Here is a 60,948-nt window from a genome sequence, read left to right on the forward strand (position 1 = left end):
CTGCTAAAGGATAATGAACATTTGAACTTATTTTCTTCCTTTTTGGTACGCTACCATTCAACTTCTCATTTTCTTGGTAAGATCATTCTAATTCATTTCTGTCCCATAAAGCAAAAATAGCGATAATCCTAGTAAAACAGCAACTCCAGTTCATATTCCATAGATATTCCGGTAGCTTTTAACTTACAAACAGACACCATTTCTCTGATGCCAACTTTGCCACCCCCTTCCCCTCATTGGGGATCTATCAAATCTGCAGAGCACAACCTCTCACGTATTAACACGAACCGTGTAGCATTTCTTTTTCCAAGTGCTTACTCATTGACTGGAAAATTTAATGAAACACTCACCCTGGCATTGCTACCTGCCTTTTGTCACTTTGAACTGATAATGCAACATACACCTTTTTTTTTTTACCACCTCTGGATTCGTGGGCTTTAGCAGCTGCTGCTGGGAGCTTGCTGTGAGTGTTAAGTAGCTTTAAAAGCCTTGCTGCCTTGGTGTTAACTTTCAATAACTAGAACCGAGACAAGAGCCTGGCGTATTCCTCTAATGCAAATGCTGAGAAATTTCCTTTATATTCACACACTCAGAGTCCTGTTGATAAATAACACTAGAGCTCAAGCAAACCGTCGCCAAAATAATCTACCCTATGACAAAATGAAGGCTGCAGAGTCATTGAGATATTAAATATGAAAGACCTCTAGGATTTTTTTACAGCATTCTCTAGAAGAGATTTCTTAGTAAGTCCTGTCTTTATGGTAAATGATGCATAAATAATGGTAAAGGTGAATAAGGAGAATACAAGAAAACTCACATAGAGAGCCTAAATTGGAAGAGAGCCAGCTCTTCTAAGGGTGAATGATTCTGCTCACTTGTTTAGTGTATGTCCGCCAGTGATGGATGCCAAATTGCAACATTTTAGAATGCTGTTTCTTTCAAGGAAAAGAAAGAAGCTTGTTCTCTACCAAACAGAGCTTCTGGCTTTTGTATGCCAAAGGATATTCCTTTTCTATTTCAGGGAAAGGAGCCCTAAGTTAAAGCCCCCTCAAGTTCATGCTTTTGCCTATGCACTCATTGAAATCCAAGAGAATGCTCTGCTCCCCAGGTCCCATGGCCTTTGTATCACTTTTACATAGCAGAGTGACAATTCCAGATAATTATAGAAATAGTCATACAAATAATAATCTTGGTATCAATCAAGCATCGACAGCCCTCTTAGTTCTTTCTGGACTATTTTTATGCTGTTTCTAATGGGGCTTGAATAGAATATTCAGGAAAAAATGTCGCTTCTTCAGAGACAGCAAGGCCCTTTCTGATGAAGCCCTCTGCAGATCGTCTGTTCACTGGAGGGGATCTCGTCTGCAGCTTGACAAGGACCTGTGACATTACAAAGGAGGGCAAGGAGTGGCTTGCAACCAGCTTTACCGTTTGCAGAGCTGGCACAGGTTGAAAAGTCATTGCCTGTGTCTTATTTTTTCTCCCTGCAGTGTCTTTTTCCTTTGGCTTGTCATTACTTCCATAATATACAATTTTGTTCTCTGTTTGTAATTTTCTGCTGCAGCGATTTCAAAGTTACAGAATAGTCAATTATTGCAAGAAAAGAAGATGTATATATTTGAGCTGGCTTATTTGAAAGTTACATTAAGTTTCACTTCGCTTAATTCAGTCTCACAAAAATCTCTCCACTGACTGGTGAAGCAAGATGCTCTGGCCTGGCCTGGACAGACTCCACCTTCCTCCTTCTGGGCCACCTCGCTGGCTTGATCCAGGCCTAAGGCAATTTGCATGAAAAAAAATTCAGTGATTATTCTAAATTGCTTTCGATATGGTGTGGTGCCAAAGAAAAATCAACAAGTTTTTGCCTTCGCGACTTGAGAGAGAAAACTGTTTTATTTTATTAAATGTAAGACAAAATTGAATAAAGTTTTCCATGATAACTCTCAAAGCTGATATTAAGTACCTGAACAGATAAGACCATGATAAGGTCAAGAAAGAGGATATTTAAGCATCTGTAGGCTTTTTTTCTTGCTTCTTTTCTCTCTTTAAACTTAAGCTTTTAAATCTTGAGAGTTCGTGTCCAATGCCTTGATCTGAGATGATAAATGAACTACCGAATTGGAAGAAGATGCTGCTATTATTTGAACCAGTAAACTAGCTCAGGGTTAATCTGGGTGTTATTTAACCTATTGAAAGTGTTTTGAGTGAACATATGGTTTCTATTGTGAAATCAAGGCACAGTTTTAACTATGAATATAGATAATTACCCTTTGGACTTTAAACATTTATATATGTCACGTTGTGTCAGAGCATTTTTCATGGTCAATAGGTTGAAAGGTTATAAAGTTGAAAATGAAAATCAGTACTTTTGAGTAAAACTACATAGCCAGCTCAAATAATGCAATCCACTACTGCTCTCTCTTGGAAAGAGCCAGTAATAACACTCACAAAACAGTCATTACACCCACGATAGCATCGATGGTAACTGCAAAACCTGACTTCAGTTAAAAACCTAATCTTTACATTTAGAAATTCAGTCTATACATATATATTTATGAATGTCTCAATGATCATTTCATTAACTGAATTAGAGATGACGGATTATTTTTTCTTAGCATAATGGAAAGAAAAGAGGGACATATAAAAGTTATTTTAAAACTTCATATAAAATATTTCCACTGAAATTCTGATTTGAACACTTAATAGAAATGTAATCTTTGAAGAGGTATTGAACTTTCACAGCAGAGTGCAAATTTTGTAAATCACTCAGCATGATCTCAATACTTTATGCCTGAAAAACAGCTCCTTGAAACAGAATCCGACAATATTGCGAATACGCACAGGCCTTCTCAGTGGATGGAAACTGTAGAGTCCCATGAGCGTGACCCTCTTTGCAACATAGTAACAGCAAATTGTCAAACTCTCAGGAGAGAGAGAAAGGCAGAGTTTGACATGCTTTTTGGCAAATGTGTATTTTTTAACTAATGCCACTGAAGTGACTAAATATTAAAGAATTCTTCTAGCGCAGTACCGAATTGGCAGAATGTAGCTATAAACATAAAACTTATTCTCACAGTAGTAGTATTTCCAAAGTGGTATTACACTTCAGACTCCCTGCACCCATTTTGCCCTGGCTGGTGATGATAGCCCCGTCGTACAGCAGATGACTTCTTACAAACAAGAAAAGTTTAAGGCAATTGCTCCTTCTATTCTCTTACCTTTCGAATAACACATTTCTTGAGACAAAGACAGTGTCTTGAGTGCCTTCAATTTTATTAGAACGAGCAGGCACATGCACTGTTTGTGACATGAGCTTTGTTTCTCAAATTGTTTGGAACCGTTGATATCAAATGCCTTTGTCTTTTTTTTCTGCTTGAGGCCCTGAGCTAACATTTGCCAGTCTTTCTTCTGTTTCGTATGTGGGTCGCCACCACAGCAGAGTGTGATGAGTGGTGTAGGTCCACGCTTGGGATCCAAACCCACAAACCTGGGCCACCGAAGTGGAGAGTGCTGAACTTAACCACTATGCCTCCTGGCCAGCCCCTGCTGAGATCTTCTTAAAGCTCTCATAGCCAGTGTTTTATAGAATGTTGTCCTGCAAGATGCCAAAGAAAAATCTGACTAATGATGAAGGCCTTTGAAAAATAAGAGCTTGTGACAACAATATATGCAAGGTTTTCATTATGCTAGACTGTCACCCAATTCAAGAACAAGTGCACAGCCTCTTTTGATAAACATGTTGGCCTTCATTTTCTAACAATAACACCATATAAGCCCCTAAGTGTTGACCAGTTGTATGTGTATGTTATTTCCATCTTTAAAATTAAATTTTAAGATTCTTACATTTGTTACCATTGTAATCAGAGTTCTTTCCAGAGCTAAGAATGTGCTTCCTCTAAGAAAACCATGACTCTAGTCAAACAAATTCCACACAAAAAGATAAATGTAACAACTGAAGAGACTGTGATAGTCTCTGAAAAATTATCAAAATCATTCTTTAAACCCATCCACAGTGACAAGAACCATGTGAGAAGTATATCTCTGCTTATAATTCAGGTCCCCCTTAAATAGAGGATAGAAAGGACAGAGAGATTGGAGTGGGGTCAGGGGAGAATCAGGTTCTCACACAATGTTGTCAATAGGGGGTGAGTGAACAAAACAGTCGTTTATAAAGAAATCAAAAGACACTATTCTCCCAGTGCAAAATTATTTTCTCCCCCTACCAATACACATACACTTTTTAAATTGCCTACTTATTCCACCCCTCAAGGGCAAATACACACTGAGGGGATAACATGTTTTGAGGCACTGACGTTTAAAAAAAGAACTCCATAATTAACAATTTGCAAGCCTCTGAATGCACTGTATATTAAGGAGAAAAATACATATGTCATACCAATAACATGAGGCTGAACTATTTTATGCCACATTTTTGGGGGAATTTTAAAAATAATATATTTAAATAGAAAAAGGAAAGATTTTAGATGCTGTATAAAGCATAGAATATCAGAATATTTATAGCTATTTTACTCAATTGTTTATATGGTAGGTCCTTTCATATAATTTTAGAATTTTCATTTTTATTATGCATATAAATCTTATTTTTCCAATAATCTTATGATATGCCCACCTGTCCTAAAACTGTCAATTTTTGACAAATGGAACTATTTAAAAAGGATATATCTAAAACTTACATTGTTGTCTGTGATGATAATATGTATAAGATATTTTTAAGTAAAATAACAGATTAATACTATTTCATCTTTAAATATTCTTTATGTTTTTATAGGAATAATGTTTATATTAAGTTCCCAGAGTTCCAATCTTCCTTTTTTCTTATATTCATAAAATATTTAAAGTATTTTTAATCTATCTCAATTTCCACTCTTGAAAGAGCAAGAAGATGAAAAGAACATAAAAATTTTAGCTCAGGCAGAAGGAAATGTTTCCTAACGAAAGTGTAAGCTACCTGAATTATTGTAAGAAAATCGACTTATGTATTCTTCCCTTAACTTATTAATATTAATTATTTATTAGACCCTGCTAATTAAATGAATGTGTGTACACAATATTCGTAGAATAGTGACCTAAACACAGCACATGGTCAGTATGTCTCAACTGATATTATTTATTCGTTAATTCATGTATTCAACAAGCATTAATAGAGCTCCTACTATGATATTCAGTGGTAACCTAGACCAACGCTGTATCCCCTCCTAGATTTCGCAATCTAGAATGTATTGTATACTTTCCCTTAACAGATGTCTTTTTTTAAGATAGATTGTCATATTTCTAGCATAGCTCAGGAGTACTGTTGCAGAGTGATGAAGGAATATATTTAATGGCCTCATCAAGACGCTTCCATTCACAAGAGTCTTCACAAGTTCTAATGAACCACTTTCAAAAGTAAAGTTATTCACTTCACATTCCACCCAAGGTCTGGCAGCTACGCATCATAATCTGGAACTCAACATTGTGCTGTTGAAGTAAGCCAGGGCTCAAATCAAAGTTCACAAGGAAAACATACCAGAAGTTGGTCTCAAGCAGTAGTTGAAAGACCTGTACCTACTTATGAGAGATGGTAAATTGGTCAATGAGATCATTTCCATAAAGTTTATAAGCTTCTTGGAAACGCAATGATGGACACATACCAGATATTTTAAGAAATATTCTTGTGCTTTCAGATTTGTTTATAAGGTTGACCCCATTATCTAGGCTGAAAGACCCAATTATCTGATATTCCCAGTGCTTGCTTTCCTTGGGGAGGGAAGTGACAAACTGACTTCTAAAATAGTCCTTATTACTATTTTATTGAATATTGGAATATTTATTAAGAATTCATAAAAAAATATTAACTAAACTGAAGGAAATTCCTGAAAAAGACTTACACCTGTGAAAACACATAAAGCACCCATGACTATGGTTCACACTCAGCATTTTATTTTACCACTTTCAATAATATTTGCGACACTGTATTACGTCATAATCTGCCTGTGGCTTATCCCATGAGGCCAAGAATAAGAATAAAGAAATGAGACTATGTTAAGGGCGCTAAAACAAAATTGTGGTTAGTACCAGTAAACGTCTAAAACAAAAAGACATTTTATGAATTTCTTCAAAGTTCTAGATATCATGACAGTAATGCTGAAATCATTTCTGGGGAAAAAGAAATGAGTGGTATTGATGTTATGTAAACACTCAACTATTATTGTTCTTTCTTTCTTTTGAAACAAAATTGAGCTGGATATAATTAGAGTAGTTATTCCGAAGGCGTGGTTAATTTCAAAATTGGACCACTGCAGGCATCTCTCCTATGGCAGTTATTATGCCTATGAGAAAGCTTTCATTTCTTCTAATTCCTTTCTTTTTCTTCTAATCTTTTAGATATTGATAGGAAGTAACACACATTCATAACTAAGACATGATTTCAACCTCTCACCCCTACAAAACCAATGTTCAATTCCTCTCCTACACATCTCTCCATCATCTTTAACAGCAGATGGGTCTGCTACTCAACTGGGGTAGCAGCTACTCAACTGGAGGAAACCTTGATACTTATCTGTACAGCCCCCCACCCACTCCATGTACTAAGCATAGAAAGAAAGATCTAGAAATTATATGAGGTCATCTTGTTTATCCAATGCCTGATATGACTCATAAAGGGAAATGTCCGAAAATTGGGTTTAAAAAATGCTGAAACAATTTTAAAACAATATGTAGTTTACAAAACACTTGGAAGTCCACTAACATTCTGGTGGATGGAAAAGTCATGACATCAACCACTTGCCCAGGTTTGAATACCAACGCTTAAGTTTATCAGCTGCATAGCCTTAGGTGACGGATCTTCAATTTTCTTGTTTGTAAAATGAGGATAACAATCTTTTTCACAGGCATCTGTTATGGTTACTGCTTGTAACCATCCCATCACGGGTGCTCAGATTATTGCATTATCCCCATTTTATAGGCAGTGTAGTATCACTATCAAGCAGAGTAGCTGGAAGATGATATCGCATGCTCGACCAAATTTAGAAAGTACATGCACATATTATTTGCTTAAACTAAATAAAACATTCTAGTCAAGATGGCCTGAAATTAGTTTACAGCATCAAATTCAAGCTCTAAGGTGTATTTTAAATATGTCAAAATATAAATATGCCACCCTCTGCATCAATCACTACTTTTACTCATTTGGATTTCTTGCCCGATTACCTTAGTCAAAATTGAAAAAGTAAGTGTTCAGGACACTGTTAAATTAAAATCAGGAACACCACCAGAAAATGGTCTGCAAATTGTGTGAAAACATTGTTGTTTCCGATCTCAAAAAAGTGTTCACTCTATAAAGGATAGTGGCCCTTCAAGCTAACCATTTCCAAAGTGAGTGGAAGAACAGGGTTTAGTCTACATACAGATGATAAATTATGCATGCAAATGTTTTTTTCTTTTTTTTTTTTTTGCTATTATAAAAGAAGAGAGTCTCTACAAAAAAATGCATAGCTAGTGCCTAAATACCCAATTTGCTTTTATTATTACCAGAACTGTGCATATAAATGAATTTAGCAGGTGGGCTCATTGCACCTGTTTTTCAAATGACAGTTCTTAGTGAACTGTCTTCTTCGGAAACTCGTGCAGTCATAAATATGTAGGGTTTGTGTCAATTTCAAGACAACTGGCCATGTCCTGCTGAAATGTTAAAGTACGAGATTCAGGTCTCCTTCGTGTTCTTTAGTATATGAAGGGGTCTATCAGGGTTTACTACAGCAAGGAAATATAGACTGTTTAAAAAAAAATCTGTACAAATGAATCTTTTTCCCCCCTTGCTCTCACTAAGAATTCTACACAAAAAAGTGAATGGGATAAATTAATATCCATCTCAATTTCTACCCTTTAGATACCTAAAATCCATGAGCCATAGAATTTAACTCTCTTAAATTCTGCTTTACTTATTATCCCACTGCTTTATTTTTTCCTCTTGAGACAGACCTAGAGAAATTGAGTGATTTTTTTTTTCCTACATCACACAAATAACTAGTGACTTGGGTACACTCAGCTCTCTAGACATCCAGCTCAGTTTTTTTTTGTTTTTTGGGTTGTTTTTAAATTATATTTACACCAGTAGATTCATCTGGCAAAAAGTTGGCTTGAATTTGTTTTTATTTAATAAGATTTCCTAATTGATAATAAATTTTTATACTCTTCCTCAACAGTTTACTTTTTAAGACGTTTCTGAATGCTGTGAAGAAATATAGTTTTAAAAATGTGTGCCACTTAATTCCTGTTAATTTTCCATACCAGATGGTTTAAGAATTTGATTTATGTGCTCACCTTCATGTGGCCTGCTGACTATTAGCTTTTATTTTTAATCTGAGGACACGTTCTTGTTCATCTCAGAAACCTTCCCTACCTTTTCCACTACATGAAATATTATTTCTAGGGAGAAAAAAATGTCAGAGAAATTTTCATGTTATTGAAATTGAGCACGATTTGGTGATTAATTGCATTGTTCTCATTACATTCTCCGCCTGATGTTCGGGGCTCATTACTGCCGTGTGAATTCAATGGAACAGGAATCTCAACCAGGTGTGGGTTATTAAAGTGGCAGTGCCCAATTTGAAATTTTTAAAGATGTATCAAAGTTGATGTGCTTAACTATGTTCTTCTTCTAGAAAGAAAAGTAGTGCTTGCTCAGGAAAATCACTCACATCCATCATGTGACAAACGGATTCAAAACTCTTCTTCCCTTGGGTAGAGCAGGAGGGAATCATATCTATAGTATATTCCAGAAGCTTTAAAACTGACACGGGATCATAGTTTATTAAAAAGCATACATTTTGGTATCTATAAAATTATTTCTCGCCTCTTACAAACGAGATGTTTTCCTTCACTTAGAAGAAAATAAAAAGTATACACTGAAAGAGTGCTTGAGGTGAGTAATAGTCTCCAATTACAATAAATTTAATCCCAGTCCTAAAAAACAATTCCTTAAGTTTTATTTAAGCTAACTAGCTTAAAGATGGGCTAACTTCTTCAGAAAGATGAAAGCATGCTCAAAAATCAATTGAAAGTGAAGTTTCATTAAATTCTTCATATTTAGGTAGTTCCACTATTACAACATCAAGGGTGGACTCAAGTGATAGACTTGGGCATTACAGTAATGCAAATACATGTCTGCTCCAGTTTAGAGAGATCCTCACAACCAGCTGGTCGTAATTTCTGGCTCTTAATCTTAGAGCAACCTCAAGTTTGGCAGAAGTCAGCTAATTAAAGTAGATGGACATAAATTGAGAGTTTGGGGGGAAAAGATTATGTTGCATAGAGTTTGACAGTTTTTAAAGCAATTCCTAGTCCAATCCTACACAATCTCTCTTTGAGCCAGGTACAACGGTTCTCATTTTACACAAAAATAAACTCAAGTTCAAAGAGAATAAATTTCTTGCCCCAGTCTTATATTTCAATGGTAAATGGTAAAATGTGAATTGGAACCCTTCTCTTCTGACTTTCTCATTGCTTCTACATAGACTGTTCATAAGTGGCTAATGCAATTTTTTGCAGAGATATATTATTGTTTGAGTTTGTAATTGGCACATTTGCCATCATACTGCCTCTCACATGTGTACTGAAAGACGGTGAAGAGTCAATTATATTTTGCTGTGATTTCTCAGCAAATGGGGACTGGCAAAGAAAACCAGTGAATGGCTCTGTGTTACCAGGAAAGACTCAGAGAGAAAAGAAATAAAGCTTAATCAGAATAAATCTTGGAAAAGCATTAGTTTTTATTAATTTTTGTACAAATTAACTTCTTCCTACTATTGATTATACAAATTTATGTAAATTGACAATGAGGAATTTCTATTAGTTAAAAAGAGAATACTGGTTGGTAGAAACGACCCGAGATTTCAGTTGGTCTTGATTATATTTCATTAGATGAGCTGATATCACAGTAGATTGCCTCAACAGTCATGACAGAGAAGGAATAAGATAGGGAGAATACCAAGTAATGGTGGAGAGGGGAATCTATTTAGAGGAAATTGAAGTTTGGAGTAGATGACATTAAAAGTATACCAGGCTTTCGTTAAACAACTACTTGGTGCATAGTAGAATACTGCTAGTTGTTATACATGAAATTTGTAGCTTTTTCAGTTCCAAAATGGTTGAATATTATCCATTTTGCATGGCTCAAATTACCTGTGGAAGCAGAGGCCACATAGCTCAGGCTCTGTATATTTGAGCCTGAGAGAAAATGCGAATGCATATCACAGCTCTATTCCTTATACACTATGGGAGTCAAGTAATTTACTTAATTTTTGAACCGTAATTTCTTGGTCTATAATATGAAAATAGTGATAGTAACTATATCAATGGTTCTTGGGGTTGGAGATAAATAAGATTATATATGTCAAACATTTAGCACCATGTCTGGCAGATATCAAAGACTCAATAAATGCTAACTATTACTATCATAAGTCCATGTATACTAAAGCTCTATAAAGCAATTGGGAGAGAAAAAAATGATGCAGAATCAAGTGCCAAATTGGGTAATTGTTATTACAAATACAGAGCAAGGAACTAGATAAAATACACTGGGTGGAGGAGGATTTGGAAGAAATCCAGAGAGTCCTTCATTAAAGAGATGGCCCTAAGCCAAACTTGGGTCTTCAAAGGCATAGGATCTGACAGAGAGCAGATAGGTGGTTGCCAGAAACAAGGGTTGGGGAGGGGGTTGAAATGGGTGAAGTCGAAAGGTACAAACTTCCAGTTATAAAATAAATAAGTCATGGGTATGTAAAGTACAGCATGGTGACTATAGTTAATAATACTGTATTGCATGTTTGAAAGTTGTTAAGAGGATAAATCTTAAATTATCATCACAAGAAAAAATATTCTGTAACTATATATGGTGATACATGTTAACTAGACTTGCTATGGGGATCATTTCACAATATATGCAAATATCAAATCATTATGTTGTACATTTGAAACTAGCATAATGTTGTATGCCAATTATACCTCAATAAGAAAAATAAATAAGACCTATAGGATCTGGAAGGCCTGGGGTAGATGACTCCAGTTAACGCAGCAGCAGAGATATCCTAGATATTGCATTTGACAGCTGGGAAATCAGCTGTCTGAAGAGCTGTGCACATAAGTGTAGCCAAAAGGAAGTATATATTGAGCACAAACTTTGTGTCAAGCCCTGTTCTAAGTGCTTATAATTATCACATGGAGCGATTGTAACAATCTCATGAAGTAGGTACTTTTACTATCTCCATTTTACACTGAGAATAATGAAGTGCAGAAGGGTTAAGCTAATTGCCTAAGACTGTACACTCAGCTAGTAAGTGACATGGCTGGGAAAGACCCCCAGTCCACGTTCTTTATCAATAATCGATATGGTGTTTTGTGTTTCTGTGATCCAAAGCTACAGCATGTAGCTAAAAATGGCCCCGTGTCTGAGTGGTTATGTTTGCGCGCTCCGCTTTGGTGGCCCAGGGTTTCGCCAGTTTGGGTCCTGGGCACGGACATTGCACCACTCATCAGGCCATGCTGAGGTGATGACGCACATGCCACAACTAGAAGGACCCACAGCTTAAAATACACAACTATGTACCGGGGGGCTTTGGGGAGAAAAAGAAAAAATAAAATCTTAAAAAAAAAAAATGTTCTGATGTCTGAGAGGATAGTAGCCTTTAGCAATAGTAAGAAGGCTATCAGCTACCTAAAATTCAAATTTTATCACATCAGTCTTGTTCTGTAGAATAAAAAATATAGCATTCGCTCAGTTATAATTTGACAAACCCAGCAAAAAAGAAAAATTTGAAAGAATCTATAAAAGTCCCACCTACACTATCTTGGCTTTATAAAAGTCTGTGGATGAGAAATCATGTTTATATTTTCTTCCTATGAAATAATAACTATGTGGAAACTTGGGTGTTGGAACTCAGCTACATCTGAAAATGGATTTCATATTGCGGCTAAATCTCTCTGCTTCATCATTTGTATTTCATCCAAACTTGGAATAATTTCTAGTTCATTTATTTTGTATAGAAAACTTACACTAAAATGATACTTTAAATATAATGGATGGTTCAAATATAGAAAACCTGCAAAGTTCTATTGAGTTCTCAAATAACTCCTGATTTTCCAGATGCAATTTGTTCAATTTACCCTTATTATCCTCACTTTCTCTCTCCAACAAGAGGTCTTTAGGCCATTTTATGGTCCTATGAATATTAGCACTTCTAATAAAGGTTGGATATCAAGTGAGAGAAGGGGAAATTTAAATCAGCCCATTTTGCTGCTGCTTTATTAGTTTCAAACTGAATCTTTTGACTGGGGCAGAAAATTAGCAGCTCTAATAGAAGTATGATTTATTTTTGATATAACATATCCAATTTTTGCCCTTTCTTTATTCAGCTCTGTTAGAGTTTATTTGGTCCCATGGTACCTTAAACCAGCCTATGCGAGGGCATTCTCTAAGAAGCATTACGTGAGTTTATTAAAGGGGTCTGTGCTTTTGAGTGTTACAGTGAGTTATACACAAGGCTGCCGCTTGCAAACGGCTTACCTAGCTTCAAGTCAGCAGCAATTTCTACCCAGATTGCATATGATGATTTTTTTGTCTTGTGACTTCTTAGAATTGTTTCCATTTTTTCTTCCTCTCCATTTCTCAACCTTTTTCAGTGTCCCAGCTCTTCTTACCTCGCCTTGTTTTTGCACATTCTCTCTCTGTTTGCACTGCCCTGTGCTCTAATTCTCAGCCTGGCATACACTCATGAATCTGTCAAATGTCTGCTCAATTAGTGCCTTTCCCATTTAGCCAGGATATTGACTGTTCTCCCTCTGTGCTCCCACAGGATTCCATTCATACTATTTGTTATTTATCATGTTTATCTCCCGCATTACATCAGAGTTCCTTGAAAGCTTAAAAAGCACCATATGATAGCTCAGTGTCTGGCACGTAGTAAAAACCTACAACAGGTTTTCTGAATAATAGTTAATATAGCTAACATGTTTGAGAGTTTCCTTTGACAGCGTCAATCAGGCAACCTATATGCATTATTCATTCACTCCTCAATATGACTCTATGAATTAGGTACAATTATTATCCCCATTTCAAATGAGGAAACTGAGACACTGGGAGGTTAAATAAATTGCCCAAGGTCACTCAGTGAACAGGTTGCAAAGCCAGGGATTTCAGCCCAGTAGTGACTTCAGAGCCTGTGCTCACCATGTATGGCCCTTCTGAATGGACGAAGAAATGAATGAGTCACTGCATTATTGAATTGTATGTTTAGACCCTGCTAATGCACAGATGAACATTCAGTAGCCCCATTTATTTTCCGAGCATATATTACATTCTAGAAACAGAAGACGCAACTGTTGCCTTCAAAAATTTTTTAAAAATAGACATTATATTAATAATGGATAAAAGCCTGGTATTCTTATACTAGAAGCAATAGGGACACAACAGTGAGCGGTAGGTTCCACGCAATTTGAAATAGTAACTTCAGGGATGACACTTAGGTCTTAAAAGGTGAGAAGGTTTTTACCAGGTGAGAAATAGAGGAAGGGAAGATCAGATGCAGGTGACTACAAGAGCAAAAACATCAACGTTCACATCAAGTTAAAAATATAAATAAAAATAAATAACATTGACCACCAAAAAACATTCGTTGTAGTTCTGTTACATGGCAAGATCCACCCACCATTCATGCTCACCCTATTTCATCAGATATATATTGTTTTTCCAAGTTCTTGATATCACTGGATCATCTTATTAACTTTGAAGGATGCTCAAGTCTTTCTCATCACAAAAATAATGAGTAAAAAAGTATTTATTGAATTATTTCATTTATATGAAATTTCAGAGCAGATCAAATTATTCTATGGTGGAAAAATATCAGAACGTGGTTGCCTCTGTTCTCTGGGGAGTGGGGGAGTATTTTCTGGTTAAGAAGCATGATTTAGTAAATAGCTATCAATGTATGTCACATCTTCAATATGCATTAAGTAGTAGTAGTGACAGTGACATTCTTGTTTTCTTCCTGACATTAGTGAAAATGTCTTCCGTGTTTCCTACCTAGATAGACTAATACATCACTGGAGAAGAAAAAAGGAGTCCAAAAATTGAACAACATTTATATGGCCAATTGATTTTTTGACAAAAGGTGTAAGGTAACTCAATAGGAAACAGAAAGTCTTCCCTAAATGGTGTGGATACAGGTGGATAAACGTACGGAAAAATGAAGTACAATCCTTCTTTCAAAACATATTAATTTGAGAGTGATGTCAAAATATAAAGGAGGAAATTATATAGTTTATAGGAGAAAACATAGAAGATGATCTTCTGGTTTTAGGAAAATATTTCTTAGACAACACACAGAAACGAAAAACATAAGACAACAAGATAATTTATAAATTGGACTCCATAAATGGACTTCTCCCCAGAAGCTATTGCTAAGAAAATTAAAGGGCAAGTCACAGATAGGGAGAAAACATTCACAGTGCATATATACCTGGCAAAGAACTTATATCGAGAATATATTAAAAACTTCTACATGTCAATACTAAAATGACAAATAGAACCAATAAAAGTAAAAGCAAAGACTTGAACAGATACAGTACAAAAAAGCCTAATAAGCAAAAGGCTAATAAGAATATGAAAAATTGGCCAACATCATCTGCTATCCCAGCAAGGCAAAGCAAATCGATAGTGACAGACCACTTTAAATGCACTTTAAATTTTAGAATCACTAAAATTTAGACTATCAACAGCAAATACTGTCAAGCATGAGGAAGGACTGGAACTCTCACGTGTTGTGGTGCAGTGTAAAGTGTTACAACCACCTTGGAAAACTGACAATGTCCTGTTATCAATCATACACCTATCCGATGGTCCATCAATTCTACTCTTTGCTAGTTACCCCCCAAAAATGAAAACACCTACATAAAGAAAAGCTTGTTTATTTTGGCTTTATTCATAATCCTAATCTAAAAAACCCAAATTGCCATCAACTGGAAAATGCGTAAGCAAATTGTACACTCATACAAATAACTATCTAGCACCAATAAAAATGAAAGAACTTGGACTATAGAAATGAGAAGAAAGTTGATGCAGAAAGGAATATGAGAGAATTCTCTCGGGTGATGGACATGTTCTCTATATTGATTGGGATATTGGTACTTGTAAATATTCTCTTAATATCTTTGCATTTCAACGCATGTAAATTTTACCTAAATGTAATTTTGCCTCAATATGAAGCACACAAAATATCAAAAATTAATATGCATTAGAATCCTCAAACATTGGTGGTAGGAATGTAAAATGGTTCAGTTGCTGTGGAAAAGAGTTCAGAGTTTCCTCAAAAAGTTGAACATAGAATTACCATATGACACAGCATTTCACGTAGTACGTATATACAAACAAATACATGTACAGGCATGTTCATAGCAGCACTATTCACAATAGCCAGAAAACAGCCCAGATGTCTACCAACAGATAAATGGATAAACAAATTATGATATATACATACAACAGAGTATTATTCAGCCATAAAAAAGAGTGAAGTACTACATGTTACACATGGATAAATATTATGCTGAGTGAAAGAAGTCAGACACAAAAGGTCACATATTCTATGATTCCATCTATATGAAATATCCAGAATATGTAAATCCATAGAGACAGATACAGTTTGGTGGTTGCCAGAGCTGGGGGTAGGTGGGAATGGGGAGAACCTGCTTAATGGCTGTGGTGTTATATGTTGGAGTGATGGAAAAGTTTCGGAACTAGACAGAGGTGGTGATTGCCCAACATTGTGAATGTACTAAATGCCATGGAACTGTTCACTTTAAAATGGCTAATTTTATGTTAGGTGAATTTCATCTCAATAATTTTTTTAAGGGAATGTACATCAACTTTATCTTGCACTGTGTAATTAAAATTTCTGAATATACGCAAACCTTATTGTATTGCTCTTTGCTTTGTTGTGATTTGCAGATATTGCGGTTTTACAAGACCCTCCACTAGCAGAAAGATTATACTCACTGAAAGCTCAGACTTTGGTTAGCATGTTTTAGCAATAAAGTATTTTTTAATTAAAGTATGTACATTGTTTTTTAGACATACTGCTATTGCACACTTAAGAGACTACAGTGTAGCGTAAATATAACTTTTATGTGCACTGGGAAACCAAAAACTTTGCGTGACTCACTTTTTTTAAATATTCACTTTACTGCAGTGGTGTGGAACTGAACCTGCATTATCTCGGAGGTACGCCTGTAGTAGTAATGAATGTCTAAAAATGCGATGTACACAGACCTTCCCAAATCTGAGAATCTAGAATTCTCTGATGATTATATTATGGAGAGAGAAAATATGCTCTTAAATGTTTTAACTTTTTATTGAAATAAAACATTTATGCACAAAAGTACGTAAAAGTACAGCATCACGAATTTTCTCGAACTGATCATGCCTTTAAACAGCCCCAATATCAACAAACAAATTATGATCCTATAGAGCCCGTCAGATCCTGGGTGTGGACCTACCCACCACTTGTCAAGCCATGCTGTGGCTGGTGTCCCACATATAAAGTAGAGGAAGATGGGCATGTATGTTAGCTCAGGGCCAGTCTTCCTCAGCAAAAAGAGGAGGATTGGTGGCAGATGTTAGCTCAGGGCTAATCTTCCTCAAAAAAAAAAACAAAAAAAGCAATGCTAGGTTGAGTTGCTGGCCCCATAGCTGAGTGGTTAAGTTCATATACTCTGCTTCAGCTACCTGGGCGTCACTGGTTCAGATCCTGGGCACGGACATATACTGATCATCAAGGCATGCTGTGGCAGCATCCCACATAGAAGAACTAGAATGACCCACAACCAGGATATACAACTATGTACTGAGGCTTTGGAGAGAAAAAAAAAGGAGGAAGATTGGCAACAGATGTTGGCTCAGGGCCAATCTTCATTACCAAAGAAGCATAAAAAAAAAGAATGCTAGGTTGATAATTTCCCCCCTGCCCAGTACTTTAAAAGAAGTGTTCCATTGTTTTCTTGCTTGCATTGTTTTCAGCAAGAAATTGGTTTTAATCCTTATGAAACATATTTCTCTATAGGATGTCTTTTTCTCTTTCCCCTTTTGTAGTTTTCTCTTCATCCCTAGGTATAAGAAATTTTATTTTTGATGTTCCTTGCTATAGTTCTATTTATATTTTTTGTCTTAGGGTCCACTGAGTTTATTAGATCCCTGGGTTTATAGTTGTTATCCAATTTGGAAATTTTTGGACATGAGTTCTTCACATTTCTCCCCCACCTCCTCCATTTCAGAGACTCTATTTACACAAACACTAGGTCCCTTGAAGCTGTTCCACAGTTCACTGATGCTCAGTGCATTTTTCAAGTCATTTGAATTTCTGTGTATCATTTGGATAGTTTCTACTCCTTTGCCTTCAAGTACATTAATCTTTTCTTCTGCAGTGTCTAATCTGCTGCTAATCCCATCCAGTATTATTTTATTTTAGCCATTCTATTTTTCATTTTTACAAGTTAGATTTGGGTCTCTTTTATATCTTTGATTCTCTACCTGCTTTTTGAATATATGAAAGACAGTTGTCAAAGGTGTTTAATATCCCTGGGTTTTAATTGTAATATCTGAATGTATCCTCAGTTGGTTTCAGTTGCCTGATTATTCTTCTCATGGGTTGTTTTTTCCATTTCTTTGCATGGCTACTAGTTTCTGATTAGTTTTTGGGATGTTCGAAGACCCAATTTCCAACATGGGGAGGGGTCCACACCAACTAATAATTCTCAGACACCAGCAGGATGTCCAAGAATACAACTCAATTCTGACACTATCTACCTAGAGATAGCATCAGATTCCACAAATTAAGGATTCAGTCCTACTCCCCCAATTCAGATGCCAGTCACAAACCCAGGCTGTTATCTGTGCTTCTGACTAACTGGCTACAGACTGAAGGTCCCAACAACCCACTCCTTGGACTTCAGACTCCTGTTGCAAGTCTAGGTTGTTTTCTGTACTTCTGAGTGACTGGCTAAAAGCCAGAAGTTCCCACGACCCCCTCCCTGGCTTCAATTAATTTTTTAGAAATGCTCACAGAACTTAGAAAAATGCTTTACTTGCTAGGTTATCTGCTTATTATAAAAAGATAGAACTCAGGAACAGCCAGATGGAAGAGATGCATGGGGCGAGGTATAGGGAAAGGGTGCAGAGCTTCCATACTCTCCCTGGGTGCGCCACTCTCCCAGCACCTCCGTGTGTTAACCAACCTGGAAGCTCTCTTAACCCAGTCCTTTTGGGTTTTTATGGAGGCTGCATTACACAGGCATACCTGATTAACTCATTGGTCATTGATGATTGATTTAACCTCCAGCCTGTCACCCTTCCTCAGAGGTTGGGAATGGGATTGAAAATTCCAACCCTCTAATCTCAGGGTTGCATTCGCTGGCAACCACCCTCCTTCCTTAGGTGCTTTCCAAAAGTCACCTCATTAACATAACAAAAAACACCTTTATCATGCTCATCACTTAGAAAATTCCAAGGCTTTTTGGAGCTGTGAGCCAAGAAATGTGGACAAATACCAAATATATATGAGAAACATATGTCGGTCATCTAAATGACCAAATATATATTTTTCTTATAGATCACAATATTGTGATGTCAGACACTATTAATTTTATCTTGTAGTACATTGGATATCTTTGTATATTTATAAATATTCTTGAACTTTGTTCTGGGATACAGTTGAGTTACTTGGAAAGAGTTGGATCTCTTTAGGTCTTGTTTTTTAAAATTTGTTAGGTGGTATCACTGACATATTAAATTTAGGCATAATTATTCCCTAAAACTGAAGCAGTACTCTATGGGTACCTACCCAACATCTGGTAAAGCATGAGTTTTTCCAGTGTGGCTGGTGAAAAAAGACATTATTTCCAGACTTATGTGAGTGCAAGATGCTCTTCCCTCTAATTTTGGGGGGGTCTTCCCCTGGTCTTGGATAGCTTCCACACATCATATGCTAATCAGTACTCTACTGAATGCTCAAGGGGCTTCCTCTTTGCAGAGCTGGAGATCTTTGGAGTTCTTCTTCCTCCCAGTTAGTTATCTCCCCTCTGTAATCTGTCCTCAGAACTCCAGCCACCATGGTCTTTCTGGTTTCCTAGCAAAGTCTCTTCTGCTCAGGAAGTCTACTAAGCTATCCTTGGATTACCCTTCCCTCCTAGGAAAACTATAGGGCCCCTGCTATTTATTTCATGTCTCTCAGGCAACGCTCCTTTGTTGTCTAATATTTCATATCTTGAAAACCATTGGTTCATATATTTTGCCGTTTTTTGGTTGTTTCAGGCAGATGTGGAAATCTCTTAACAGTATCTCTTGATAAACAGCATTTCTTGATTTTATTATAGTTCAATTTATTAGTGTTTTTCTTTTTTTTTTTAAAGATTGGCACCTGAGCTAACATCTGTTGCCAATCTTTTTTTTCTTCTTCTTCTTCTTCTCCCCAAAGTTCCCCAGTACATAGTTGTATATTCTAGTTGTGGCATGTGGGATGCTGCCTCAGCATGGCCTGACGAGTGGTGCCATGTCCAGACCCAGGGTCCGAACCAGCGAAACCCTGGGCCGTGGAAGCAGAGCACAAGAACTTAACCATTCGGCCCTGGGGCCAGCCCTTTATTAGTGTTTTCCTTAATGATTTGTGTTTTTTACGTCCTGCTTAAGAAAAATCTTTGCCTACTCCCAGGTTATAAAATGTTCTCCTCTACTTTCTTTTTAAATGTGTGTTATACTATCCACATTCATTTTGGCTATTGACCTGGAAAATTTAACATTTGGTACAACATGAGGTAAGGATAAAGATTTTTTTATCACATAGAGATATGGAGTCAACCTAAAACCATTGAAAGGATCACTCCTTTTTCATCACACTTCAGTATTGTCTTTATTATAAATGAGGTGACTACATATGCATGGAATTTCTGTCGTATCTAATTGGTCAGTTTCTTTATAGTTATGCTAATACCAATTTGTTACCATCATGATAGTTTCACAATAATCATTGATGTCTGCATTGTAAGTGCCCCAGTTTGATTCTTCTTTCAGAATATCTAGGCAAAATTTTGCCCTTTGAATATCCATGCTTTTATATTTTTAGTGAAGATTATTTCCATTATAAATATCACACCACCCTTATTGTAAAAATAGGAAAAATATAGAAAAATAGAATAGGGAAAACTATTAGTCATACTATACCTCCCAGAATTATCAAATTTTACCACTTGTGACTATTCCGTCTATTCTTTAGTTTCTGCTTATTTTTAGAATTGAGATCAAATGATATAGTGAAATTATATTGCCTGGTTTTACAAACATCGAATTTGTGATTACATAATAATTTCATTATAGAAAATTTAAAAATAAGGAATATTATATTTTAACATGTTTATTTCTGGGGCTGGCTCCATGGCCGAGTGGTTAAGTTTGCGCACTCCACTGCGGCAGCCCAGGGTTTGGATCCTGGGCACGGACATGGCACTGCTCGTCAGGCCGCTTTGAGGCAGCGTCCCACATCCCACAACTAGAAGGACCTGCAACTAAGATATACAACAATGTACCGGGGGCGGAGGGGCGGGGTTTGGGAAATAAAGCAGAAAAAAAAAAACATTGGCAACAGTTCTTAGAGCAGGTGCCAATCCTTAAAAAAAAAAAAAAAAAAGGAAGTTGTTAGCCTAGGTGCCAATCTTTAATAAATAAATAAATAAACAAAATAAAATATTTATTTCTTTTCTGTGCTAAAATTTTTCCATATTCTTTGACAGATTTTAAATGCATTTTTATAGTCTCATGAGATTATGATATAATGACTTTTTAAACATCCTGAACCAAAATTTCCCATATCACAGTAAGAAGATATGAAGCTGGACTCATCATAGAAAACATCTTCAATGGAGTGGTTTATGGACTTTTCACAATTAAAAAACTCAATGACAATCAATTTTTATGAGTTTTAATGATGCAGAAAGTCATTGTTCATGTTGCTTGACAATGAAAATGACAATTATGGTTCTCAAATCTACTTTAATTTTCAGGATTTGAGAAAATGAGAAAAAATTAATTTGTGGGTACTTCTCCCACAGTGCTCCAGTCAAGTAAATAGTTTAGCCATGGAAATGATTACTGAATTAGGCATTGTTACTGTCTAAGTGGATATCAAAACTTGTGGAATAGTCTGTCTAAACTATAGGGCCAAGCTAGGAATTTATAAACAAATTTCTTAAAACTCAGGAAATACGTGAGAAAGTGCTGAGGAAACGATGATGATTCACGTTTATTAAATCTAACTAATGATATTAGATTATTTGATTTGAGGTCCAAAGTATGCAAGGAAAAGTACCCAGTCCTAATTTTCTGTTATTTCCTGTTATTTTATGCCTGTACATATGAATATATGCATTTATTTATCATCTCTTGGTCAGCAGGAGTAGTTCTGAAGTACTATTTTATAAAATGTGAGGTGTGTAGTTTATTTACTGATTTTTTTTGGTATAATGAGAGTTTTTCTTCTATTACTGTCATGTACTATACTGTCTAGTACTGTCATGTACTATATATTTATATATATATATACATATGTATAAAATACTTGTGTTACTGCTTCTTTTTTTCACACTTCTATAGATATTCTAGCATTTACGAGATTTGGAGGTTTTAGCCTTTGCATATAATCTATTGTTTTCTTAGGCACCTACATGATTTTTTTCTAGGTCATGAAAAGTGAAATATTTTATGAGATTGTATCTATGTGTGGAATACCCCTCTCCCTGAGGAAATTGTTCATGGCTTATATTTATATTTATTGCTTCACTTTCAATTTCCTTGTTTCTTTCTAAGATAGACATAACATTCAAGTTAAATTTCACTTCTTTATCATTAATAGTTTTCACCTTTTCCTTCATCAGATTCACTTTTGGCCATTCTCTCTTCATTGTCAGGGAGCATTTCATGTTCACTAACCATGTCACTAACTATGTCGCTAGTGGCAATTCTTTTAAAAAGAATCTTTCTGATGTTTATTTCATTAGGCTCATGCATTTTGTTTATTTTTGTCCTTTTTTCTGTATCACTCACTTTTGTCTCAAACTGATTTTTTAAAAATCTCAACACAGCTTAAACTCTCCTTTCTCTCCCATATCAGACACCATGTCTTTGTGCATTCTAGTGAGTACATTCTTCATGCAGCACCCAGAGTAATCTTTCTAATTCACAAATCTAGTCATGTGATTCCCTGGATTAAAATTCTTCAGTTATTTTCTACTGCACTTAGCAAAAACACAAAGAAACCAAATGTCTAAAATGGCCCTGCACAAACTTGTTCCTACCCATGTTTCTATCTTCATATCCAGGAACTCTTCTCTTTTTCAAATGCTTTTACATAGGCTTATTTAATATGAAAACTGCATTTCCCTAGGCATAGCATCACAATAACATATTAATATTTTTAACAAGATATTTAATGTCTTTCACATTGAACTATTAAAATTCAAATGCTCATATGTTATTCTCATGGGATTTTTATGATGATGAGTGTTTATTAATTGGAAAATTTCCAAATGTATTAAAGTGCAGACTCATACTTCTCTCATAGAACTTGTGTGTTTGCTTGAGTGTTTGCTTGTGTTCCTCTCACAAGCAAGACTGTACATAAGACACTGAATAGACTGGCAGCCACTGGTATGCTTCAAAAAGTGAGATTGAAAGTGACATGATGATGAACCCAGGTCTCCAGAATGTTTTTATCTGTTTCTGTAGACTTTATTTTTTAGAGAAGCTTAAGGTTCACAGCAAAATTGAGGAGAAAGTACAGAGTTCCCATAAATCCCCTGTCTGCATATATGCTCAACCTTCCCCATTGTCAACATCTCCCACCAGAGTGGTACATTTGCTATAACTGATGGCCCTACAATGACACATCATTATCTCCTAAAGTCTGTAGTTTACATTAGGTTTCACTCTTGGTAGTGTACATTCTGTAGATTTTTATAGATAGATAATGACATGTATCCACCACTATCAAATCATATCATACAGAATTGTTTCACTGCTCTAAAAATCCTAATGCTCTACTTCTCTTCCCCCGGGCACCATTGACTTTTTCACTATTCCCCTTGTTTTGTCTTTTCCAGAATGTCATATGATTAGAATCATACAGTATGCAAACTTTTCACATTGGCTTCTTTCACTTAGTAATACTCACTTAAGGTTCCTCCATGTGTTTTCACAGCTGATAACACATTTCTCTTAGGTGCTGAAAAATATTCCATTGTATGAGTATACTACCGTTTATTTATCCATTCATCTACTGAAAGACATCTTGGTTATTTCCAACTTTTGACAGTTATGAAAAAAAGCTGCAATAAATATCTGTGTAGAGGTTTTTGTGTGGATAAGTTTTCAGTTCATTTGGATAAATACCAAGAAGCGCAATTGTTAAATCATATACTAAGAGTATGTTTAGTTTTGTGAGAAACTGCCAAGCTGTCTTCCAAAGTGGCTGTACCATTTTGTATTCCCACCAGCAATGAATGAGAGTTCCTGTTGCTCCACATCTTTGTCAGCATTTGGTGTTGTCAGTGTTTTGGATTTGGGTCATTTTAATAGGTGTGGAGTGATATCTCATTGTTTTAATTTACAAATCCCTAATGACATATGATGTTGAACATCATTTTATATGCTTATTGGCCATAAGGATATCATTTTATTGAGGTGTCTGTTCAGATCTTTTGTCCATGTTGTAATAGAGTTATTCATTTTCTTAGTGTTGAGTTTTAAAAGTTTATTTTGGATAGAAGTCCTTTCCCAGATATGTCTTCGCAAATATTTTCTCCCAGTCTATTGCTTGTCTTCTCATTCTCTTAATATTGTCTTTTGCAGAGTAAAAGTTTTCATTTTAATGACATCCTATTTATCAATTATTTCTTTCATGGATCATGCCTTTGTTGTTGTATCTAAAAAGTCATTACTGAACCAAAGTCATCTTGGTTTTCTCCTGTATTATCTTCTAGGACTTTTACCGTTTGCGTTTTACATTCAGGTCTATGATCCACTTTGAATTAAGGTTTGGGAAAGGTGTCGGGTCCGTGTGTACATTCTTTCTTTTTTTTTTCCACATGTGGATGTCTAGTTGTTCTAGCACCATTTGTGGAAAAGCCTATCTTTTCTCCATTGTATTACCTTTGCTCCTTTGTCAAAGACCAGTTGACTATATTTATGTTCATCTATTTCTGGGCTCTCTATTCTATTCTATTGCTCTATTTAATATTCTTTTGACAATACTACACTGTGGTGATTACGATAGCTTTAGAGTAAGTCTTGACATTAGGCAGTGTCATGTCTATCACATTTTCTTCTTCAATATTGTGCTGGATATTCTGAGTCTTTTGCTTCCCCATATAAACTTTAGAATCAATTTGCTGATATCCCCAATATAACTTGCTAGGATTTTTATTGCAATTGCATTGAAGCTATAGATCAAGTTGGGAAGAACTGACATTTTGATAATATTGAATCTTCCTAGCCAGGAACATGGAATATCTCTCCATTTATTTAGTTCTTCTTTGATTTCTTTCATCAGAGTGTTGTACTTTTTCTCATATAGATCTTGTACATATTTTGTTAGATTTATACCTAAGTATTTCATTTTGAGGGCATTCTAATGCAAATGCTACTGCATTTTTAATTTCAAATTCCATTTGTTCATTGCTGATATATAAGCAAGAGATTGACTTTTGTATATTAACCTTGTATCCTGCAATTTTACTATAATTGCTTATTAGATCCAGAAGTATTTTCATAAATTCTTTTGGATTTTTTGCATAGACAATCATGTCATCTGTGAACAAAGGCAGTTTTATTTCTGTCTGCCCAATCTGTATACCTTTTGTTTCCTTTTATTGCATTAGCTAGGACTTCCACTACAATGTTGAAAAGGAGTAATGGCAGGGGATATCCTTGCCTAGTTCCTGACCTTAGCAGAAAAACTTCTAGTTTCACACTAGAAAGTATAACGTTAAGTGTAGTTTTTTTTGTAGATGTTCTTTGTGAAGTTGAGGAAGTTCCCCTTTTATTAATTAACTAATAGTTCCTATTCTATTCCTAGCTTGCTGACAATTTTTAATGGGTGTTGGATTTTATCAAAGGGTTTATCTGCTTCTATTGCTATGATCATGTGATCTTTCTTCATTAGCCTGTGATGTGATGGATTGCATTAATTGATTTTTGAACGTTGAACCAGACTCACATACCTGCAATAAATCCCACTTGGTTGTGGGATTTATCATTTATTTTATACACTGTTGGATTTGATTTGCTAATATTTTATTGAAGATTTTTGCGTTTATGTTCATTAGGGATATTGGTTTGTGGTTTTAAAGTCTTTTTGTAGTTTTGGTATTAGGGTAATGCTGGACTTAGAGCATAAGATGGTAAGTATTCCTTCTGCTTTTATTTTCTTTAAGAGAGTGGACAGAATTGGTGTAATTTTTTCCCTAAAGTTTTGGTAGAATTCACCAGTGAACCCATCTGGGCCTGGTGCTTTCTGTTTTGGAAGGTTATTAATTATTGTTTTGGATTAGGAAGGTTATTAATGATTATTAATCACTAATTAATTATTGATACAGACTTAGCCTAATAAGATTACCTATGTTTTTTTATGTGAGTTTTAGCAGATTGTGTCTTTCAAGGAATTGGTTCATTTCATCTAGGTTGTCAAATTTGTGGGCATAGAGCTGTTTGCAGTATTCCTTTATTATCCTTTTAATGCCCATAGAATCTACAGTAATATCCCCTCTTTCATTTCTGATCTTATTAATTTATGTCTTCCGTCATTTTTAAATAGTTAGCCTGACTAGAGGTTTATCAATTTTATTAATTTTTTCAAAGAATCAGCTCTCAGTTTCATTTATTTTCTGTATTGATATCCTGTTTTCAATTTCATTGATTCTGCTCTAATTTTATAGGTTTTTTCTTCTGTTTATTTTAGACTTAATTTTTTTTCTACATATGCAATACTTTAAAAATATTTAGACATTTGACTTACTCTCCATTTTAGAAGTTACCTGATATTGCCAAATTGTGCTATAGGTACTAAGAAAACCTTCATTCATTGAATGAGAGCTGTATCCTGTTCACGGCATTGAAACTTGATTTATATTATTTTGTAGATTCCTGATAGCAATCTTTCAAGGGCATACATTGTTATTCCCATTTATTAATGGAAAAACTGAGCCTCAGAGAATTTAACACAACTATGACAGAAAAAGTAGGATGTTAACTCATCGTTGTCATCAAAAGCTATTTTGTAACCAAGTTTTCTATGTATACTGCTTTGTGTAGCATATAAACTGAGCTTTATAAGATAATTATTCAAATAAGTGTTCTGTAAACCGCTAAAAATATTAGATTGTGGCCCTAACCTTTGTTACAAAGAACAGCTGACATTTATTACAAACAAATTTTATGACAGATATACACTCATTCACATCATCCCCACAATAGTCTTACAAGATCAGTTACCCCAGGTTTACAACCAATCAAAAGGAAGTCCAAAGAGAGATTAAATAACTTGCTTAAAGTCTGTCACTTTTAAACTGCAGAATTTATAATCAAACACAAAGCTTTTCTTTGTAGAACCCCTGGTCTTAGCCACTAAGCTGTCTAATTACTTCAGCAATTGCTTATTCTGAATATATGAATGGCAACAGGAAGCATTTGCATTATATAAAAGTTTGTATGCAAACTGAATAATTCAAAACAGAAAATCAACTAAATTCACCTAAAGTCATCTGAAAGTCCTTAGATAGGTCTTATCCAATTTATCAGTATAATAATCATTTTAATAACCAGAATAGTTACTAGGTTTTGGTCCTTGAAAATAAAGACAGATGAAAAGGAACAAATATTCTTTTACCATCTCTTCTCATTAGTATTTTTAGATTACACTTATGCAAAGAAAATAGAAACATATTTTGAGTAAATAGAAGATAATCTATTTATCTCATAGCCAATAGGACAATTAATTTAGGAAATTGACTCTCTAATAAAAGGAAATATTTCTCTTTTAAAGATCACTTGTTAGTTTATAGTGCTTTACTATTTTGCAACTTGATTTTTAAAGAGCCCTTTTGTAACTCTGAGTTATCATTACCGTGAAACACAAAAAGCATTTCTAAAATAAAAACAGCATTTGGAACACATCTGTTTCAATGATACACTTTAAAGAAATTTGCATCTGTTGGAATCTGATGGCTTGTTTGTGTGTTGCTTTGAGAAGGTGCTCTGCATGACTCAAAATTAGCCTGTGTATCAGGAGAGATGGGTGTTGCCATGGTAAGTACACATTTTTTAATTGAACAGCAAACTAATAGGCACATAAAACCCAGATAACTTGTTGGCACATAAATTGCCTCTCCTGGGGCCACAAGTAAACATATTCCTCTTCTGAATTATTTTGCTATTTTTTCTGCGGTTTGTTTAGATAGTAGAGTCGTACATCTCCTTTTGCACTCTGAAGTCTCCTTTCCTCAGCTACCCAGTCATTCTCACTTCCGTTCGCTAACAGAACCACAGTTTTCCTACCTCGAGGAAGAACTACTTTGTGTACAAAGAAGGCATTAAGCTGTTAAAAGTTATGCAAACCCATGCTCTGATTTCTAATGAATATCTGGAACATTCACATCCAAAATGTTATGAGGAAGTGATAGTAAATATGGCTCAAGAAATTCCTCATTTTCATTCTTGAGTTCCCCATAAAACAGGGATAGCTGCAAAAAGTGATTAAAAATGAACACATTCAAATTTTACTAAATAAAAGTCGTTAGTCAAATTTGCAAACCCAGAACCACCTTGTTTTCTCAGAAGTCTGGTATTTATATAGTCTTCTCTCCTTAGCCTTTCTTTCCTTCCTTACACCCCACCCCGACCCCATCCAACCCAACTTACCCCTACCGTCCACTGACACAGCAGTAAAAGCTTTTGTCCTTTTATTTTTTTGGCTCCACTTGTAATATTATGGACTCACATTTCCTTATTCATCCTTTGCTTCAAAAAGGAAGGCCCTTTCATGGTTTCATGGCACTTCACAGGTGATAGAGCAATTTGCAGGATGGAGCTCTGCCTCCCTTTCCCATTTTGAAGCTTATTTTTTCGGGTTTAACTTTAATCACAATAAAGCATGTGGAGAAGACTGTCATTTGGATTCGTATCCAAGTTATTTTTGGAAGCACATTGACAAATTTTTAAGTAGACATTGTACTTTACAAAGAATGCTCTTCTGAGATCACTCTGCCTTGAACAATAAGAAAATTCAAGACTACGGGAGGCGAGCACAACAGGATATCCATAAGTAACAACGCCTACTTATCAACCAGGGGGAGCTTAACAGACTTGTTCCTGACTGTGACAAACAGTGAGCAGAATTTTTAGAGAGGCTGTACACAGAGAATGAGCACAAAAGATAACTCTGGAAAAGATTTGGTGCCGTGCGTTAAGACAGCTTCCTGGTGCAAATCAAGAGTGATTTAGAACAATAGTGACTGATCGTTTTCAGCAGCTGCCTTGAATTTGATTCTACAGCCTTGTAGAGTTAACCCACCTTTGTTTTCTCACTTTGATTTCAGAGTTCATTTTTCACGATGTTCATTTTTTATGATGAAAGTGGACCTGTCTTGAAGGAATAGATGAATAGTGCCTTGTGGGTTCAAAGACACCTTCAACGGCTTGGAACAAAAGGAAATTATTATACAGATCAAGGGACTACATGGAAATGTTTTTACAGATTTTAAATAAAATATAAACAGCTGTTGAGAGAAGCATGGCGCAGAAACAGTTGTTACCAATCCATTAATAATCTGAACACAAATTCGATCGTGTTCATTATGTGTACCCCACATTCCTCTATGGGGAAAACAGTCAGATTTGAATGTGTGAAAAATGGATTCAACAGCAAATCAGAACAAATACAGAGAAAGGAAATGGTGGATCAAGTCTGAATTTATTATGTAATTTTCTTGAAAACCAAGTAATCAATATTTTCTAGCTATGTAATGAGTGGTACTAATAGCGATCGCCTGCTTTTATTGGCTACCATTCAAGGGACTGTCAGTTAAATGATGAAACACTCTGAGGAACTCTTTCCCCTTATCTTCTTAAATTTCCCATGCTAGTAAAACGCAGTCTTGCTTTCTAATGAGGAGCATTCAGTCTTTCTGGATAGTTGCTTATTAAAACAGAAAAAGTATTGTTCATTTCTCCTTATAATTCACTCATCTAAACTTGCTATGTGACTTAAACTCTCCTAGTGGTACATCTCACCAAAACCTTCAAGATCCCTTTAAATTGACGTGTGCAATCTATAGGGTAGAAATAAGTAAGAGACTGTGGAACTTTTTGTGAACTCCTTTTTCAATTGTGAGATCTAGAGCCTAAGTAGGAAGAGATGATGTTCCACTGTGCATTGACACACCTAAAAGCAGCAAAAAAGTTTCACCAAAGCAACTTAATTATTATCAGTTATAGTTGCACTGATGTCACATGATATAATAAAATAGAGAACATAGAAATCTGACTAAGAAAGACTACATAAACTTTTTAAAAGTTGGTGCATGCAGTTAATGAAGGGCATTTGGTCCTAGAGTAAAAAGACTAGGAAACAAGAGTGCACAGAGCAAAGGGAACATCTGTGCTTCGGAATGACTGACTTGCCTTTTGGGTATTCTTACGTTCCTGCCGAAAGCAAGACCATTCTTCTTTTGTAAGCGTTCTGGAACACAGCTATTGTATGTTAAACTAATTAAGCAAGGAGGCCATTAGGCTGAGGTGGTTCTAATGCCTCAGCAGCCTACAAACCAACCCCAAACCTAAGCCTGAAATGCCTCAAGGTTAGGAAATCAAAACCTAAGGACAAACACTCACGAACAGCCAACTAGGCTTTTCCAAATAAGGCAACCCCTTCACTACAGCCAAGCAAATAATTTCCTCGCTTTGCTTTGTGTCTTCTCTGTAGAAGTCTTGCCTCTAGCTCCTGTCAGTGGGGTGCTCCTAACCACTCCCGGGTTTGGCACTGCCTGATTTAAATTGATTTTTGCTCAAATGCACTCTTAGAATTTTAATGTGTCTCAGTTTATCTTTTAACATCTATCAGCAAGAAAACAACATTTGCTGTAACTCTATGCTTGATGGATTTCCTAACAAAAAGTGTTTCTCAAATTAGACTCCTTTGGAATACACTAATGAGTATCCTATCCTATCCAACAAAAGCCACTTAACTTGTAGGAACGCCCTTACAATGAAATACAATGTGCACATAAAGAATCCTAATTGAGGTAGGAAATCCATGGGAGTCTAGGAAAACAGACCATAAGAAATTAATTTATTTTTTGAATAAGCGCAAAAATTGGCTAAGCTGTATTTATTGAAGGCTTTGCATTATGATTATTAAAATATCACATGGATAAGGTATTGAAACATCTTCTCCTCTACCTATTGAATAGGAAAAAAAATCTTATTTGTGACCTTACCAAAATGTTTGTATCTTCTCCTAAGCTACTTTTATAATTTCTTTCCTCTTCAGGTTTACATCTTTCTAATGTTTTCAGTCATCTCTTATGAAAAAGTAATAATAAAATGACTTTTAAACAGAAAATCTCTTTCCTAAGGAGTAAATAAATGGCTTTACTTTGTAAGTAAAAAGAATCTGTGACATGTTCAGGGGTGACCTAGCACATAATGAAGGAAGAAACATATTTAATATGCTCATTAGTGGTATTTATTAGCATACTTATGCTGGGAAAGAGTGATTATTCAGGAACAACATTTTCATCAGGCAAAATACCCCCTAGAGAGCCTTTTTGTCCCCAGGATGTCCAAACATGAGGCATGTTAACATCTGAACAATGGTATTTCTAAATAAAGTAATTAACAGGCATATGTGTCCTGACAATCTAGACATCAAAGGACAAAAATTTCACATCAAAATCAGACAATAAAAACATCAAATAGGAAAGGGCAGCTATTGTTGTCCTAGAGAATCCGGCCTGCTGCATTTTTAAAGTGTAGTTTTAAACTGTTATCCTGAGTCAATATTTGTTTTTTTCTCAATGATTTCCATTTGAAATTTTCTGTTTACAAGTCAGAGAGATTTTTCTCAATCTTTCTGTTCCATGGTCAGCCTGGGATTTGGAACTCAAACTGCATCCTCACAAGCTCTTCTCCTGGCCGTTGATAAAGATCTGTAATTACAAGGAGGTCAAAGATTTTCCTGATGATGTCAGGAGGCAGAACACCATCTCCCCTGACCTTTCCTAAGCACACTGCTCTGCTGTGCCGCCAGTCAAGGTTTCATACGTCAGGAAAGCCAAAAGCAGGGCTGGAAGGAAGAGAAACAGTCAGCCTGCTTCTCGCTCTCCCGCACAGCACAGCCAAGCTGCATGACCTTTGTCTTGTCCTAGAAGAGCAAAGGTCCATTACTTGGTAGCTTTGCTTTGTGTCCTAGAGTCAAATTTCAGGTTGGAGCCAAATTCTAGATCAGAGCCCATCTGTTTACCAAGGCCAATAAAGTTGGGTTAACTGATTTTGATGATTTTGTCACACCTCGCCCTTCTCTCATTGTCAGAGTCCCCTCCCTCTGTTCATGAGAGGCAGTGTGGGGTAGTGGGTAAGGTCATGGCCTCTGGAGCCAGACTGCCAGGATCCATGGCTTGGCTCTGCCATTCAGCAGCTATGTGACCTGAGACAACTAACTACTCCTCTTACACCTCATTTTCTGTAAAATGCGGACGAGTACTTACCTCTGCAAGTGGCTTTTAAGGATTGAATTCATAAAACAGCTAAGAGGACTTAGAGCAGGGCTTTGTATACAGTGAGTGCTATATATATGAAAACTCTTGTTGTTGCTATTATTATTGCAGTTATTATTAATATTACTTGATATTACCTGTAGCAGACACTGATATTTGGCTCACTTAGCATATGTGCCTATATCCTTCTAGATTCCTTTCCTTTACTATGTAGGCTGGAAAGCTGAAAACAAATTTCACTAACTCCCTTCCAGCTAGGCTGCAGGCTTAGGATCAGTTTCTTCCAATCAATGTACCTGCATAACGTGGCAGCTGGTCAAACGGAAGTCAGATATTCGGAACAGCATAGCAGAATATTGGCATCCAGGCCAGCCATAGGTTCCTAGGAATGAGTATAACTGCATGGTCAGTTCTCGTAGAAGAGTTTCATGATGTGGTTGGGCGTTTTCTTCCTGACCATAAAAAACAAATCTGGTTCCCTGACCCTTCCCCATGGATCATAAATTATCATCTGTGCCTTAGTAAATCCATTCCTGTTTAAACTAGCTGGAATGTGCTTTGCCATCTGCGATAAAGAACCCTGGCTGTCATATGATATCATTTAAGGCTCCATGGAACAGTGTGGCTTTCTCTTGTAAGTGTGACTACAGTGCGGCAAGGTTGTGCCTCTCAAAGAAGAGGGACCACTTATACATGTGACAAATCTGCTCCAATGATTGCAATATGTCCACATTTCTCTCCCTGGACTTTCTGTTTTCTCTACTGTTTTCCTTTTACCTTAGGCCAGATCAACATGATCAGCAAACAAATCCATTGCCCAATTTTGTGTCATTGGAAAGAAAAATTTCAGTGTAAACAATCTAGACAAAGTTGGTAAATTCTTGATTTATAGATGGTCTCAAACTTTCCAGAAATTTCTGGTTCCATTTCCAACCCCACCTTTCTTTGAACAGCACTTCAAGGCTTGTATTAATTACTTATTCGCTTAATCACTAAGGAGTCAAGATTGTTCTCAAGGAATAATAAATCAAAATGGCCCAATTAGATAAGGGAGGAGCTGAGAACAAAAAAGTAGGTCTTCTGGTTTCTTGTCCAGAACTGTTTTTCCTCCTCTTGACTACCAGTCTAAACCAGACCCAGAGTTAGCCTCAGTTCAGGGAGAATCTGGTTGGGAAAATAGTGCCACATGCTTCCAGACTCTTTATGTAGCAGAGACTCAGTTTTAATTGAAAGCTTTTTAATAGACTTGTATGATCATGGACTAGCTGGGAGTATCATAACTCTCACCATAATACCGTGGACATTAATATAAGTGACTGCTGCCACTCTGATTAATCTAATCTACTTAAATCATAGTCATTTTAAATATATATTTAATTATGCTAGCATGAATAGTAATAACAGGACTCAATATTTAATATGTATTATATTTATAGCAATTACACTTCATATCAATTGATCCCTCAGGGTATCTTATTTGTGATTTGCAATGCAGAATTAGGAAGGTTGTCTGATGGTACCGCAAATGCATCTAGGCATTTAGAAAGCAAATTTGTTCGAAGAGCCTCCAGAGTCTTTCGCATTCTGTCTGTCTGTGTTGCCCTCCCTGTCCCAACCCTTCCCTTCCCACTCTCTACAATTTCCTCCACTCCTCAAGTGGAAGGTATTTTCTGCTCCACGTAGTTGTTGCTCATCACTTCAGCTGGATGTGATTGTTCCCACAGCCCTATTCTCTTAACAATACATATGGAATTTATAGAACGCTGCTGGGTATTGCAATTTGTTGTCTACTTAATTTCACTTCCCCATCAGAGCATTAACCAGATCCAAGGAGACATATATCAAGTCTTACGCTTCTCTTCTTGAATCCTCAGAATGTCTGGGGCTTTTCACAGAGGCAATAAATATTTGATGAATAAAGAGGGTCACAAACTCAATCACCTGCAAGGGGTGTCTGGTCAACACAACTGAGTGTAATGAAGCCTCACATAAGGAATCCGGATCTGAGCTGCTTGTACTGTGACCCAGCATAAGGCTGCTACACACATCACCTCTCCAATGCTGTAGGGGCTTAATGAAAGCAACACAAAGCACGTCCAGTGGTCATGTTAAGCCCCATGCCTGCCAGGTGATGTCCCCTGAATAAAAGACCAGTCAGCCTCCTTCTCTATAGTAAATATCAGCCTAGAAAGTTAAGTCACTTTTCCTGGGGATTGAGTTGATTTTCTTTTCCCCTTTGATTTTAAGTGAGGGGTGGGTGTGTAGAGGTTGGAGGGAGTCATACTCATTAGTCAATCAACAGTTTGGCCTTATTAAAAATATGAGAAATGTTACCTTGTTATAGATTCACATCTTATAAAATGATTTCTCCTACATCGTTTACTTTCAACAGCTCCATTTTTTTATGGATGAGAAAAACCAAGGCTGGGGAGAGTCAAGTGTCTTGTCCAAGTTCATGCATGACCAGGATGTGGTGGGGATACCACTACACCCAGAATATCAGATGCCTACTCCAGGGCTCTTGGCACAACATTATTCTGCTCAGCACCAGGATGTTCTTGTCTATGTGCCCAGGCTCACACAGAAGTGAGAGGCACTTCTTGTTGAGAGAGGAGTGAGTTATCTAGGGTTTGGGATTTTCTTTACCCTTTGTATATTTTTTCTTTCAATTGACATATAAGATTCTACATAATATCACGTGCTTATTTTCCATGCAATTATCTGCTATTTTCCATTCACCAGTTTTACGTGCATGTTTGCAAATGATGGCAATTAGCATCTTCAAGACTTTTTATCCACTTTGCAGTGCTTATCCTAAATTCAAAGAGATAGAAACACACACAAACAGACACACCGTAATTTACCTTTCGGTAGAATGTCTACATCAAATAAAACAGCAGCCAAACTGAAAATTCAAAATTTCATCTAGAGCTAATGAAAATTAAATAATCTATGATAAATACCAGAAAGGATCAATAGAATCTGTGCTATTCAAACAGTGACTTGCAGGTGGTTCCATTGGCTTGGTGTGTTTTGGAGGTTGGTCTGTCAACCCAACTTCCTCTTTTCAATGGACTCGTGTAAACTTTTCAACACAGGAAAGCAGTCACTGTTTTATTCCCGTGCTCAGTCTATCTGGTGAAGAGTGACATGGACAAGCCTCCCCAGAATCTAACTTGCTGAGGGACCGAGGGAAAGGATCAGAAGCCATGGTTCCCATTGACTGCCGGTGTGAACCTGCTGCTCTGTAGGGTCAACCTTGTAAGACAGAGAGGACAGGGGCAGGCGTGGGGCAGGGGGAAGGGATACAGGGCCCCACCCCTCCACCTGCTATCCCCAAGTTTGCTTTCTGCCCCTTTGCTTTTAGGAAAGACCTATGTTAGTACCTGTTTTTGCTAATGGAAAGAAGTCCAAAGATTTCCACTTTTACAAAAAAGGGTGAAAAGCCAAAATAGCATTTACTGTTTGTTTTGTAGAGAGCCATTACAGAAGCTAAGCAGCCAAGCATACTGTCCTATTTCAAGGCTTTCACATCAGCCATATCAGCCACAACAGATGAGGAACCTCGACCTTCGACATCCGGGCAGGCAAACGTAGAAGGCATAGACGTTAGTGAACTGCCCGGCCTGATGGATTCAGATGACAATGAGATGTTAATAGACGACCCTCTTCCTCTCTCTCCAACACCCCAGTCTCCTGTACCTGCCACCATCCCAACCTCCGGCGACTCAGCCTAACACACCATCATCACCATCGTCACCGCCACCACCTCTCAGCCTTCCAGTGTGCTCGCGGTCTTCCCGATTCTGGTAAGTGAAACTATCCTGTGCATACATTATTTCTACTTTATATGGGATGTGTCTTTATCATAGCATTCTTACTTTTACTATATGTTAGTGTTATTTTAGCTTTATGTGTTATTTGGAATGATTTGGTAGATTATTTTTGGGGTCTGGGAATGCTCAAAAATTTTTCCCGTGTAAATTAATGGGTAATTGCTTCTTTGCTTTCCGCCGTTTCAGCTTATGAAAGATTTCATAGGAACGTTCTACTTTCAGATAGCGAAGGAAACCTGCATTTGTGGACAGCTGTCACCTTCTCAAAGTTTTGCTGTCTTGAATCATTAACACTGGATATTGGTTACAGCTAATACCAAAAGATGAGGGGTGGGAGGAAGGAAGCTGTGAGAGGAAAGTTGGGTGACTCTTGTTACTCACCAAATTTGCACCAGTATTCATAACAGTTTCATCACACACAAGGAAAATCATTTCACCATTTTGGTTTGCTAGCTCTTGACAGTTATATACCTGTCAAGCCTGAAAGCTGAATTGAGAAACAGTAGCAGAATGGAAGGAAAGTGAGTATTCTGAAGGACAATGGATCTGTCGTTGCTTACATAAGTGACCTTGACAATGTGACTAAACCTTTCATAGACCAGCTACAAAATGATATCTAAACAATTTAGTTCTGGGTATGTTAACGGTAGTATTTTGTTTGTATTCTTCCACTTAAGCGAGTTGAAAAAGGGCAGAAGGGAGATTTGGATTAATATCAGTTGGTTCTGTGATCTCCTATATAAATTTGAGGGTTACAGACAACAGCAACTCAGGGATTCATATTTGTAATTATAACTGAATTCTTATGTTGAAAGAAAGCTAGTTTTATACTAACACAATTTTGTAACGAAGTATCCTAAAATGTCACACTCAGAAAATCTATTACAGATGTTGGTACCCTGAGAAAAGAAAAGGGGAATATGCTCATGTTTAATTCTGCCAATCACACATTTTCCTCCAAGAAGTGTCCACTGCAGAATGAGAAGCTATGCAAAAAGTAAAGATTGCATATCTGTATGGAAATGTAGTACAATAAATAGGAAAACCACTCTAATCAGTTAAGCAAAATATCTCAACCATTTATGGAAAAGAGGTTTTTAAATGTTTATAAGAAAAATCAAGATTACTCAGATTTTTAGTATTATTACTGGCTAATCTCTAAAACGTGTATTTCACTATCCTTGCAAAATCGGTTATTGGTAGCATCTTATGCTAGTATTTTAAAAGGATAAACAAACACAAACAAGTCATTATAACATAGATACTGGAAGCTTGGTTTCAGGAATGAAATATAACTTAGACAAGAATAAAACTCAAAGGAATAAAATTGGTTGTGCCAATTGATATTAATAATCTGTACCTCATTGGCACATCCCATAACACCACTTTTCAGAGCAGAGGGGAACAAAATTTGACCATAAATGAAAATTGATCCTGGCACACTTTCCTTCCAGTCACTGGATAGAAGTTTTGCTTAGAATCAGTCTGGAGAATACAGGAAAAAAAAGCAAAGGAGAATGCTCTAGCCTGGGTTAGATTGAAAGTCAGAGAGAGGAAATTCATAGAGGATGCATGACTGTGAATTAAAAGAAAGAAATAGCCAAATAGTAGCAAAGAAAAAAAGGAAAGAAATAAAAGAAAAATTATTTGCATTGTCTAATAGATAGAGAGAATGGTACAATTTTTGCCGTTTGTAATAGAAATTTTAGGAAACCAAGAAAACTTCTTACACGAAGGTTACCTTCAGCCATCTCCCAAATGGGAACTCCACAGTCAAAATGATGATTTTCTTTTTTTTTGGAAAATCATTTACTGAAGGCTAGAAACAGAGAAGTGACTGGAAAGTTTGTGATATGTAGTGAAAGGGAAGGATCAATTAAAAATTGTGTTCACAGAATGTAGGCCTGTTTGCAATTTGGAGCCGGGAAGACAGCATGATATGCTGCATCTTGGAATATTCTTTTCCGATTGGGTAAAATGTGAATTTTTGGAAGTAGAATCCTGTGAAATAACTACTTTATCATATCAAAGCTGAACTAAGGCCGCTTCTTGATCCATTTAGCTCACCCTGAGAGGGAGCATAGATGGAAAAAAATATTTTACATCAACCGTACAGTTAATCATTTAATATTTTTCTTTGCCCATACTGAAATTCCCTTAGCCGCAGTCATGCTCACTTCTGCATCATGCACCAGTTCATGGTCTTCCACACGGAAACTTTTCTACACCTTTGCTTGAAACAAATTACATTTAGTTCTAAAAGTCCTAAATAAACAGTTTGTTTATCTACTTTGGACTTATCTTTATTATTCAAGACTTGATGCTTGTCCACATTTTCATTTTCAATCTGGCAAACTGTGGAAATAAAGACATATTCTGTTCTTTATATATCTCAGGATTTGTTTGGCTCAATAAAACACTGATATCCATACTTTGAAGACAAAAAACTCCTCAAGGAGCTTGGCTAATTGCTAGTGACATGTAAAAAGCATGAAAGGCAATACTATTTTCTTGATAGTTTTTGATAAATTTTTTTTTCTTTACATAGCTAAAGAAAATACCTTTATCAAACTGGTTGCACAAATCCTTTCATTGGAACACATATGGTTCCCTTGTTAAGACACTGTTCACCCATATGAACATTCACTGATTTATTCCCTGCCAAAAGTCTGTGGGTGTTTCAACTGTCATGTATCTGGCAGCATACCACAATACTTCACTCTGAAAACTGAAAGTCATTTAACATTCATGGAGATTAAAAGCTAGCTGAAGATAGCAAAGCAAGACCAGAAATGTAGTTAAGTGCTTAGTGGAATTTGGTGTTTCTCATTTATTACATGGTCTTCAAAATAAATGTGTGGGTGGAAGAGATGTAGATGGCATGTTAATGATATTCACATATCCCAAATTAGGAAAATTGAAACTACAGAGTCAAATTTATATACTTTGTGTCTATGTGATTTAGGGATATAATAAAGACAAAAGAATCTGAAATCTTGTTACACAGAAAAGTGAAATAGAAGATGAAAGTCAGTATATCTAGGAAGGAAGACAGGAAAAGCCACATATATTGTAAAAAGATGGAAACTGTGGGAGCTATTGATCAAAGTGTCATAGAGTAGTACATGCAGATGATTCCACAATAGAGCTGGATATGATTTGCTGGGAGATAATATCATTATAAAATCAATTCACATTTAGTTCTCTGCCACATGGTAAGATCATTCATCTTGTAACACTCCAATTTCTGAAGTCACACTTGCATGAGCAGGCAACGAAGTGGAAAGTGAGGTGATGTGGACAGTCAAGACAATTATCTAAATAATTCGAATTGAAAATATCCACTTTCTTTCATTTTGAAAATATTTTTAGATACAGTGAAAAGACTTCGACTTTCTGCTTTCTTCAGGTCTCATATTTGAAGATAATTCTTCCAGAAACCTTTTACTGATACCCCCATGATGGCATCAGGGGCTTCTGCTCCAAACGTTTTCTTAGCATCTGGAAATGTCCCAGTGCTTTTCACTAACTGTAATTGCCTCCTTATAGATCTAGATCTCATACTGAAGACGCAGATCTCATGACAGGCACTTGATACATATTTGTTGATTCAAGAAGCTTGTGGTTTAGAGTTAGAGAGACATGATATTAGAAAGACTAATTCTACCATTTCCTGTGAAACCTTGGAAAATGTATAGAAGCTCTCTTGGTCTCCATTTCTTCATTGTTAAAGTGGGAATGAGAGTAATTAATTCTCCCAAGATAGTTGTAAGGAGTCAATGAAGTAATGTACAAAATCCAAAAAAAAGATAGTGTCTGGCACATAGCAGGTGCTCAATAAATGCTAGTTTCCTCTAACTTCATCTGTTTTGATAGCTGTATAATCACCTAATTAAATATTTATAGGAATAAATACATCCATTGACAGCAAGATTGAGAAAAGTAAAAGAAATTCAAGAACTTGTTCTGCCCATTCTGTGTGCTTTTTGCCGTCATCTCTGAATTCTCCTCCCTACCTGAATCTGCTGCCTTTCGGGATCTCCCAGTTGCTCAACCCCATCTCAGACACTTCAGTTGACTTCATCCTTCCTTGAACACTGGCAGGGGATTTGACGTGCAGAGTCCTGAGTTACCATTTTGACATTTTGAAGCCTTCAACAGGTCACTTTACCTGCCCGAGTTTCAACTTGCCCATCTACAAAATAAAGAAAACAACTCCTACTTTGACAGGATTTCCTTGGCTCCTCTCAATTAACAAACAAAGCAGGAAAAGACAGGCAGGATCTCAGTTCTCCTGCAGCTTAGGCATTAAACCAACTTTTGTATGAGCCATTTTCAATAAGTACAAAGTACAATAATTACAAAGTGTCCATTGAACGGGGCAGATATGTGTATGTACATTACACACACACATACTTTTATTACATATATAGCCTAATCTCAAAAGTGGGGTGTAACATAAGTGAAAGTGCTTTATGAGCTGACAAACGTATATAAATGCCATATATGAATATTATTATTAGTCTCAGTAAATCTTCTTATTTCATTTCTTCCCTTATAGCGCCCATAAAAACTCCTTAGTCTTGTGTCTCAGTCTCCATCTCTCTGTAAACATCTGTTAATATTCATTGAGGAATAAAGACCTTCAACATGAAAGGACGTAAGAGGCCGCACCGTTAAAGGGTGGCATCGCTTTGTAGGAGATGCTGAAGCAGCTTCTCTCTGAGATAGTTCCTATTAGGTAAACTCCTATTGGTTCCAGTCAGGTTTCATCACTCCTTGGTTTTTCTGGACAGTGACTTATCTCCCAGAGATTGCTTACTCCTTCTCGGCCTTGACAACCAGCTTCTCTTTTTCTATCCACCTATAGATTTTCACACTGTCAAAAAGGGCCCACTCTCATTTTTTGACTCTACACCTGGTTCTCAGCCCACTTCCAGCTAAGTGTCCCTTGACCATGATTCAATTTCATTTCCTAGTCTTTTATGTTTCAGCTACTCTTCCTCCTCTGTGTCCCTCTAAAACAGTGGGGCCTGGGGATTTCAGTACCAGCTACGGCTGATCCCCACACTATGGCCAATCTTTGCATTAGTCCTCTTGGGTAGAATATTCTTATTTTAATGGAGATTATTTTGAAACTTGGAACTTAATTTTCAGTCATGTAACCTGCTGTTCCAGAAGATGTATCTGCAGAGCACGGCCTTTCTTTCACCTCTAAATGAGTCCCTAAGGAAAGACGTCACTCTGCCATGCTTCAGATCGATCTCGATGCCTCTTCTTTATATAAAGAAAAGAGAACGCTTCACAAAAGAGACTTCGTGTATAATCTTGGAAACAAATATTCTATAGACCATCCAAGATTAAAGACACTTCAACATCCAGGTGAGCAAAGCAATACAATTTTAAAATCGTATTGACTAAACACTCTATTAAATCTTTACATTAGTTTTGTAACAGAGCATGAGAAGTGATGAATTTCAAATATACATTGTAATGGTTAAACATTAGATATAACAATCAAATCACATCCACCATGTTGTCTGAATTGTAATGTGATCTCACAGACTTGCCTCGCTTTGTTAGACCTGTACACGCCTCTCTCTCACTCACTCTTCACCATTTCAGGCTCTTAACACACTTTGCCCTTGGCCCAGACTGTTGCCTTGATCATACATAATTTAGTCATCGCTCTGCCCTGGCTTCTTCAATGCCTGACACATAGTAGGTGCTCAAATATTTGTTAAATGAAGAAAACACATTATCTATTATGTATAAGCAAAGAAACAGATTGAGAGATTTTTCTCAAGGAATCAGAGCAAGTACATGGCAGGACTCAAACCTTGCTCTATCCATATTGGATTACGTATTTTTTTCGTTGCTGTGTTACATTGACTGGTTACCATGGTTCCTAATACTGAATAGGATTTTATAAGGAAACTCCTCATTTTTAGATCTTCGGGCTTTTACACCTAGTGTTGTAAAGTTCTGAAAGAAATCATCTGGTGAACTGTGCGAGTAAAGAAATTTAATAATAGGCCTATTATGAAGTAAGGCTTCTCATATCTTTTCTTCCAAAATTCAACAATTGTGGCTAAAATATTATTCAAATTATATTTGAAAATACCACTAATGGAATAATCCATTTTCATCAGTTAATTCCTCTGAATATTAGCTGGGGTAGAGAAGGCTTTCATTGATACACCCAGTGACCATTTCTATTGGGAATGAAAAGGCATGAATATTTGTAATAAACTGTTACTTCCATCTGATTGAAATAAGCCTCAAACTTACTGAGATGGTTTCATAACCACCCCTATACACACACATACACACACACACACTGTTGTTTCAACTCTGCAATAATTACATGCCCTGTAAAAGGTTTTCAAGAACAAAAAATATATCTATATTGGCAGCTAATTATACTGATTGGATTCTTTTCCATTGGTTACAAAGGAACACACAGTCAGTATAGAAGATTTAGAGGACCAAGAATGGCAAAAAGAAGAATCAGCAAAATATCGTTCCTCCAAAACATACCTACCATATATATATCAATATTTATATAGAGAGCTTTTTTTTTGCAAAATGAGAATCACATGTACACGAATTTTGCACTAGACTATATAGAAGGCACATTTTTCCATATCTGTAAATATTCTTCTATAATATGATTTTAATGATTGGAGATTATTATATTATATGAATATATCATATTTGTCAAAATATCAATTATTGATCATTAAGATGTTTCTGCTTTGCTATTCAAAAATGCGCTGAAAAACATTCTTGTACATAGTTTTTTCCTTATCTGAGATATTTTAAAGATGTATTTCTAGAAAGTAAATTATTATATGAAAATGTTAACATTTTTTAATATTTGTGACATATCACTAAATTGCCTAAAGAAGGGTGATACCATTTTCCTTCCTGATACGTTATAAATTTCTTCACACTAGAAAATTTAGAATCTTCCTCCTTCGTTGCCATATGTCCAGCATCCGGTATAAAGTCGGTAATATGTAAGTTGTCCAATACATATTTGGTGAATTATTGAGTAATAAATGAATGAATGAAGAATGAGGTAGAGTAGGAGAGTAACTCTTTCTAAAAGAGAAAGCCATTTTTTTTTTCACAGAATATGTTTGCTGTACTCAGTTACTTTATCCATAAAAGGAGAAACATTTATGTTAAACATGTTAGACACTGTCCAGGTGACAGAAAAATTGTATCAACATGTGAATGTTCTGTCCTATCTATTTTGCTAGACTGTAACGTGTTTATGGATCATTAACTTGTTCAAATTTATCAATGACTGCTCCCAAAATGCTCCTACTCTAGTGTTATTTTTATCAATAAATAGTATGATTGTGCCTAATTATACAGACCCCCAAATGTGGAAGTCATTCTTCAAACCATCCTCTCCCACCCTCATTTTCATTTAATCACAAAATTCTGTCAATTTTACCTCTTAAACGTCTCTCATCTCAATTTTCTCCAGCTTTACTGCCACCACCCTAGTAAAACTTCTGTCATAGCTTGACTGAACCTTAGAAATTCTTTCCTGGTTAGTCTTTATTCACTCTTCTCATTCTTCAATCCAGAGCAATCTTCACATTGCATCCAGAGCAATCTTTTAAAAACGAAAATATGGCTATGGCAATCTTTGTTTAAAACCCTTTTACAACTTATTGTTCTTAAAATAAAGATCATCATTGGCATGCTAATAGAAAGCACTGGCAGAGCAAAAACTCTCTCACCAACCTATCATGTTCCATTATCATTATTAAGCCCACCTCCTGAGACTCTGGCCTTCTTCAAGGCATCTGCTTCAGGATATTTGCACATGCTGCTTTCTACACCCACAGCACTATTTTCATTAACTTCTACTCTCTCTTTTATTCATGTCTTTTCATCCTTTAGGATCAGTTGAATTCAGTGTCTCAAAGAAACATTTCCTGACCCCAGACTATATCAGATCTTCCAGATCCCTTTACTGTCCTTGATACTTCTTAGCTAAATTGTAATTTCGTAACCATTTATGTAATTAACTGTTTTGTCTGTGTGGCCTGCTTGAATGTGAGCATCAGGAGGGCTGGAGCTGCGGTTGTCTTTTTCATGCCTGTACCTCCAGCTCTGGCTTACATAGTTGAAACTCAATAAACATATTTTTAATGAAGGACTAAATGGTAAGCAAATGGGAGACATTTGTGAGGAAGTCTGAGTAACAGTGCTTAATTTCAATTAAGTTTTCAAAAAATAACAATTAGCTTCAGTAAGAAAAAAAAGACATCAACTTTAGTTATCACAATTTTGATAGTCTATCAGTGTCCAGTGCATATCTCTTATTAACAGAGCTCTTGCCAAAGAAACTGCTTTTTCCAAGCTGAATTTTGAGCACAGGTACAAATTTGCTGTTGATATTTTAAATTATTCCACTCTGACCCTGAGCTTTTGGATTCTAAATGATATCCACTCCAGATGCCTTGAAATCTGACTGTAACGTTGCTTGCACATTACCTCATGACCTTTGCTCAGCCAGTAAATTGAAGTTTTGTGTCCCTAGAGTTAAGATGGAATAAACTGGAAAACAGAGTTTTCTTCACTATTAGTTCTAACCTATCTAATCTTCTTTCTCAGGAGATTCACCTCAGTTCAATTATCACATCCAGGAGAAGATATAGGTCTTAGCTATTTGTTCATCATCTAACAATTTCCAATGGGGTCATTGATATCCACCAGCCAGAGCCACTGACCACTGAACCTTACCAGAACCCAAAGGACTGTACAGTAATGTGGGATGTGAATTGTGCCTTTTTATGTTCATAATTTAACTTTTTATGCTTCTCAAATAATAGTTGCCGTGGCAGTTAGTTGACAAAGTTGATTGGTGCTTTTATCTAAAAAATGTAACGTCATTATTTGATGTCTCAGATCGTATTCAAATCCCATTTTCACTATGTCCATGCCCAACTAGAAGCAGGTGTGATAGTAAGATAGCTCCATTAACAAGAGAAGAGATTGAGAATATGTCTAGGTTTGACATATTTTTAGTAGAAAGAGAAATTGTTCTTATTTTCAGTCCCTCCAAATAGACTCAGTCAACTGGTTTAAAAGAAAGCTGGATTTAACCAGTAACCAGACCACATTTTCTGTTGCCAAATTACATGGCACAACTGTTTCAAGTGCAATCATCACAATTGTGGCTTAGCGTTGTTTTTCTAACAGGGGCTCTCATGTAAGGATCATGAACTATCACGTGCCCATCACTGCCCCAAGAGTCATCATGTGGACAAGATTATTTGATAAAGATGTGAAGAATTCAGCAGCAAGCGAGGAAGCAAACAGCGAAGGGACCAAGTGAGATAGAAAAATACTCTCCCCCAGCCCCAGGCTACAAGTTGCTTTCTAAACACAGAGCATGTTTCTCATATTCTAAATCAGCAGGGTATACAACCAAACATCAAACTTGGGAAACAAACATCTTCTCCTTATTAAAGCATAAAGAGAAACATCTCCCTGGAATCCAGTAAAGCTTCGCTACAATAAGATATGGAGCCTTAGTTGCTTTGATTCCATTGTCCTGACAGTGCTTTTATTATTCCAACATTTTTTTCTTGAACTAACCTGTCCATTCAATTCAGCAAATAGTTTCCTTGTTAACAGGGGCAGGATTGTACAAACCCTGTACATCTCCCCAGCAGCCAGCACAGTGCCGAGTGCATATTAGATGCTCAGTAAATATTGGAATAATCAGTTTATTCTACCCAAATCTTGAACTGAAGTGATTATATGGCGATATGGCGAGGTAGAAAATAAGCTTTCCTCTGCTCCTAGATTTACTATTATTTATGTTAACACTCCAAATATTATATCTTTACTCTAAATGTGAATTACATTCTTTATAATTTCAATATTCACATAAAGTTGGTTAATTAGTAAAACTACCCTTTTAAGACAATATCTTATTTAATACAAGATTTTATTTAAAAATCAGGAGAATAAAATCTTGTGTGTCCATCATGTCAATCAAGGACAAGCTGGTTGAAACAAATTTCTCAAGAGAAAATTAAGGAGAGTAGCTTTTCCAGTACTCTTTTAAAGATTTTTTTTTTATTTTTTTCCTTTTTCTCCCCAAAGCCCCCCGGTACATAGCTGTATATTCTTCGTTGTGGGTCCTTCTAGTTGTGGCATGTGGGATGCCGCCTCAGCGTGGTTTGATGAGCGGTGCCACGTCCGTGCCCAGGATTTGAACCAACGAAACACTGGGCCGCCTGCAGCAGAGCACACGAACTTAACCACTCGGCCACGGGGCCAGCCCCCCAAAACTCTTTTATTACATCTTTTGATTTAGTTGTTTCAAATATAACTCTCTTTAATACAAAACTCTTTGTAACCAAATTTCTAATGCTATACCTCAATAAACACGATACCAATGCTGTACCTCAATAAACACGATACCAATTTTAGATTCTGAATGGCTTTTATTTTCCCACATTTTACAGAATATGACAATAATAAAGTTTTGTGTGTGTGTTTTAATGGTTATTAGTCTCCTTTTTAGAGTTTTCCAAAACAAAATTTGAATGCCTCCTTATTTTGCAAATGATTCCCTGCAGTTCAGGGTTTCATAAAAAATCCTAAGCTTACATGATACTAGATTTTTTCTTTCACATTGGGCTCTGGTGACATATTTTCAGGGCTTTCAATGTCTTCTATTTGTAAGCTTCACCTTCATGTTGAAGTTTACTTGAATCCTCTTTAATGCCTGAGGATTCCTGGCAGCTTATATTTGTATGTATAAAAGACAGGCCAAATCTCCATGGGAGAACATTCAAAATAGGAACAAATGTACCCCTGCTTACTTTATGCATTAAACATTTTCTCCAAATATTTCAGGAAGGAGAGTTTTTAAAAATTAATATCCTTAGTATTTTAAAATAATGTTCTTTAGTTAACTATTAATTTTTCATATTATGGCAATTTAACATCCTTGGAGATCTGGTGTCTTTATAAATTCCCTTCTATCCTTCTCCTATGGAAACTTTTTTCCTATGAAATCCTATAAGATATTTTTTTCTGAATACAGATTAATTTACACTCCATGATTTTAGTTTAAACTAAAAGCCCAAAAGTTTTAAGTTAATAAAAATTACAGCAAATCATGTGTGCCTATATTAGTTAAATTTAAATTAACACAGATATGGCCATTCAACGTTTTTGAGAACAAACGAGAAAATTTAAGATGCTTTAAAATAGTCAGGCCCATATGAGGTCTGAGGCTGTTAAAAATTGGAAGAGTTTAAAAGTTTAAAATGTTGACTGTAGGCAAACCTCAATACAAACATCTGGAGTTACTCAATAGACTTGCTAAGAAATGTTGATTTTGCACCTGTGCATGTGTGTTTTCACTTCTGTGAATCATGGTTACTCTTGCCTTTGCTCACAGACTGTTGCACATTAATGGCACCATTCAAACGCCGTCCCCAGCTAGAATGGTGTACTGCCATCCTCCACCGCTCACAGTTTTCTCGACACTCCTCCATCAGTCTCCAAATCTGACTGGATACTATTGAATCCAGTTGCCTTGTGACAAGTTTCTCACTTTAGGACTCAAGAACATAACAGCCCAGAATTTCTCCCTTGCCATCTTTAAAATTAATAATCTTAAAACAATCTTATTGCTCCCTTCTGAACTTAGGGCCAAGTCTATATTCCAGCTGGAGCCAAATAGCCACACAATACACCACAAATACACATCATGCACACACACGCACCCACGAAAATTTTTAGCCATAGTTTCTCCTTGTGTGGCGATGGGGGTTTCAATCCCGTAACTTCTACATGGAGAAACCTGAAGCCCTGGGTGCTTATTTTTTATGAGCATTGGAAAATCATTAAAAGTGTTTCTTTGGACAGCCATAGGACATGGCAGATTTTCTGTCCTACTCCTCTTTATGCAGTTCCATCTTAAATTGTATCATTTACACTGGGGGGAGATGGGATTCTTAAGGTTACAAAGAAAGAAATGAATATTTAAGAAGCCCCTAGAGAATCACAGATAAGACAGTTGAAATTTACTTAGACCCCATGTATACAAGATTCTATATAAATAAATTAGGAGATTGAAACAAGATAGGCAAAATATCACATCTCCATCCTGCCTTGTCAATTCCTACTGCTTGCTCTTCTTTTTGTTTCTTTATAGTACTTGTTAATAGTATGAATTTATTCATTTATTCATTTATTGTCTCTCTTTATGCAGAAAAATGAAAACCTTGTAAGAGTAGGGGCTTTGTCTGTTTGTTCACAACTCAATTTGGCCCTAGAATAGCACCTTGTACATTCTATATATTCAGAAGATATTAGCATAATGAATGAATGAACGCAAAAGAGAAAAGATTCCTAGTCAGAGGAGGCCAGCTGACTTCCTTTAACAAGGTTGGAAGGATGGTGTCACTGTCATAATCTTTCCTTAGAAAGTGTAAATGGTACATGAAGACTAAATCTTGCAAGAAACACGGTTCTGTGTTTGCTAAAGCAAATCCCTATTTACTGCCTGGGAAGCAGAATGAAGCAGGGCAAGAAGGACTTCATTATTAAGCCAGAGGCATTCAACAATGCAGTGCTCCCTGACACTCCTGAAGTCAGCTTTGAACATGAGAGGTGGGAGTGTAGAGCTCATCTATACAAGAGCTGATGATCCATGATTGCATTCTAGTAGAAAAAACAGACTCAGAGTTCTATCTCAAATAGGAGTGAGTGCTCAGTAAATGTTACCAATTAGTATTAATATCATTACAATTTTTATTATTAGTTACACAATGTTTATATATGTATGTATTTATCTATTACTACGTAGAGTGGTTAAGGGGATCAGTTGGACTTGGTTTCAAATCCTAGCTCTGCCATGTACCAACTGGTGACCGTGGGCAAGATACTTGATTTCTCTGAACGAAGCATCCTCATCTATTTCCCTGAATTTTTGTAAGTACTAAGAGACATAATGTATCACAGTACTTTACCGATGTCTGGCATAATAAATAGCGATGGTGATTATGATAGCAATGTTGATTCATACAAATTAAAGTCATGTAATGAAACAGACTAAAGTGTCAGCATATATTAAGGAAAGTTATCTTCCCAGGCAGAAACATAATTTGTGAGAAAGACCTTAAGAAGACCTACATTTCTTTCTAACTCCTTGATATTATAATGCTGTGAAAGTGGGTGATATGACTCTAGATGTCACTTAGAATTATTGCAGCTGAAAGAACAAAAAACAAAATAAAGAAGAGAATATATATGCACTGTTTTATGAACAAAACACACAAATATCTAAAAGAATTTTAAAGATCAAAAATATTTTAACAATAGCACAAAGTTGGTATTTTCAAAGAGATCTCAACATAAAAATGCTTTGCCTCTAGGCCTTGAAAAATGTATTTGGCTCTTCCTCCACTTAGAGTTTGTTTTAAGGCTCGAATGTAGACCAAGGAGTTTACGAATGGTCCTTGTTTTCTCCTTGTTCTCTGAGCATTGATTTTTTCCCTGGACTGGTGAAGTTTTGTTGTATATTTTCATACTCTACAAACACACATATGCTTGCACATTGATTATATTTTCAGTCAGGCAATATATTATTTTAAATAGTTACTGGTATATAGTACAGTTTCATCAGATACCCTTTCTGGTAATAATAAAATACACATCCTGGAGAATACATCAGTAGCCCTGCCTGTGAAGCAGCCTAACCCAAAGGGAGCTGCATGCAGCTATCAAAACTTAAAATACAGATGCCTGGGGCTGGCACCGTGGCCGAATAGTTAAGTTCCCATGCTCCGCTGCAGGCGGCCCAGTGTTTCGTCGGTTCGAATCCCGGGCACGGACATGGCACTGCTCATCAAACCACGCTGAGGCAGCGTTCCACATGCCACAACTAGGAGGACCCACAACGAAGAATATACAACTATGTACCAGAGGGCTTTGGGGAGAAAAAGGAAAAAAATAAAATCTTTAAAAAATATATATATATATAGATGCCAGCCTGTGGCATAGTGGTTAAGTTCAGCACCCTCTGCTTTGGCAGCCCAGGTTCACAGATTTGGATCCTGGGCATGGACCTACACTACTCATCAGCCCTGCTGTGGCAGCAACCCACATATAAAATAGAGGAAGATTGGCACAGGTGTTAGCTCACAACTAATCTTCCTCAGCAAAAAAACAAAAACAGAAACAAAAACAAAACACTTTAAAGTATACAGAATAAAACAGAATCTCAACCACCAAAGTGGCAAAGACATTGGTTGTGTGGGGACCTGGAAATGGCCACCCCAAAATATGTCTGTTTGGCATGATGATTATTTGAGGCTGGTTCCTTTGCAGATAGGAAAGCAACTGAAAAGTAGAACTTGCTTACCCTTTGTAAGAGACATTTACATTGTAAAGGAACTCTCCATCTGTAAAGATATCTCCCTCTCTGTACCAGGAAGGGGAGATGACCTTCTCTATAGAAACTCTTAATCAACGCCAAAGGCAAGGACTTAAATCTGCATAATCATCTTATTCCTGTCTCTGGTAACTTCCTGTAACTGACTTCCCTCCCCCTCCCAAAGTTGGCATTTCTTTAAGGATGAAGCATCTTTCCTTAGGCTAGGGACATTTCAATCATATGTGAAATATCCTGTTTGGGGGTGTATAACCACTCTGTGCACTCCACTTCTTCGGTGCCCTTTCTTCCTTCGGGAAGAAGGGCCCCGGGCCATGGTTCTCATAAAGCTTTGTTTAATTTTCTCTTGCTATTCTGTCTCATGTGAATTTAATTCGTTCTCCAGCCAGAGGAACCCACATTAGGTAGAGGAAAAGTCTTCCTCTCTACAGTTGTATAAATACATTCCCAAGGATTAAGTAAGAGTTCTCCCTGCCAATCTGGATAGATGACCATAAAGGAAGGAACATAGATTTGAAATAAGTAAATTCTCCCTTTGCTGTTCTTCACTTCACATTCTGTATCTTTTTAAATTCCTTGTCTCCAGTAGCCACAGACTGTACCAGGTCTCCTAGTTACCAAAGACTGCTCCCGATATAAGTCCCTCAACAGCTCTGCCTTCTCTGAAGAGTGCCCAGACTCCAGGGGTCTATATGCACCTGTGTCCCTTGCCTTTCCAGCATGATTGCTGTCCAACCACAGATTACCTCAAACCAGCACTGTTCATATCAGAGTGTCGATGAAAATAATCCATAACCAATCTATAAATGAAAATTTGGGTGAGTTTATTCTGAGCTGAAATCTGAGGATCATGGCCCGGGGCCTTTCCTCCCAAAGGAAGAAAGGGCACCAAAGAAGTGAGGTGTACAGTGTGGTTATATACCCCCCATACAGGACGTTTCACATGTGATTGAAATGTCCCTCCCACAATAGTCACAAGATTGCCCTGTCAGCACAGCGCTTGATGGACACAGCAGGTAGTGGGTCTGCTCTCTCGGAGGGCATAGCAGGAGGCAAGTCTATTGTCTTGAGCTGGGTGGTCACAGGTGAGCGCAGCAATCAGTTCCTAGCCTAAGGAAAGATGCTTAATCCTTAAGGAGATGCCAATGTTGGGAGAGGGAGGGAAGTTACACTTTTATCTCAAGGGCCTTTGTTCTTGCCATAGGGAATCTCTAAAGCAGATATACAATGCATGCTCAACGGCCTCGGTCAGGCCCTTTTGGAAAGACAAGGTCAGGCCGAATTAGGTTTACACAAAAAGGCTTCCTCATATACTCCAATATATCCTATTACTTGCCATTTTTATTTGTCAAGAGAATGGCAATGTATGGCCTGTGGGCCAAATCCAGAGCACTATCCCTTTATGCAAGTGAAGTGTCATTGAAACACAGCCATGTCCACTGATTTATGCATTGTCTGTGGTTTCTTTCGCACTACAATGGCAGAGTAAGTAAATACCATGGAGACTGTATGGCCCCCAAAGCATAAAATATTTACAAGTTGACCCTTTACAGAAAGTTTGCTGTCCCTGGATCATCACTGCACTTGAATCACTAGACCCATCCTCTAATTTTAATTGCAGTTTCTGCCTCCCAGTCTGCCTCAATCTGGTTCTGATCACCTCAGCTTTGGGACTTTTACCTCATCTTCTTCTCTGACTTCCTCTTTGCCCCTTGGACATGTCATCGGAGTCAACTCCTCTACAGTGCACGTGGCTCCTCTCTTCAACTGCAATTCATACCCATTAGAATCGGATGACTTCCATCCCCTTGGATGTCAACGAAGCTCTTCCAGTCTGGCTTCTGCTCCTCAGCTTTGACCCACACAGCTGATATTCCTTTTAGATTCACCTGTTCCCAAGGATAAGACCTCTGACAGAAGTATTAAATGCTAATACATTAGCTGTCTAACTTAGCATATAAAAATGTAGAAAAACAATGCCAACCTGATTGTCCCTCAACCTATTAGATTTTTCTGCTTTGAAACAGTAGCCAGGCTTCAAGCAGTGGTGTTACTTTTCCAAAGAAGAAATGGCAAATTAAATTTCTTTAATGTGTAGAGACCCTCTAAAAAGAGTACATTTATAGGTATCCAGGGACTTTGGGCTAGAAAGGCACTGTCTTTCCAAGTTCACCTTGTGGCTCTCTCGTTCATCATGGTGTTCAAGATACTGCCACATTTCCACAAAATGTGTACTTATATTAGAAAGAAACAGACTAAGGCCTATAAGAGGGAAACCACTAGTCATAGACTCATTCATTTTGATTAGGTCTGAGTTCTGTTTGCAGCTCAGAAAAAATATTTGTTTGGGGTAACCTCACCAGAGTTTACTATATACATTATTTCCTGTTGCAAAAGACAGTATACTTGAATTTCACCAGTTTCTGGGAGCTATAAACTGTCTTGCATTGCTTGGTAGAGGTTTCAACCTCAGGCAATTTTTTTTTTCTTTTTATTAAGATTATGATAGTTTACAACCTTGTGAAATTTCAGTTGTACATTATTGTTAGTCATGTTGTAGGTACACCACTTCACCCTTCGTGCCCTCCCCCTACCCCCCTTTCTCCTGGTAACCACCAATCAGTTCTCTTTGTCTATGTCTTAACTTCCACCTATGAGTAGAGTCATACAGAGTTCGTCTTTCTCTATTTGTCAGCCAAATTTTTTTATAGGAGGAGAAGTTTTAGAAGAGAAAAGTCCCGGGAGCCTTACTTAGGCTAATAAATGATTATCATGACCTACAAATATCACTCTGATTAATGAATTTTCTAATAGCCATTCCCTGATCCCTCTCTTTAGACATGACATTTACTCCCAGACAACAACTTACTTAAAAGTTTCACCAAAACTTAGAGGGAAAAATAGGCAGGGCATGAAAGGGCTTTCATTTGAGTATTTGTCTTTTTCTGAGAGCTATCGCCAGTTTGTACAATGGCCACTCTCTTCGCCTGCAGAGTCCCTTCTCTGGCGGTATCTCATTCATTATTTATAAAGCACATTAGGATACTTTGAGTGTGGAAGATGCTACAGAAAACCAATTCTCTTCTTCTTATTGTGTTAATCCTGGATTAAAATTAATGAATTTTATAGCAGAAAGAAAATGAAATAATACATAAATCTAATATGGCAAATACAATGGAGTTCAGAAAATTAATTTTTAATTCATTTCACTTTGTAACTTCCAGGTTGAGTAAGATGTGATGTCCACTTTTATTCTAATATTTCTATAAACCTTGTGGTAAAAATCATTACAGTATTGGTCTATCTTTACTAAGCTAGCAATGCTGGAGCTGTCCAGAGATGATATATGGATTTCACCACAACAATGAATCAAACTGCCCCAAGTCATCAGTGTACCCTTTATTCCTGTAATGTCTGTGTTCTGCGCTTTCCCATCTGACAACTTCATGTTCAAGTTATTGGGATTGGAAGTTATTTTCCAACATTAGACCCATGTCATAGGGAAAAACATCTAAACCCACGAAGTCTTGCTCAATAGGCACTTGGAACAAATATTGTTAAATATAAATAGGGAGCAAATATAGGCTAAAACAAAATGAGATTTCACCCAGCATGTGACTTCCATAGTACATTTTGTGCAAAATATTTATGGCTTGTATCACTTAAGGTGAAGTAGCTTCGTCACTTTAGGCGTCATTTCTTGTCATCTGTAATGTGAGGGGTGGATGATAAGAGACCAGAGATGAGAATATACAACACTGTTGTGATAATTAGACAAAAGTGTCTTTCTCTGGATAGATGCAAACATTAAAAGCACAGCTTGGTTCAAATTAGAAGAAGGCACACTTTATGCTGGGCAGATACAACCCTACATCATAGTAAAAGATTTGGCCAACAGAATAGAAATTTGATTTTATTCTTCATTTTCCCCTTTAGCTGGACACTCCTGTGCAATGAACAATCTGCAGAAACATGTCTGGTAGCCCTGGATAAGAGTTGGAGAAGTAGACAGCCTCCAATTTCATCTCTCACACCAACTCTGACTATAACATGAAAGCATAGTGTTCATAACAAAAGAACTTATGATCAGACCAGACATGGAAAACTGTTTACATATCTGTATTCCAAAGAAGATACTTTGACAACCTAGAGTATACATCTACACCTGGTGTAAAATAACTACAATGGTAATGGTCAGTAACCATGCCATTTAAAAGGAATGGGTGAAGGGACTGGAAATTCTTAGCATGACAAAGGAAAGGCTAAAGAGAAGTGAGAAAGAAGAAGCAAAACAAGAAGGTGAATTTTTTTTCTGGATACAAATAACAGCAAGGTAGATTTTAATATAACACAAGAAAGAATGTTTAATAGAACTCTTCAAGCATGGATTAAGTTAATTCCAGGAATACCAAGCTGCAAATGATTAGAGGTGTTCAAAGTAATGATGGATGGTCACTGGTTTGGAATATTTTATAAAGAATCTATTTACTCAAAAGGAGAACAATTTTGTGAAAATACTATTTAACATTATGATAAATACAAGGGCTTTAAGAGATTACAATTCTGCCGGACAAAATTTTTTGAACACTTATATTCCAAGCTCTCTACCATCTGCTAGGAATATGCAGATGGATAAGGACTCGTCTTTATTCTCAAGACAGAACAGAACATAAAGATAAATATATATTCAACTAAATATACCATCAATATCAATAATACTATTAGTTCTTTAGAAGAAATCAAAGAAGGCTTCTTGAAGTTTTTAACAGTTGGTTGAATCCTAAGGGAAGACTGGGCTAGAACATCCCAAAATTGTGAACAAGAAAGAAGACATTGGTTGGACAAAGCTAGGTGGCTTCCTAGGTAGGAGCCTGCAATTTAACATTACCTTGACAAGTTCACTCTTATCCAGTGACCAGTGAACAAAACTATTTGTTATCTTACTCAATTGACATTTATAGAATACCCTACACAACAATAGGGAATATACACACTTTTCCTGTGCACATAGAAAATTTAGCAAGATAGGCCATATCCTGGACTATCAAAGAAGTCTCAATAATTTAAAAACATTCAAGGCATTAAAAGTATGCTCTTTGCCCACCATGAAATATTTTAGAAATCAAAAATGGAAAGATCTCTGGTAAATTCCCAAATATTTGCAAATTAAATAGCATACTCTAAACAACCACAAATCAAAGAAGAAGTGAAAGGCATATTAAAAAGTATTTTTGTCTGTATGAAAATGAGAACACAATATACCAAATTTGTGGGATGCCACCAAAGTGGGGCTTAGAGAAATTTTTTATAACTAAATTCTTATAATAGAAAAGAACAGTATCAAATCAATGATCTCAGCTTTTGCTTAAAGAAACTAGAGAAGGAAGAGCAAATTAGCTTCCAAGTAAGTGAGAGAAAGGAAATAAAGAAAATTGTGAAATCAGTGAAATAATTTTGAAAAAGAGAGAAAAGCAATAGAGAAAATTAATGGAACCCAAAGCTGATTATTTAAGAAGATCAATAAAACTGATAAACTCTAGTCAGGCAGATCAAGGGAAAAAAGTTACAATGTATGGAATATAAGAGGTGATGTTAGTACAGATTCTACAAATATTAAGAGGATAATAAGAAAATACTTCGAACAAATTCATGCCAATAAATTTGCATCTTATGTTAAATGGTGCAATTCCTTGAACGATACAAACTACCAAAGCTTACTGGAGAAGAAAGAGATAGTCTGATTAGCCCTGTATGCCTTCAAGAAAATGAATGAGGAGTTAAAGCTCTTCCCATGTCATCTACAACTTAGTATTTACCTTGGTAAGTTGACTGTTGTCCAGGGGTCCGCTCTTCAGCTTTACAGACTGATAAAAATAGATCTTATCATTGTCCAAATGTTGAGAAAGTCAATTCACATTAAACAATTTCATTTGCTATGTGGGGCAGAATCTTGAATGTCTTTTTCTAGCATAAACTACAAAAGAAGCCATACTGGTAGATTTCTTGGTGAGTGTGAAATTAGACAAAGTCACTTGAGAATTCAAATGATGCCTTCTTCTCTACAAGAGTGGAAGAGCTGCCAGGAAGTTGAAAAAAATTCACATCAGCCTAGGAGGCTGGCTTTGCCCCAGGGAGATAATTGGCTGGGTACTCAATATTTGCTTTCTTGATCCTCCTTTTCTATGCTTCCAAGGTTTATAAATACCTCTTCTGGTAATTATATTCTTTCTTTAGATGTAGTTGTATTTTATCAAGTCAGAATAAGGTTTCTCAATCTCGGCACTATTAACTTTGTGGGCAGGATATTTATTTGCTAGCCAGCCCTGCTGGTCTAGTGGTTCATTTCCCAGTCAGGGAACCACACCCTCCATCTGGTGGTTGACATACTGTGGAGCCTGCCTGTTGTGATGCTGAACGTTATGCCGCCAGCATTTCAAATACCAACAGGGTCACTTGTGGTGGACAGGTTTCAGTGGAGTTTCCAGACTAGACAGAGTAAGAGGAAGGACCTGGTTACCATCCATGAAAACCCTACGAACAGCAGCACAGCATTGTCTGATGTAGCGCTGGAATGTGAGAGGATGGGGCCAAAAGACCAGTCAGAGTTCCACTCTGCTGTACACAGGGTCGCTAGGAGTCAGAGTTGACTCTATGGCACTAACAACAAATTAATTTGCTGTGGGGGCTACCAAGCGCATTTTAGGATGTCAGAATCACTTTTCATCTTTCATAAGTGCTTCTGTTACTACTCATCCTGACTTGTGCTTATTGGAATAGCTCTCCCTCAAGTTGTGAAAAACAAAAATGTCTCTAGACATTGCCAAATGACCCTTTGGGAGGAAAAATGCTCCCTTTGGAGAATCCCTAAGTGAGAGTCAAGTATTGCTGACCTGGTCTCTACCTTTAAGATAACCCTGCGTACCCTTCTTTATTATCATGTATTATTTTGATTTCAGACTTCAAATCTCTGATAACAGTATAATTTCTCTTATTTTCTTATCCTCATCCTCCATGTTTCAACAATAAATAAGAATTTTCCTGTATGGAAGGACCAGTGAATAGCTGTGAAGGGCATTTCAATCAGAGAGATCAAGGTGAGCAAAAGAATGTGGAAGCAATGTATACTCGGAGAAAATCCAGGGCCAAGGGAGATTAGAGTGTATCTGACAGGCTTAAAAATCTCCTTGATGTAAACGTTAACCTCTTTGATTCTGTGCCGATAAATAGCAATAATTAACATTGAGGTTTAAAACATGACAGGAAGAATGCCAAGAATTTAATGTTCATAATGTCATGCAATCCTTACAGACCCTAATGACATAGACTATTATTATTCCCATTATATACATGACAAAACTTAAGTAATTTAAGCAAATACACATAATAAGTAACAGAACTAGTTTACAAACTCATCTTGTCTGCTTCTATAATCTGAGTTCTAGACATTATGCTCTTACCGGCATGGATAAGCAAAGAGAAATAAGACAATCTTTCAAGCTCACAGTCTAGGAAATTCTCAATAATCCAGGTTTATCTTTACATGTTTTATCCTTTTAGAATAATCATTAACTTTCAATTTAAATAAAAATTAATTACAAAATTACTCTGTAGTTTATTCATTTTCTAAGCCTTTACCGTAACATATTCCCTGAATACCTATGTCTTTGAAAATTTTCATTTCAAATATCTTGTTTCTAAAGTCACTTGTAACCCATCATATCTGTGAAAAGTAAGAGGAAACAATTGGGGGAAAATGTAGTGACGTCACTAAGCCTACAGTTCGGAGGCCGCAGAGAATGAGCCAGCTCTAGTCCAGAGGCAATTGCCAAGAAAACTATTGACTTAGAAAATTATTTGCCAAAGGCTTAAAGAAATATTTCAGTTAGACTGGAAAGCAATGACAGTAAAGAAAGAATGTGTAATTTTATATTCAGATGGTTTCCTATTACTTTGTTATGGTCGTTAAAGGTAAAACATCGTGGTGTTCTTTTTTGCATTATTTTATGAGACAAATAAGTTGAAATAGAAAAGATTTTTTTTCATTCGCATTGATGTGAATGTATTTTTATCACCTTAAACTATCTGTTGTTTACAACTGAATCATAGAAGAGAAACAAGGAAAGGCATCCCACTGAGACAAGTATAGCTCAGGTCCTCCGTTCAACAAGAGAAAGGCTATCTGTGCAAATACCCAAAAGATTTTTGACTGGCAGACTCCTCTCAAATGTGTGGATTTGCATCACAAGTTATATGCAGGGTTCACCAAGTTAGTGCCAGCCTCTGTCATTTTATCCTCTACAAAGTATGGCACCTGCTGACAGTCCTGGTAAAGAGGAAGAAATGATCCAAAAGAAAAGGTCACTTTTGTTAAAAAAAATCCTGTGAGGAGAAACTTCTTTCTATTTTGCAAAGCTTAAGGTCCACAAAAATTCCGGCAGTTTTTTTTTTTTTTTTTTTTTCAGAAAAGGGCATGAAAGAATGTAACTGATATCGAAAAAGTAAAGAATCTTCTATGCATGTGTGTGTGTATAATTTTATACCTTTCCTTCAAAAATGTTTGAAGAGGCTACCAAAGAAGTTATATCAGATTTTATGGCTATGAACAGGTACAGTTAATGCCCTTGTCTGCAGGTTCCTTTTGAGAAAACAACTTCTTTACTTCACGGATGCTGCTGTAATAATATTCATTTATTTAGCATTTTAAAGTTTTCCCCTGTCTCAGAGTATTATTAGTAACAGCTAAAATAGAGGCCAAGTTAAGGCTCTTTCCCAAGATTCTCTAGTGTTTAGTATGTAAACTCCACCTGCAATATTGATATAAAATATAGGTTCTTGAGTCTTATCTCAGAAGATTCCAGTTAGTACATCTAGCAAGAGGTCCAGGAATCTGCATTTCACAAGCCATCCAATTGATAAGTTTTGGTGGCAGACCAAAATCTGAGAAACATTTGTGAAAAGAGCCCAGCAGTATGATATAACATGTCTAAATTATCAATTGTTTAGGAAGTAACTATTCCCTAAGGTCATAAGGAAAAAAATCATTTAATATTTCTAAACAGAAATTGCAAATAAAAGAGAACTTAGTCTGAAGGCCCTTAGATCTAGAAAACCCTACTTGTGGATAATGTCAGACAGAACCTCCCCTGCAACAGCATTCAAGAAAAATTCAGCCACCAGATGGGGGGATCAACCAACAGATCAAAGGCAAGTCATCATGAAATCACAATATACCCGGTAGTAATTTATTATCTTTTCTAAAAATCACAGAAAGAGCAGTCAAGACAGTCAGAACTCAATCTTAATTTTAACATCCTCTTCTGAAATTCTTGCTTCCTCCACATCCCTTCCATAACCACGACAAAGGGCTGAGAAATTATTTGAATGAAGATTCTGCAGTACAGGTTTACTTGCACTCTCTTTTCAATGCAAACCATGTTGAGTCACTCAACTTAGCTCTTGTCTTGCTGATTTTGATACTTGTCTAAAATGGTCTGGGAAAAATAAACCTTATTACACTGTTTGTATAAGAGGAATTGGTACACGTATTTTTTAATGGATGGTGTTTGTGACAAGAGCTTTCCTTTACCACTTGGTGATTTTAAGACATTTCCTTAACTGACAGAGAACTAGTTCCAGTGCCATCAGCCATCTAAAGAACACAAGAGGGTTATACTCTCCTGTACCAAGTCTTATACACAACCTTCCAGAACACTTTACCTACCACAGACTAAAATAAATTACGCCTGAAGGAGATCATGAGGCTGGAGAGGCAGCATGGCATAGTGGGTCAGGACATATATTCTATAGCTGAGTTGCTTTAGTGGAATTCTTGTCACCAGCCTGTGACATTGGTCAAATTACTTACCCTCCATGTGAAGGGTAACAATTGTACCTTTTTATTGGCTAGTTGGGGGGTTACATGACTTAGCACAAGTTAAAGGGCTTACCACAATGGCTGGGACATGGCAAGCACTACTTTATTTATTTAACAGCACTTACATAGGGCTACATGCACCACGGGTGAGGAAAATATGAGGGGATGGCTGAGAGAAAGAAGATGGTCTGTTAAATATAACTAAACATATTGAATGTTCTTATCTACCCAACACAACGATTCTATCACATCAAATCCCAAATGGAAAAAGAGAAGAGAAATGTTTCAGTATTTAGAGCGTCTGACTCCAAATAACTAGTATTTTGGCTGAGACAGAATGCATGAATAATAGCGAGAGAAATTCGAAATTTAAATGTTTAATCAGACATTTAAAAAATTGAGAGAAAGGAATCTAATGAGATTTAAGTAAAGACAAAAGGAGTAATTTTAAGTGCCCTGCTAACGGAGCAGAGCAACTGTCTCTATCACACATTTTGTGCTACGCCCGCTGTTCTCTGGAATACCTGCCAGTTGCAACTGAGGAAGCCTCAGATCTTATCAAATGGCATATAGCAGGTCCAATGTCACCTAGCACATGGCACCTTTTCCTGAGGCGACAGGCTGACAAGCTCCACGTCAGTTTAATGCAGTCAATGGGAGCAGTGAGAAAGAGGACACTGATCAAGGAGTAATCAGCCTCTATGAGGTCAAGAGACAGGTGAGAGTGAATGGGGAGGGAGATAAATGTCACTTCCCAGCCTCAACAGAACACGTTTAAATGACTTTGCTTATGGTTATTGCTAACTAGGGATCTGGGATGGGTTGAATAAGACGTGATTCTCTCCCTGTACATGATATAATAGCACAGATGGTTCATTTGTAGAGATGCGGGGAAAAAAAAAAAACCCAAAGCACGTAATTTTATTAAGTTC

General features: G+C 36.6%; 1 long non-coding RNA gene across 2 annotated transcripts; it reads left to right on the plus strand.

The window, feature by feature from the left end:
* The first annotated feature begins 35,000 nt into the window (after positions 1-35,000).
* LOC139079062 (uncharacterized) lies at positions 35,001-57,745 on the plus strand. Of its 2 annotated transcripts, none has more exons than XR_011532335.1 (4): positions 35,001-35,118; positions 35,334-35,666; positions 40,851-41,075; positions 54,079-57,745. It is a non-coding gene; the product is annotated as an uncharacterized lncRNA (long non-coding RNA). The 2 variants fall into 2 exon arrangements; XR_011532334.1 differs by lacking the exon at positions 54,079-57,745 and adding an exon at positions 44,922-46,162 and having other exon boundaries at positions 35,009-35,118.
* Positions 57,746-60,948: the final 3,203 nt, after the last annotated feature.

Source organism: Equus przewalskii, chromosome 24 (genome assembly GCF_037783145.1).
Source record: "Equus przewalskii isolate Varuska chromosome 24, EquPr2, whole genome shotgun sequence".
Taxonomy (NCBI): domain Eukaryota; kingdom Metazoa; phylum Chordata; class Mammalia; order Perissodactyla; family Equidae; genus Equus; species Equus przewalskii.